The sequence below is a fragment of the Thunnus thynnus genome, chromosome 6 (assembly GCF_963924715.1).
Source record: "Thunnus thynnus chromosome 6, fThuThy2.1, whole genome shotgun sequence".
Taxonomy (NCBI): domain Eukaryota; kingdom Metazoa; phylum Chordata; class Actinopteri; order Scombriformes; family Scombridae; genus Thunnus; species Thunnus thynnus.
Window position 1 is genome coordinate 33,626,208 of NC_089522.1, and position 71,527 is coordinate 33,697,734.

General features: G+C 38.2%; 1 protein-coding gene and 1 long non-coding RNA gene across 2 annotated transcripts; both read left to right on the forward strand.

The window, feature by feature from the left end:
- Positions 1-11,220: 11,220 nt before the first annotated feature.
- Positions 11,221-20,286, forward strand: LOC137185175 (uncharacterized). Its single transcript, XR_010928784.1, has 5 exons — positions 11,221-12,242; positions 14,139-14,429; positions 15,008-15,034; positions 15,390-15,433; positions 19,691-20,286. It is a non-coding gene; the product is annotated as an uncharacterized lncRNA (long non-coding RNA).
- A 2,637-nt stretch (positions 20,287-22,923) lies between these two features.
- On the forward strand, positions 22,924-60,620 carry LOC137185283 (uncharacterized). Its single transcript, XM_067593630.1, has 6 exons — positions 22,924-22,949; positions 23,122-23,249; positions 33,230-33,571; positions 54,925-55,251; positions 58,778-58,956; positions 59,388-60,620. The coding sequence occupies exons 1-6, from the start codon at positions 22,924-22,926 to the stop codon at positions 59,508-59,510; spliced, it is 1,125 nt and encodes a 374-aa protein (XP_067449731.1). The 3' UTR covers positions 59,511-60,620.
- The last annotated feature ends 10,907 nt before the right edge of the window (positions 60,621-71,527 follow it).

Below are 71,527 nucleotides of genomic sequence, written 5' to 3' on the forward strand. Positions count from 1 at the left end.
CCTGATAGCTGAGTGGTTATCACATGGACACTAACGCCCTGAGCAGCGAGTCCCCAGTTTGATTCCCAGCTGGCCGGACTGTCTGCTGCATGTCATCCCTCTATTCCCCACATGTCCTGTCTCTCTCCACTATCACTATCCAATAAATCCATAAAATGTCCAAAAATGATCTTAAGAAAGAAAATAAGAACTTTGAATACAAAATTTAAAGAGTTGATGGAAATGACATGACAGAAACAAATATCTTATTTTTCGGGTTACAGCCAGAAGTTGATTTGTGACAACAAGAGGAGTGCTGAGGTTGGCAGAGTCATACTAGTTGTCCAACCTGGAACCTTTTCTATATTTCTATTAACATTAGGTAACATAGAGAAGAACGGTTCCTCAGGTTCCTTAATGTTCAAGACATCATACTCTAAAATGTTTCTAAAGATGAAACTCATTTGTAGAGTCACAAAGTAATCTGATGTAAAATGTGTTGCCTTTATAATGTTAGTTTTTAAATTTACAACAATCAGTTTGTACGATTTTTAAAAACCTTTTCAGACATTTGTGCTTTTATGTTTAATGTCAGAAAACCAACCTGTGGATGTTATTTTCTTACTCTTCTGTAATCAAAAATCAAATAACAATACTTAATAATGATAGAAAAACCCACCTTAAATATTCTTAATCATTTACTTCATTAACATATTTAATGCTGCGTATTTCTTGTGTATGTGATGGATGCTGTCAATATGATCTTTCTGTCTAGAGCAGCATCTCATTTCTCTGCATTATTGATTCAGTATCTGATTGTTTCAATGTGTTTTCATTGTTCACAGCTCCAACCACTTCAAAACCAAACCGGACTCTCCGACCTTTTCCAACATCAGTCCCATCAGCCTCCACACCAACAACAACACAGAGTTTAATCTCCAGTTCAGGAAGCTTCACACCTTCATCATCTTTCCCTGAAACCACAGAGCAGTTTACAGGTACAGGACAGTTCATGTCTGTCCATCTGTCCATCACTGTCTCTCTGCAACAAAACGTCCTCTTAAAACAGTCAAATTCAGCATAACAACGTTGTCTAATAAGAATAACAAGAAGGTCCAACATGTGTTTCAGCACATAAGACAGTTCAGCACCTAGAAGAAAACATTTCACATTCAATTTTACAATAAATTTCCTTGTTATCTTCACTTCTAATGTTTAAACACATCCTACGTTTCTAATGATGTAAGATAATTATTAACATGTGATGTCAGCACATGACAAGTCAAGAAACATTCAGACCAAAGTCTGAGATGTTTTTTCAACAGGAAGATCTCATTTTTGATAGAGGTTTCCTGTGTAGTTTTCTTGTAAACAAGGTTATATTTATATTCAGTGTTACTCACCAAAACATGCTGAGTGTATCCTTTAGGTCCCACATAAGTGTTGAATATGTTTCCTCAATCATAAATATTTGTAAAGCTGATTATATAAAGTATTTTAAATCTTGCATTGCTTGCAGTCTTCTTCTCTCCTGCTTTTGTTGGTGCATTGCTGTGTTTCTGGGCAGGTTCCTGCATCCTGTAGATCAGTGGGATGATGTGAAACCACTGGCAGGATTGTGCATCACGTCAACCACGTGTGCACGATGTAGATCCACACGTAAAAACAAGCTACTTGTGGTCAGAAACTCCACAGGGAACCTTTAAGCTTCTAATACAAGACAAAAGATCCCAGTCTTTTAAACTACTACATGTCTCTTTCTCTCTCTTCCTTCCCAGCCATCTCTGAGGTCTCTTGCCGATGTGACTTCTGGCCTCTGGTTGTATGTGTGCCTGTGATTGTTGTGCTGTTGGCTGTTGTTCTGCTGCTCCTCTACAAATTGCAGAAGAGGAGGAACTCTGGTTTGAACACTAGAGGAACCTCAGACAGCAGAAACATGGTGACTTCCTTTAACTCTGTATGTCCCATGTTAACTCTTACTGTTGGCAGACATTTTATTTTTCCAGTTAGGAATAAACAATCTCATGTCTGCAAATACTTCACTAGTATTAACAAACCTCATCATAATTACTGTTACTAGAATTCTACCTTGGTTACTGCTATATTTTAGGTTTGATGTCATTCTTGTTTTATTTTAAGTTATTTGTCAGCTATAAGGACCGTCCTCCAGTCTCCACGTATGAAGACAACATCTTCCAGAACCTGGATCTGGACTAAACCTACTCTACACTCACAGCAAACACATGATGATGTTTGGATTTGGATCTGGATTCTGTACTGTGCAGGTTAACATGTAGTATAAGGTTCCAGTTTGTCCTACTTTCTTTCTTCTTTTTGTTTAATCGGCAGATATTAACTATAAACATGCTATTTTTCACCTCTATGCTGATGATACACAACTGATCATGTTTCTTCTTACTTGCTTATTCTGAAATGTTCATTCTGTCTTCATAAATGTAGATGTTGTTTGATATTGTACTTCTACACTTTGAGCCAACTCTGTCTCCTAGAAATTACATTCATGTTCGACTAAATTGCAACAGCACACGTTTTGTTAGAAACGTAACGCTGCTGTATTATGAAAATAAGATATTGTTAACCTTAATCAATAATTCGGGCACCAACTGTTGGATCTGTGAGGAACACAGTTTATTATTGGCAATAATCATCAATTATCAAGGATAATTAACTAATTATGACAATTAATAGAATTATTAATATGAATTAACAAATACGGGGCACCACCTGGAAACCGGGACCAATAACCAAACCAGGTAGTCTCATAAATGGGAGTTCACCTAGAATGTTAATATCTGAGAGATATCAACATTCAAGGATGAACAAAGAAGGTTGAATTCGAGCTCTCACTCCTTCAATCAGCCACTTTTCACAATATTACACACAATAATGACAGAAGAACTTCTCTTTAAAGATATAACAGTGTTTATTAAACTTTGCAAAATTAACAACGTTAACAAATGCTTCATTCAATAAACAACTATCCTAAAATCTAATCCTACCAAACAAACACAACAGCTATGTACAGGGTTGGACACATGCAGGGGAATGCATGTGCGTGCGTGTGTGTGTGTGTGTGTGAGCGTGCGTGTGACAAGATGGCGACGGGGCCTGACGTGATGACGTCGTCGGTCTGCGACGCGGACGTGACTATGGGAGGAAGTCACGTCGCGCGAGAACCGGATGGCAGAAATGTGGCGGTGTTTAGGTTAGACAGAAGCAAGACGGGGCCGCCTGGTGGACGGCGTCTCACACTCACCCACTTCTGTGAAAAACACACGTGTCTGATGGCGGATAAGGAAAAACAAAGCGAAGCTTTGTCCGACGTTATCTGACCATCAGATGTGCAAAAGATGTCGGTGCGTGTATGTGTGTGTGCGTGCGTGTATGTGTTAGTCGGAAGAGAGAGGGAAGAAGGGAAGAAAGCGATCGTGAGAGGAAGAGAAGCGGCTTTGTCCACAGACAGTGCGCGTACAGACGGCAGTCTGTAACGCACATTGTCTGGTTTCTAATCGACAAAGCAACTTACTTTCTGACTCACGATGGCACAAACACAGCAGTAGTCCCGAGCGGGACAAACACAAAACAGTCTAGTGTGGTGAACACAACTAAACAGGCAGCAAACTTAAAATACTCCTAAGAGTAAACAGAGAAAAATGGACTCGGCGGTCCGTCAACAGCACAACAAAACAATAGCAATAAAGCTAAAAGCTAAATGCTAAACAACAGCAACTGATGCTGATAGAAACACACAATTAACACTGCCTCTGCCCAGACTTATGCCTCTTACTTGGGTCGCTTCAGAAAGCGAGCTGGGTTTGTGTGTAATCCGTCGTTATGTCCGGCTTTGTCCTGGGCTCGGATGCAGACGGTGGCCGTTCTCGCACGGTTGGCGAAAAACACGGCAGCTGGCTCTCGGCGGCGTGGCGGAGAGAACAGCAGAGTCGACTCAGTGAAGAACCGTTTCTTCCGTCTTGAGGAAATTGAGGACGCTGGTTGCAGCAGCGGTCTCTCTCGGATCCCGGAATGTGTTCGGGTGAACACGGGCGAAGTCTCGTCTCGTCCGGCGAGGGGAGTCTTCGATGAGGGGAAAACACGTGCGTGGGGTACCCCCTTTAGTCAGCTGACTTACAGAGGAACAGGAGTTACCCCTAGCTCAGTGACATGGGAAAGGCGTGTGCTTCAGGGCCCGTTCAGTTTTTAAAGGGGCGGTGATGTCACGGCTGCGTCATCAGGACGCTCCGCTGTGCAGGAGCGTCTCCGCCAATGAGACTGTATGTTGACTGTTCCCTGCTGAGGTGTGAAAATCGCAAAGCATCCTTGGAAATGGAGTTTGCAATGGACTCCCATTGTCTAAGCAGCATTTTTCCTTTGTCTCTGGGAAAACAAAGGAATAAAGCACCTCGTGGTCAGGCCTCACAGGTTACATGTGGGCCTTCTCTGTGTGACCTCATGGTTTGAGGCCCAACAATAAGTTATACTAAATTTGGTGATCTCCTGACTTTTCATCAGGTCAAAGTTTTATTTTGCTCAATACTTAGTTTATGACTAAACACCTGCAAAACCGATGACATTCCCATCAGCTCCAGCTGTACTTTCTGCTTACTGATAGCAAATGTTATCATGCTCACATGCTAAAGCAACATGGTTAATATCGTAAACATTATACCTGCTAAACAGCAACAGAACAGCATTGTCTCTGTGAGCATGTTAGCATGCTTATGTTGCATTTAGCTCAAAGCATTGCTGTACTAAAGTACAGCCACACAGAGCTGCTAGCATGACTGAAGACTCTTTTCATGCCAATCAATCAGCTTAGGACTCAGAAAGAAAGAGAGAGCTTTGAGTATAAATCACTGTTTTTTGCATGACTGACATCAACATCAATATTTGAGAGTTTAAAACCTCTGATAACATGTTTGAGAAGGATCCTCTAAATATCCCTGAAGCATTGTGATGTAACTATGCACTGAGACATTTTAATGTGTAAATAAACTTGTCAGCGCTCTCTGGTGGAAAAATTCTGTAAATGAAGAACCATTACTAAATGAACATTGACATGTTTCATTACATAACAGCCATTATATTGATTATGTATTGATTACTTTTCTAGGAAACAGAATGTAAAACTGTTTAACAGTAACAAATTCATGATTTTTAGTTTCCTGTAGCTTTAATGAATCAAAACATAATTATTAATTTGTTTGTAAATGTATATTTCTTCCTGTCTTTTTACTCACATTCTTATCATTACACAAAATAAATAAAACTTCCATTAAACTTAAAGACAAACTCTTTGTCATATGTATTCAGTACAATTTGGAGGTACTGGGCCTTTGTGTTATAATTTTTTTATATTTTACAATTAACATCTGTGAAAAAAGAGAAGTGCAGTGATGACTTCACACCATTTATTATCCTACAAATAAAAAGAGGACATCACATTCAGTGTGTTTAAAACTTCATTTTTGTGTACAATCAAGAAAGATATTGAGTTATGAATGGATTTATGAAAAATTAAGCCCATAATAACTTTTGATGTGTGTGTATGATATGGTTGAAATCATGATCACAATATTAACATTAGCCATATGACCATGCATACTGTGAGATTATGGATATAAATGTGTCAGCTGTTTACACCTTTAACCCTTTAATATCTCTGGGTGTAATAGTCTGTTGTGTGTAATGTTGTAAATCAATTAGTGGGGCTTCATGGCAATATTGGATTTTTATATGATTTTTGGGGACTGTCCTCCCATGAAAAATGACGTAACATGTCATGTCAGTCACCCAAAAACAACATATAGTACGTGTGACCTTGATTCTTTATTTGCACTTAAAGCTGGAGTGCAGGACTTTTGTCTCCCCCTTCTAGCAGTGAGAGTAATTACAAAAACACTGTTGACATGTGCTTACGTCATAGGCTCCACCCTAGCCTACTCTGTTGCTATTGTGCCTGTAAAATGTTTTGAGCGTCTCACAAGAATCAAGAAATTACTTGTTTCACTACCAGAATTTGATCCACTTGGTCTGATAACATTTGGAAAGTCTAGAGGAGCTGCACAATTGAATTATTTTATCCACATTCAAGTTGGCAGATGGCTAGCCAGAAGTTAGCTGCTTGACTGGCGGACGTCTCTGGTGTACATGCACAGTATGCATTCATCAAGCCAGTGCGGGAATGTCAAACTGGGCACCAGATTAAAAACTCTGTATACTGTGAAAGACAGAGAGATTTATCTGGCGGTGATAGACTTAATCAGCATGGTGTGAACTCATTTGACAAGGACTTGAATGTAATGGATGTCAACAATTCCAGTTTCAGACCAATAATAATGATACAAAGCTTGTGCATCACTTGTGGATCCTCCTCTTCTCACCACTGTGAGGTTGACTGACATGTGATCAGAACAGAGGTCACTAGAGGTCGCTGCTCCGTCACTTTTCACTCATGCAAACAGTAGTGACTTTGACTGTAGCTGCTCTATCAGCCCCGACTGTGAGCAGGTTTACTCACTAATCTGTTGTTTGATCTCACTATCAGTCAAGGCCATTGGTCATGATGCTGTTGTGATTTCATGGTTAAGGGGGAATCCTAATATCGGGGGTAGCGGTGCAGCGGGGAAAAATTACTCCCCTCAAAATGACTCACTAATTGATTTGTTCCTGTGGACTTGTTTTCTTTATGGATAGGCTATGTGATCAGCTGACACTTTATTAAACACCCATTTCTTGACATATTTTTCTGGATCCCACTGGTCCAAAGGAGGCCCAACTAAATAAATGAACATCAGTGCTGAGACCTTGTTCGTTTGTAGTTGCATCTGTAGTGGCATTATTATATGGTTCCTTTCAGAGAATTATCTTTCACAGTCAGCGCTGCTAACAGACAAAACACAGACAAGCAAAATAAACATTTCAAACAACACAAAATAATGTCTGACTACATCAGAGACAATGATGCTACAGTGGTTCACTGTCAGTCACAAATACAGGAGACAGAGCGGTATGTTCATTTGTTGTTGTTGTTCGTTGTTGATATTACCAATTAATATTACCAATGTTATTGCATGGAGAGATTAGATCAACCAGCTGTTGCCCACATCAACCAGCTTGAACAATTAACTATCTGGACACATTACTTTCAGCTGCTGGATATTGGCTTATTTCTGTGTTTAAACCCTGCAAACTGCATAAGATACAGTAGAAACAGCAGCAGCCTGGATAATAATACAAAGGCAGAAAGTCACAGGTTTAACTCCTCCAACTGGCCTGAAATCATGTGTGAAAAACCAGTAAATATACTGCAGGCACAGCTGCTGACAGAAAGAGGAAATCGTATGATACAGAGAAACACTAGTTTTTTCTGGGTAAATAAAAGTTCATGTGACTTATAAAAAGGGAAGCTAAAGGGCTATGAGAATGCTTTCAATATTTTCAAGTTTCATTAGGAGTAATTTATGAAACCATCAACCACATCATGTTTAATTAGGAAAGAAATAGTTTAAAAACATGCACACAAAGGGTGACCATTTACTGCATACTGTCGTTAGTAACTGAGTACAATCAGCCACCATCAGTAATCAGTACAAACACAAATTATTAGGCTGTAAAGCATTAATCAAACTATTAACTAAGAGCAGTCAACGCCAAACAACCTTATCATATTTTAGCAGTCACCTGGTGACAAAACGTTAAAAATATACATATTAGCAGTTTGAATTAAACTGAAGCTCCCTGCACTCTCCGGGGAAAATATTTACGCCAAACTCCCTTCAAGAAATATGACATTAACTATTCCTTACCTGTCCACAAAAACACTTAACTCTAGAAACAAGATAAAAGGCGTCATATCGACAGTCTAGTTGTCAATTCGGCATCAATATAATCTACAAAGATAAACTCTATTTCTGTACAAACTTTACATTTTGGATTTTGTCATCTCAACTCGCTACCAGCCTCTGTTGGTCAGTCCCTATCTTAGTGGGAGAAAATGGTGGGAACGAGAGGCAAACCGTTTCAAAAGTTACATTTCTCACTAAAATACGTGCCGGTTGGTGGATCAGATACACGCCGAATTAAACACAGGCTCATAACACTGTTATTTCACCATTTATCATGCGTGTGTGTGACGGTTTTTGGCTGTAACAGTAACTACTACTGGTGCTGGAGAGAACGCATCTAGTTGTTGATAATGTTCATGTCATTGAACTTCACTATTGGCATGATCCAAGACTAAAGACTTATGATAATATTAAACATGTTTGATTTTATCGGAACATCAAGACAAGACAGAGACTGACTTAATACAGCTTGGACTGAGTTTTATGACCACCTTACACCAAATGATCAAGATGACGGGAGGGAGCCACAACTCTAACAAAGCTCTCATGATTTTATTCTGACAATGGAAATTTGTCTGCGACAGTGAAACCTTTTGAAAAGTCGTTTGGTGTAAGGCCGGCATAACTTATCAGAGAAACAAGTTGAGTAAATGTTAACACCCTGTGCCCGCCGAACAGCCTTGGAGAAACAATGATTTTTAACGTGAAACTGCATTATTCAGTGTTTTTACTGGTTTTAATCACAGATCTGTTTGTTTTTGGGAGTAGACCTGTCCAGATAATTCAGCTCCCTGTAAAAACATCTTGAACAATGAACACTGAAGTAATCCTAACCCAGAGAAGCTGGTTGTTTAACAATGGAGACAACAACTCCCATGATCCCATGCTACTTCACATCGTCATCACACTCTTTTGTTATTGTTTTGAAGGACAGAGAGGTTCTGTTATGACGACCCCTTGCATCACCTGTAGTTTAGCCTTTTAGCATTAAGTTGGATGGCAACGAGCAAGGACAATAGATAAAGAAAGGTATTTCAAATGGCAAGTTAAGCGTCAAACGTCGGTTGTAAAGACCACTCCATCTCCAGAGGACCTGCCACAGTATCCACAGCGTATGTGAGAAGAATCCTGCTGAGAGTGAATATATACATGTGTATATACAAAATAAGGGATGTCAAAGTTAACCTGATAAATCATCAACACAAATTCATTTTAATGCCACAATTTTTTCTGATGGCATCTGTAGTTTAGCCTTCTAACATTAAGTCTGATGGTGACGACAGATAATTAAAGCGATGAACGGGCCCTGGCACCTTGCGTGCGTTGGAGGGAGCACCAGCCGTTGTATCGCTACTGGAGGTCCATTGAGACGGCTCTGAATTTTCAGAATTATCGAACACTTTGTGAATGTGTAAAATATTATTTACTGTGTGTAGTACGTGGCGCTGGAGATAACATATTGGAAATAGTGTATACATTTGCAGAACTTCCTGTTGCACCTAGGCAATACTACATAAGTGAAATATTAATGCAGCAATACATTTACCAGAATATAATCGATATACATTTTCATGAAAATTAGACATTGCATGTAGGAGATAACTATCACTTGCTGTGACTCTAGAGAACACCCACTAATTATATGTCGCTGTATATCATGTGTAGACCACACCATGTAAATTTCATGTAATTCAGACAATGTTGTCACATGATATTTGTCACATAAGGCTGACTTCCTGTTGTCAGTGGGTGGCGCTATGACTATGACTCAATATTGACATGTAGATGTACTCACTTTGAAATTCAACTTTGAAATTTCATGGGGTGCGCTATCGAGCTATATTGCCACACCCATGTCCAAGACCCATAAACCATATAAATTGTGATCATTTGTACAATTACATTTGTATTACAATGGGGTCTTCACACTACTCAGTGCTCAGGCCTTAATAAATACTGGTGTGATGGAAAAGCAAAGCTCTGAAAGACTGTGGACTGTGAAAAGACAGGTGAATCATTCTGATTCACCTGATTCTGTGAATCCAGAAAACTAAAAATATGTCATCATTGAATAAGGAATGAAAAAAGTCTTCAGCCAATATAACGCACATGCAGACACTGCAGACAGTCATAAGTTTCTCACTGCAAGGTGCAGTCAGTGACTTTCTCACTCTTTGACCTTCCTGTTTTTTTCTAATCACAACCAGTGTGACATTCTATCTCAGCAGCTGCAGACAGACAGAAAGAGAAACTGAATGAGTTTTGAACGTGAGCATGGGAATGAACTCTTTTGTCTCTCTCATGGTGTTCTGATTGTAAGATTGACTGAGTCTGAGAACTTTTCAAACATTACAAGTTATCTACAGAGAGCTTTTCATCTCATCACTACAAAACATTTTTCCTTTAATTTTTAAAATGTTAAATCTCTGTTGAGCTGTTCTGGAAAATGTTGTGTAGTCATGTACCACTTATTCAGGTGATATTTTAAAGTTACACAAGTTAAAGCTACTGGACGGTATAATATTCAATTAGTCATAATAGGCAAACATATAAAACTGATCTGTACTAACTATTGCAGGCTGTAGGAGGACAACTGCTTGTTCTTTAATACGCCTACAAGGCTAATCTGACCACAGCGACTCCACAGACTCACAGAGCTGCTTAACTGTAGACTCTAACCCAGCCATCCTTGTTGAATTAATGATCATTTTTTATAATTTAAAATCAGTTTGATGTCAGTATTACATTCATATCAATTTTTTTTAATCTCATCTCATTCATTGTCCTTACATAAAAAAGGATTTTTTTTTCTTTTTTTGTCAGAAGCTGAATTGTGTTCTGTTTTCCAGCACATTCACACACATCCATGCGTTACTCAAGCATGTTTCATTGAAATTACCTCCCCATGACTGTCAGAGAAGTGAGATCAGTGGATGCAACATCATGGTAGTCTGAAAATAGAAAAGAAAGATTTGTACTTATTAAGATTATACAAATCAAAGATATAGTAAGTCTTCACTTAATGGAAAATGACGAAATATTCAAAGAATAATGTTTAGAAAGATTACTGCTTTGCTTCTTCTGTTTCTCTAGATTTCTCCTTTGTGTCTGAGTCTCAGAGTATGTTGTCAAGTGTGACTTCCTGTTCGACTAAACCACAGAGGAAATAAGAGCTTGTTTTAGAGGAACTAGTCTTGCATGAATTACTGGTAATTGAAGTGCAGACTTTCCACTTTAAGGGCTGTCTACATATACATGTAGATAATACTACTGTATATTGAATTCATTACTTCATATATAACATATACATATATAACTATAGCTGCATCTACCAGAACCGTTGTTTCTGCACATACTTTACAGTAGTATGGGAATGTTCATAATGCATATAATGTATATAGATCGAACTCTAATTACTTTTCATTTGCATTTATTAGTCCTAGTTCTTATGTTTCCTTGTTTTCTGCACTGCTGCAACATGCAAATTTTATTACCCTGTCAGTTATGTGATAAAACGAACAGCTGTTCACATGAATGAAACTTTTAATGTTTTATTGTAACATTATCTAAAAGACTTTTTTATTTTATGATTTCTATTATGCATTTTTATGTAGTTTGCAGGATAAAATTTGACTGGACTAAAACTAGACTTGGGCGACTTCTTGTCAGTCCCATCTAGAAACACTGACCATAATCAGTCCACAGACTAGAGTGTTACATAGCATTTGTGTTCATGGAAGTTTTAGTAACATGTAAGTTTGAGGAGTGAAAAGATCAGCTAAAGAAGAAGAAGGCCTACCTCAAGAAACGATAAGCCAACACCTGAACACATCATGACATTGCAGCAGCTTTTTTTTGTGAACAGGAAAAGCATGGTTTCCTGTCAGCATATTGAGAGAGAACAAGCAGCAGCAGGTCTTAGCAGATGCAAACTGTGCACCAAAGATGAAGAGCATCTTCCCAAAGTTTGCTCTCAAAAGACTCAACACGTTTCTTGCAATCATTGTGATTTTTGTTTACAAGGTTGTGATTGACAAAGATTTGGAATGCACTTGCAAAAACCAATCTCGGGATTGTATTTTATTCATGGTTCTGCCATTTGGTATTTTATTTGTCTTGCACCTCTGGGTGGACAAGAGATTTCAGAGAATCTGGAGATTTACATGCACCACCTGTAGCAAGACATGTTGCAAGTTTATCTGGGTTTTGTTGGTTGATATTCTCAAGGCAGCTTTCATAGGTGTGCTGTGGGTTATATTCGTGTTACTTGATGGAGACTGGTATGTTTGCTGTCAGAATGATGGTTCTGAACAACAAGCACAGTTAGCCTGCAAAGACAAGAACAACATCACACCTGAGGAAAAAGCAAACATCGCTGAACTGAAAAGCTGGTCCCAGGTGAGTTTTTCTTGCTTTATACACATCATACCAGTCTAAGTTAATCCGTTACGGTGGTTATGTTGATATGCAGAATCTGAGAACGGCCGTGAGTACAGTAACTTTGTTCTATTTGTTAATTTGAGCCTTTAGGTTAATTATGTTGTTCTTTGTTGATAATGGATTAATTACTGTATCTTAAAAACAAAAAGGTCCTCGGAGCACATTTTGATCAGAATGTGATCATATCAGTCAGACCACATCTGGAGGTGATCAGGCTCACATAATCTGTACAGCATGACCACATTCATAAGAAAAAATCAAGTAATTTGAAAGGTCACCTCTCTCTGCCTCTTCCTGCCGGCTAAAGCAACCTCCATAAAATCTACTAGTAGCAGCAGCAGCTAGAAGTTTTTAAGTGTTTAATAAAATACTGTATGAGCGGTTTGGATCAGATGGATTATATGTGAGCTTTAATTTTGTGATTCAAAATGCAGGTGTGTCCAATGTGCACAGGATATGGTAATTATTTATATATAATTATAAATAATTAATTATATTTAGAGTGCGTCTTATATTATCAGATAAAAATCTATTAGAAATAAATCCAGACTGATCTCTATTATATCTGGCAAAATATCTTTTTGCTATAATATATGTTAATACTTTTTGGTCTGTATTCAGTAATGATATTGGTCTATAAGAAGAATTATAGAATAGAATTTTGATGTGTCATCCTTTAACTTACTTTTTTGTTTCTGAAGTCTGTAGGCCTATTTCTGTTGAAATGTTAACATGCTACGTATTACACGTGTTGACACATGTACAATGCCAACATTTTGTTCTGGCGAACAGGCTGCAAAGTCACTTTCTTTGCCCTTGCTGTTTGTAATATTTTTTTCTTCACATCATAGTTCAGGAAAGTTACTATGATCGGCCTGGTTTGCTCCGTGTTTTCTCTGTAGATGTGATGTGCCCAGAGAATATTAAACCCCCCCCTCAATCCCAGTGCCTCATTGAAGAATTTACTGAGAAAGTGTGTCATATCATTTCCCTCTGTTTTCTCTGGGATGTTGCACATGCATATATTATTTTGTCTGGACTTAATTTCAATGTAGTCCATTTGTGTCTCCATCTCTTTCATTCTGATCATCAAAACCTCATTTGTTTTCTGTCACAGTATTTGTTGGTCCTGCATTTCTCCAACCGTGTTCAAGTTCATGGACTCTATTGTCTCTTCTCTCCTGTTTTTGTCGTAGCTCTGTGGTTTGTTCTATTATTTTCTTGATGTCTCGTTCTGTCTCTGGTAGGCTTTGAACTCCGATCAGAAGTCTTTAATTTCTCTCATAATAGTGTGTTTCAGTTCGTTGATCAGCTGTTTTATCTCCATTCCCTCTGCCATTTCAGGAGTCACGTGGGTCAATTGTTTGGCAAACTTTCCACTTTTCTTACACTCTGCCTTGACAAACTTTTTCGTTGTCGCACCCGATCAGGATTCATTCCCTGCTAATATTAAACTAGTTTTACTTTTTTAGACCTAATTACATTTCTGATCAAAATCAGGAGTAAAGGAGATGCCGTTTTCTGTCATCTCTCCGCAGCCAGAAGCCCTCTGACTAGTGTAGTCTTAGTCCACACTCTGATGCACTGATGATGGCTAAAGGAATCTCCTGTATCTCACCTTTTTTAACTCAAATCAGATGCTGCTTCAGCAAAGAGTTTCATCTGTGTATGATCACATTATATTGTACATCGTGTTATGTCATTTACTGTTATCTCAGTAAGAGGGCTCCATTATTCCAAGACAATTAACTTAACTCTTGATCTCAAGATAACAGAATAAAATTATAGCAACCATGGTTTATTTCTTGGATTCTGTGGTATTAATATAACCATCTTTTTCTTCTTCTTTTACAGACTTTTGGCTTCTTTGTGTTCTTTTTTACCCTTTTTGCATTTGCCATCTTGTCAACTTTTAGATTGATGAGATGCTGTAGTCCTTGTTGCAACAGAAAGATTCTCTATGATAAAATGATTTTGGAGGAGGAGGAAAATGTACTGAAGGAGATTTTGAGGGGAGCTGCAAGAGAACAGTTGACTCAAGAAATCAGAGACAAAATAAAGGATGAACCTTGGGAAGAATGTTTTAATGCTGCTGACGGACTGATTAGCTATACCAGAACTCGACCGAGATTGGCTGAACAACAAGTAAGTGCAGCAGAATACTGATAACTTTGATCTGTAACCAATCAACCAAAAGTTTTAATTTGACCAAATATCTGCAAGACTAATGACATTCCCATCAGCCTCAGCTTTCGTTTTATTTAATGCCAATTGGCAAAAGTTAGCAGTATAACATGCCACAGTAAAATGGTAAACATTATACCTATATCAACATCTCTATTTATCATTGGTGCACGTTTGGCTGAGGTGGAAAAGTTGGCGGATCGATACAAAGCAAAATGCGATAAAGTGCAAATGTAAACAGACTTAATGAATAAATGATGACGTACATGAATCATGTGACTTAAATATCACTGAAGAGCTGAAAACATGCGATGAGGAGACTGTAACCTTCCTCACATCAATACATGAAACTAACAGAAATGTCATATTTCCATCATTTGAGCTTTGACTACTGATCTTTTTATGACATCACGTGCATGTAATTTTTGTTGTAAAGAACTTGCTGCATTTTTTTAATGATAGGTGCTATACAAACAAAGTTTGTATTTGTATTATCATCATCATCATCATCTTCACTCACTGTGTTAAATTGTTTTCAGGGGGAAGGAAGTCCAGCTTCACCGGAGGTAAATCTACCAATCTGTCAACAATTCCAGTTTCAGACCAATGATAATGATACAAATCTTGTAAATCACATGTGGATCCTCCTGTTTTCACCACTGTGAGGCTGACTGACATGTGATCAGTACAGAGGTCACTAAAGGTCGCTGCTCCGTCACTTTTCACTCTGACATGCAAACAGTAGAGTTTAATCAGGAGGTTCTGACTTTGACTGTAGCTGCTCTATCAGCCCCGACTGAAAGTGAGGTTTACATACTAATCAATTATTTGATCTTGCTGTTGTCATATATCCATCCATCGACTTGTTCTGTAATGTGTTCCATGTGAGATGACTGACTGAGGTTGTGTTTTTCTAAACAGGATCGGACCCTTTTATAGCAGCAACCAGGTTCATCAACGAGACGGTAAAAATTACTTTTTCATCAATTTCTGAGAAAACTTCTTTCCGTCTGAGATTGTTTTTAACTTTCCTCTTGACTCACAATCTGTTATTTACTCACATTTTCCTACTTAGACAGATTATCCTTTATGTTTAATAAATGCTGATGATTTCTATTGATTGATTTTATGACTGATGTCAGTTTAATGACTTCTTTCCATTTGTCGCAATACATAAAGAATAACTAAAATTTAGATAATAATAATAATAATAATAATAATAATAATGATAATAATAAAGTTAAACTTTGATTCTGTTTTGATTTTCATTTAAATAATACCTGTGATTGTATTTTATTACTCAGTTTATATTTTTCATGCTACATGCTGACTGTTCATTTTGAGTTGATTTAATGTATTTACATCTTGATTTGAACCGTTGAGGTTTTCTATTGTTTCAACTTTAATAATTGATTGATTCAACTTTGAGTGAAATTCTATACATCTTATGCTATTGATTAGTCTGATACTGCTTGATTTGACCTTTGACCTCACTTGAGTTTTGATATTCATTCATTGAGTTTGACTTCTGACATTACTTGAGCTAATGATAATGGCTAAGGTTTTAATTTAGATTGATAAAATGATTGATTATTGCTCAGTTCTACATTGAGACTGATTTACTGATTGATTGGCTTAATGTGATTTTCAGTCTCATGAAATGTTTTCTTGATTATGATTCACATGATGATATTTTAGTATGAAAACTCAAGAACTTCTTACATGATTATTTCTGTATTAATGGAAATAATGATCCTTAAACTTGAGCATATAGATTTGTATTGTAATACGATACAGCTGCATCTTTTAAACGTTGCTCTGTGATTGTTGTTGGGAGCCAGTCCCCACACGCTGCACAACAGGTGATCTGAATAACCCTCCAATCAACGCAGAGGGATTTCGACATTCAACTATACGAATTCGGAACAGGGAAATGACAGCAAGTCCCACCAATGGGTGATTGCTACAAATGTACCCAAAATCTTCTAATTGTTTTGTAACATTATTGATTAACTTCCTAAGATAGTTACAGACAGAGGTTGGTTTATGGCCAAAAAAAAGTATTTTTTTCCAAATTGTGTCTCACAGTTTTTTCAAACCAAATTCACTGAGAGAGTCAGAGCAGCTTAACACCTGGAGTCACCACGGTCACACCAACTTTTGTGGGCATGAAAATTAATAAATATTTAAAAAAAAAACAAAATCCAGGAAGTCTTGCTAAATATTTGTCCTTCAGTGTTGCAGACAACCATAAAAAAACACTAAGTCTTCATCAGGGTCGACAAACACTTAATCAGTCTGAATTAAAGCTGCAAGCAGCGACGAACGGGCCCTCGCGCCCCATGCACGTTGGGCTGTGATGTGGTCGGTGGGTCTGCACGTGGACTTCTTCATACGCAGGCGTTTTTTGGACAGTGCATGAAGTGATGATTTGGAGCTAGAAAACATCTACAAAGTAACAAACACACCTGCGAAATAAAGGCATGTTGTAGTTTATGTTGTTGAGAACATACTACGTAATATCATGCAAACCTGATGATGTGTGTTGTAAGGTAGACTTCCTGTGCACAGTAGGTAACACTATGAGAAACAGACAATATGGAAGCATAGTGAGATTGTGTCTAAAACAAATTAATTTCCTAATTTTCATCAAGTCTATTTTTAGAAAAGGAAAGACTTTTAACCCACATGACCTGGTCAAAGTTTGATTGACATGTGTACTGTCAGGTGTGTAGAGACAATAAGTAACTGCAACTGGACACAGAAAAAGACTCATATATTTGAATGGAGAGTGTGAGCGAACCCACACCTTTTTGAACATTTACTGCTTCCACATAATTTTAGATACAAACTTCATTTGAACTTTAAATGAGTCACGAGACTTTGACCTACAAATCTTGAATTTACATGTTTTTTCTATCTTTTACTGTTTTTGAGATATTAGAGTGTGAGTTTTAAAGTCTTTTCTTGCTCCTCCTGTGATTTTATAATGAGTGTGTATTGCGGAATGTTTCACAGCACTGAGGGAGTGACATCACCAGGAGCAGTTGGAGAGGAGGATTTTAGAGAACGCTTCTTGTGAAATCTCCTCATAAATCCCATGACTTTGGCCAAATCTTACATTCAAAATCACATTTAAGTATGAATTTTCGTCACAAATCCATTGATACAGGTTTGAAAGTGGTCAGGCTTATAGTTTAGACGTCAGACGCCTCAGTTTGGCACAAAGTCCATGCCCAGAGATTGCTTCCCCATTGGTTTACATTGTAAGGTGTGATGTGGCACTGCAACTTTCAGGACTTACAAAATCTAAACCGTTCAAGTTATTACAAAGTTTTTAATAACTTTTGTTCAGCACAGTGTCATAAGTCAAGTATTAAACTTTGAAGCTGATACCATTAATGCCCTCGGAGGAGATAGCATTTATTGAAGGTCCAAAATTGGCATAAAGTCATACGTTCATGGGTGAATTGTATACTTCCTATTGAATTTAGGTCAGGAGTATGATTTGTAGGTCTTGATGAGACGAATATTTGAGTTTTGGTTTGATCTCTCTACGACATTCCTATCGGCTGTGGCGGCCATTTTAGTTACATAGGTGGCACTAGAGAGCACATTTTGGCACTTTGGGGGATAATTTTTACATTTTATCAAATTTTTCACCAGACCTGATGTGTGTGCCTAATTTGGTGAGTTTTTGAACATGTTTAGGGGGTCAAATTTAGGTCTGAAGTGGCGAGATAATAAAGAAAGAAAGAAAGAAAGAAAGAAAGAAAGAAACAGAAGAGACACAAGATCAGATACAAGATACAGCTTGAATTAAAGCTAATTAAAGCTGCAAGCAGCGTTGGTCGGGACCTCGCACTCTAGCCCGTCGGTAACATAAATTTAAGGGTCGTGTTTTGGGGGTTTGAAAATATGGTCACCCCAAACTAAAGAGCACCTGTCACATGAGCCATCAGACCCATGCAGCGCTTCCTCCTCCTGTTGTAAATAAATATTTAAATTGAAAGTAATTAAAGGTAAAATAGTGACAGTGTTTACTGTCCTCCCAAGAAAACTGACAGCATCACTTGTTTCAACAAACACTGAAGAATGACTTATCATGAAATTGTTAAATAATCCAATTACATTTTTAACTCAATGAGTAATAAATCATGAGAACATTGGCAACACTGGCTGTTATGTGCTTTCCAAAATTATTGTTTACAGCGTAAAATTACTTTGCAGGAAGCAGGAGGCTTTTCAAATGAAACAGAGGTAAATGAATACACTTAACCCTCAGGTTCAAGCTTAAGGACATTTTTTGCGACAGACTTGTTTGTCTCACTAAATTGTTTGGGGAAATCAATTAATCTATCAATCAATCAGTCTCTTTCATCAACAATCTGTCTGTCTATCTCTTTAACCTTCTTAATGTTTGTTTGGTCTCGATTCATTTCTCTGCTGATTATGATCACAGGATGTTTTGTTTCAGCTCAACAAGAAAATGTTTCCAATCAGTATCACTCCTGTGCTGACCTGTATGAGGTCTAGAGATGTTTCAGTTTTTAATCATAGTCAGTTGATTGTTTTTACTGCAGTTATAATTTCATTAATTAAATTAGCATCTGAAAGATAGATTTAAAAAACTCAAAGTAAAGAAAAATATCATACTACTTCTTTATATACTGCTTTCAAAAATACAAACAAACAGAATGTCATTTCTATTCTTATCTTCCTTTCCTCCGTCTTTTAATTGTGATTTAATAGTTTTGTTTTAAAATTGAACATGAAAACTTGTTTTAAAAGGGTTTTTAAATTATATATATTATATAATATTAGAATGCCATTTCTATCACAAAGCCTTTTCTATCAACCAACAAACAGGACAGAGTCCATTCTGTGATTGGCTGTTGCTTTGGTCTGAATGAGTGAACAGCCAATCACATGACTGGTTCTGTCCTGTAGAAAAAATGATGTAAAAACTGCAGGGATAAAATGAAAATGACATGGAATAAATGTACTTATGAAAAGAAATAACATTTCATAATAATGAGCTAAATCTTGAAAATGTATTGAATTATTTAACAATTTCATGGTCATATTACATATTTATCTGTATTTATGTATATGATTATTTATTTCTGAATATCTTATTTTCAAATATTGAACCCTTTGGGTCTTCATACATTAGTAGTTTCTGTACTCCTTTGACTGGTTCTCAATTTTTATTTTTGCAGATACTCATCCCACATAACAGAAATCCAGAAGTCTGATGATGCTTAAACTTCTACATGATAGATGCCTCTATAGTCAACAAATGTTATTGTTTTACTGCAAATATAATGTGTTCATCAGGAATTGAAAGATGTTTTCTATCAGCTGTTTCTCTGTTCACATTTAAATTAAATGTTTCCTCTTTCTCTGTAGAAATGTTCTCATGTCTGCATGTTTAATTTTAATTTTTTACTGTAATTAGTCTAGTCTTCATCTCTCAGATATACTGAACATGATAATCACGCAGGATGATTTTGAATTTTTGCACTGAGACATTTTAATGTGTAAATATAAATTTGTCAGCGCTGTCTGGTGGAAAAACTCTGTAAATGAAGAACTGTTACCAAATGAACTTTGACATGTTTTGTCATGTATTAACCATTATATTAATTATATATTGATTACTTTCCTATTAAACAGAATGTAAAACTGATACAGTAACAAATTCATGATTTTTAGTTTTCTGTAGCTTTAATGAATAAAAAAAAATATTATTTTTTGTTTGTAAATGTATATTTCTTTCTGTGTTTTTACTCTTATTATCATACAAAAATAAACAAAACTTCCATTAAACTTAAAGACAAACTGTTTCTTTCTGTGTCTGACTCTCAGCTGCAGTGGTGCTAAATAACTCACCATTTGTATTCAGTACAATTTAGAGATACTGGCACTTCAAGTTTTACAATTTTTTATATTTTAGACTTAACTTTTACATCTTTGAAAAAGGAGAAGTGCAGTGATCACTTTGCACCATGTATTATCCTACAAATAAAAAGAAGAAATTACATGTAATGAAATAGAAATTAAAGTCTGTTTAAAACTGTTTTTTTTAAATTATTGAGTTAGGTCTCAGATGGACCAAAGTTCTCACAGAAATTGATGAAAAGGTCATTTTTCCCGTCCATGATGGACCTGCTTCCAGCTGTATAAGGTGCTGATTCTGTTAGAAAAACACAACTTCAGTCAGTCATCTCATAGAACACATTATAGAACAAGTCCAGAGTCAACAGTATTTATATATATGAAATTTGTTTGGTGAAAGTGACATCAACTATGAAGTTACAGCAGCATCATGACCAATGGCTTTGATTGATAGTCAGATCAATTAATTGATTAGTATGTAAACCTCACTTTCAGTCGGGGCTGATAGAGCAGCTACAGTCAAAGTCAGAACCTCCTGATTAAACTCTACTGTTTGCATGTCAGAGTGAAAAGTGACGGAGCAGCGACCTCTAGTGACCTCTGTACTGATCACATGTCAGTCAGTCTCACAGTGGTGAAAACAGAAGGATCCACATGTGATTTACAAGATTTGTATCATTATTATTGGTCTGAAACTGGAATTGTTGATAGATTGGTAGATTTACCTCTGATGGAGGTGGACTTCCTTCCTCCTGAAAACCATTTAACACAGTGAGTGAAGATGATGATGATGATGATGATAATGATGTTGGGCCTCAAACCACGAGGTCACACAAAGAAGGCCCACATGTAACCTGTGAGGCCTGACCACAAGGTGCTTTATTCCTTTGTTTTCCCCGAGACAAAGGAATAGCGCCAAAAATGCTGCTTTCAGACAATGGGAGTCCATTGCAAACTCCATTTCCAAGGATGCTTTGCGATTTTCACACCTCAGCAGGGAGCAGTCAACATACAGTCTCATTGGCGGAGATGCTCCTGCACAGCGGAGCGTCCTGATGACGCAGCCATGATGTCACCGCCCCTTTAAAAACTGAACATGCCCTGAAGCACACGCCTTTCCCATGTCACTGAGCTAGGAGTAGCTGCTGTTCCTCTTGGAGTCAGCTGACTAAAGGGGGTACCCCAATCACGTGTTTTCCCCTCATCGAAGACTCCCCTCGCCGGACGAGACGAGACTTCGCCCGTGTTCACCCGAACACATTCCTGGATCCGAGAGAGACCGCTGCTGCAACCAGCGTCCTCAAATTCCCTCGAGACGGAAGTAACCGATTTACCTCTGATGGAGGTGGACTTCCTTCCTCCTGAAAACCATTTAACACAGTGAATGATGACAGAAACACATTTAGAGAGAAAACATGAAATTGTTGTAACATGATCCTTGTTTTATATTTTTCTGCTCTCTGTCATTTGTACCATGTGTGTTCTGTTACAGCTCTGTGAAAAACAGTAATTAATGTGTTTTAAACACTATATAGACAACAAATAAACAAATAACAAATAAATAAATAAATATAAAGCCCCACATGACAACCCCCAAACCAAACATGACAGGGTCAGTGCTGCGGGGTTTTATGCATGTTTTAATTATTTCTTGTTTGCAAGTTTTAGATTATTTATTGTGTGTTCTATTGCATTTGTTGTGTTTTTTAATAACCCTTTTCATCAGTTCTTGCTTCATTGGATTGTTGTGTTTTTATGGTATTGTGTTATAGCATGCAGTAGTGTTTTGTCGGAGACAGGCACTGACCTCTGTTAAAAATGGAGAGCGTAGCAGCACAGAGACTCAGGCAGGAGAGAAGGAATCACAGCAGGGAACCACCAAGAGCCTGACACAGAACAGCAAGGCCTTCTCCCCTGAACCCCAAGACCAGAAGACAACCCACCACAGGAGCCAAAGGCGCAGCAGCCCATGATCACTTAGTGTGAATACTCCAGCCCGGCGCTGCCACCCAGGAAAACTGTATGTATTTATCTCCATTGTTTTGCAGCAGACACTGGCAGGGCCAGCTGTGGGGCCAGGCAAGTGGTGGCAAATCAGGGTTGGTGTGTCTGCAGGATACTGGTGGTTATTTCCTGTTTCCCCCAGGACAGAGCACCAGTTAAACAGGAGCCAGGAACAGCCGTGTGTAAGAGGAGGGACCACACACCAAGGACGTCAGCTGCTGGCATTCCTGTTGTACTAGTGGCTCCACAGACTGAGAGACGCTGACAGTATTGGACTTGTAACAGAGTTCCCATTCACATTCATAACCTGCGTAATTTCCATGTCTCCATAAGACGTTACCAGAAGCTGGACAGACTATTTCAAGTAGTTGAAACATACATCCATGCAAGCAGCAGCAGCATGACATGTATTAATCTGCAGTAACTTAATGCGGCTCCAATACGGCTGAAAGTGATCAGGAAATGATCAAATAAAGGAAATACTTGAAAGTACAAACAGAGAGACAGGAGAGAAACTAAACCTCAAACTACAGAGATTCAAGTTGGCGAGATGTTACCCGAGGAAGTTGTTTGGAGGTGGGTTAGGCATGCTTTGACCCAACTCCGGAGATGGTCCAACTCTGGCGCCACTCAGCACAACTAGGCACGGTAAAACTGGTAATGGAAACACAAATCACCACGGCATGGTCACACTGGGTGCAGCTAAAATTGCCTAAAAGAAAAACGTATGTGGAGCATGTGATGTCAGCCTGAAGCCTGGCGCTGATGGTCTGGTGGAGGTGGGGTTGATAGATGCCAGTTATGTCGTGGAGGAAGACCAAGTGTTTGTAGTGCTGAAGCTGGCTGATCGACCAGACCTGACCCAGGATGAGCAAGGTCAGTTAGCAGCTCTGCTGCGCAAGTGGGAGGAAGGATTTCTTTGCCCACAAGGAAGACTTTTGGGGTTGAAAGACTGCATAGGCTACTCAACAGGTGATGCAGCCCCCTTATCCAAAAGGTGGCCCAAGGTGGCGTTGTCGGCATTTAAAATTTTAGGCTATGCTATATATATGCACCGTACTGGTTGCTGAAAGCGAGTCCAATTCAGAAAATATGAACCACAACAGAAACGTCTTAAAAAATGTTATTACAAAAAACCAAAGCAACAAAAAATTCCCAGTCTGTGTCCAATCATCAACTTTATGATTACAGACTACAGCTGACTATAAATACAGTAGGTCTGTTTTTACTGCATGTCTGATGAACCTGGATGTCCGGCCAAAAGAAGCGCCCCCTGTTTAGAGAAAACACGATCTTAAATGGAACATGATTTTTTAATCTGAGGACAGAATATGCATGGAGCTTATATTTGGTATATAGGCTCAGACACAGAGTGATTAAAGATAATCTCTGATCTGTTCTTTAGGTCTCCTAGGTCTCACTGTGTGCACATCGGAGTGAAAATTGATGGAGCAACGACCTTTGTATTGATCACATGACAGTCAGTCTCACAATGGTGAAGAAACTGCAGGATCCAAAAGATTTGTAATTTATAGTGTTAGACAAGTTAGTTTAGTATTAGCGACAGGTTGATCTGAAACTGGAGTCACACAGTCAGACAAACATATAAATAGAAACATGTGGGTGTTATTTACCTCTGACCCTGGTTGTCTACCTGGTGTTCCTGCTCCCTGCTAAGAATCATATACAGTTAGTGACAGTTTCATTTAAAACAAAAATGAACTGTTGCAAACATAACATCTTGCAGGATAAATAAAAAAAACATTAATATAATAAACACTAATATTTATTATTTTATTTTAATATAACACCATAATTCAAGGCTGCAGCAGATTTATACTTTGTCATTAAGAGCAAAACAGCCTCTGCTGGTGAGACACTGACACTCAGAGAATCTTAAAAAATACAGATGAAAATGACAAAGAAAGTCAAATAGAAAGCTCAAGATGAAGCAAACAGGTGTTGATGATTTACCTGAGCTCCTGCTGCTCCTGCTGCTCCTGCTGCTCCTGCTGCTCCTGCTGCTTGTTGAGGAGTTTCAGGTTTCATCAGCTCCTCAGCAACATCAAAACACTCGTTCAACTTTTTCTCATCCAAATAGACTGTGACTTTTTCAGTCAAGTCGTCTTTAATTTGTCTCCTAAAACTCTGTTTCAGTACATTTTTCTCTCCTCTTTTTGCAAACGAGAGGCAAAAATCTTTCTCATTGATTCACCATTCTCAGATTTGAAAAGTCATCCTGAAGTCAATGATAACCTCATACGTTCAACAACACAACTTGCACTAAAGAGTTCAGGCATCCCTGTTCAGCACAGACCTTTAATGGGGCATTTGAAGTGACATATTACTTGTGCCAGCACTTGTTTACATGCTGAAATGTCCATGTGGCTTGATGTATGTGAGGAAGACAAAACGACAATTGTAAATTCAGATTTCAGAACATAAAAACATTATTAGAGACACAATCTAACTTCTTTAGCACAACATTTTCTACAGCACAGACACAATTTCTGGTCTTCACTATCAAGGCTTTGAGAAAGTGAACAGCAATAAGTGAGGTGGCTTCTGGATCTGCTGCTTTTGAAATGTGAAGCATTTTGGAAAAATAGATTAAACACACCACATAGACCGCAGTGACTTGAGGAGTTTCCTTACAAGCTCAATCTAACTGTTATTATTAAGCTTTCATACAATTTATTGGAAATGAAACTGGAATTTGGATGATTTGTTTTGATTTAACCACAAGATGATGCCACAGTGTGTAAAGCAATCCCAGGTAGCGCTACAGGTGACAAGTCTCTTATTTGTCTCTTAACTGTGTCCACATTTCCCTCACTTGCATCTTTTCCTTTCATCTTAGCCCCTCCCACCGCGGGTGCATGGAGAGACACAAGGAAACCATGTGAGGAGAGAGGAATTAGAGAAATTAGGCTTTAGGTCCTTTATTGAAAAGGTCATCCTTTATTCAAGGGCATCATACTGTTAGGTGTTCTTAGAATATGTGAGGGGGACACTCAAATTCCTTAAAGTCATTGTCAGCATGAGTGCAGGGTGGGAAAATAAAGACTCTTCAGTCAAGATCTCTGTGTGCCACAAATGAAAGTTTATTGAAGCTCCAAGGGAAGATGGAAAAGCATCACTCTACACATCAAAGTTGGCTTTCAGTTCTCCCAACTCTGGGTTGGGAGCTGTATCAATAAAAGCCTTTTGCCCAGAGATGCCCCTACATCACCGGTTACTCCTTACTTGGACATTAAAGATAAGATGTTTCAACCACGAGGTATTACCTTGAAACTCTTGCACCAATCAAAACTGTTACTTTCTGAAGGGCTCACTCCTCATGCCTAAACCAAACCAACCAAACCAACGAAGGCAACGAGTACTAGCCAATCAGAGGCAGAGAAGGGTGGGTCTTGACTTTTCCATCCTAGGAAAAAAAATTGGCCACATTCTACGGCTTGGTGAAACTAAAATTGGGGTTGAAAGGGACAAGATTCGTCACTGTGGAAGAAATGCAGGAGGCTCTGAACACACTGACAAAAGATAACTACACAAAATGTCTCTAGGAATGGGAGAAGAGATGTGTGTCACATCTCAGGGAGACTTTGAAGGGGATAAGAGGGAATAATACTGAATAATTTATAATGAGAAATATGGCTGTTATTGACTGTGACCCCAAAACAAAACATCTGAACTGTCATGACCCCTCCTCTGTGACATCTGCCTGCCTGCTGTGAGTGTGTTTTTGTTATTTTCAGCCTTTTTAGTATGAGTGCTGTGTACTTGATGTATTTTGGTTTTATCTGTCTGTTAGTTCCCTTTACCCCCTTGCTCTCTCTCTCTCTCTCTCTCTTTCTCTGCACACCTGCCCATCATCTGGAATCAATACACCTATCAAGCCATCACCATTTCCGTACAAGAACCCTGCACTGACAGCCAGTCCCAACAGGACTGTTGTTTCATTCACAGCCTGCCAGCCAGCTGTGAGCTGTGAAGGTGTTTCTATCATAAAGCCTTAGGAAATTGCAAATTATTTTAACAATTTTTTCATTAACAAAATTGAACGATTAAGAGCTAGCATGGCTCCACCGCATAGCTCTCTGTCATATGCTTTGATTAAGAACAATATTATAAAGGAGAGGCAGTGCACATTTGAGTTCAAACAAGTACATGTAGATATGGTTAAAAACACCTTTCTAATGATATATCTCCAGGTATTGACAATATGGATAGCAAACTACTCAAAGCTGCAGCCAGTGTTATGACCCTTGGTCATTATTGTGTTTTTTGCCCCTGCTGGCCATCTGTATTTCTATTTTGACAATAACTGCTCTCTCTCTTCCTTACCCTTCTAGTGTGTGCATGTCTGATTACGTGCAGGTGGTGCTCCCTGATTGGCCTGGGTGCCGGGACAGCTGATTGGCCAGAACGGATGATTTAAACACCAGCTGATGCCGGCTCTCGCTCTCTCTCCCATGTCCAACAATGGAGGCCCATCCTACTAGTCGTGTGTGTGTGTGTGTGTGTGTGTGTGTGTGTGTGTGTGTGTGTGTGTGTGTGTGTGTGTGTGTGTGTGTGTGTCAGTCATGTATAGGAGTGGTAAAGTGCTGCAGATTCAATGTTGTACATTGTAAATATTTGCACAAACTGAGGTAGCAGTTTAATTCGCAGGAGTGAGAAGCCCTTTTTTTGTGTGAACCTTTTTTCTCCTGTTTTTCTTGAGAAGAGTTAGGTTATGCCTTGTCTTTTGTTTCTATTTTTGTTTTTCGATAGGGAAGTTTAGGGTGGGGGTTTAGTTTAGTTTCGGTTGTTGTTTTTGGCATTGCTCAGCTCCGAAGTTCTGCAAAATAAACTGCCACAGTGAACTTTGATGGTTGTCGGGCTGACCGTTCTTGGGCCTGGGAAGTGCGGGGGCTCTAAACATGTTATGTCCAGGTTTCCCCTAGACTAGGGACGTAACACCAGATATTTATCTATCCCTATATGTCATATTTTTAACAGATGTTTGACAAGCTCTGTGCCCTGCACTATGGAAAGAATCTAAAGTCATATAATTGCCAAAAGATAAAGTGGGCTGCATTCTGTTGGGCCAATTAGTCTACTCAGCAAAATATTGGAGAGGATCATTTACAACATGCATACACAGCTGGTCACTAAACTAACTCTGCTATAGTTCACATGACCTCAGGATTCCCTCTGCCAAGCCTCCTCCCGGAGTCCTCTCCCCAACCTCAGCCCAAACACCACCCAGCCACCATCTCACCATCCCTGCCTGTCTCAATAAAACACTTGTTTTCACCTTGCCTGCTTGTCTAGCATCTGAATGTGGGTTCAGCCTTAATACATGACAGTAAGCATATCCAAGCATAGCCAGACTCTGCGGGACGTAATGGACAGCCTCCGCAAGCTCTGCAGGAACGTGTCCAGCATCCAGAATAGACTAAACCCATATGCTAGCTCCACTCCCAGTCCACTGATCCCAGCTGCTCCAACTCCACCGTCTGTTAGGGAACCACAGGTTTCCTCTCCTAAATGGTATGATGGAAATTTGAGATTATGTCAATAATTCCTAATTCAAAGTGATCTTGTTTTCCAACAGCAGCAGTCTTACTCCACGATAAAATGCTTTCCTCATGGGCCTCCTCTGGGGAAACGCCCTGACCTGTGCGACAGCAGTGTGGGAGAAGCAGTCCTCCAGTTACCACGTCTTACTCTGCCTTCACCTTGGAGATTTGTAAGGTGACTGACCATCCAGTAGGGGTTAGGGATGCTTCCAAGAGACTTTCCTCCCTCTACCAAGGTCTCCAGAGTGTTGCAGAATACGCCATGGAGTTCCGAAAGGTGTCAGCAGAAAGTGGAGGGAATGAGGAGTCGCTCCAACCTGTATTTTTCCCTTGTCTGATTTAATTAAAGACAAATTAGTATCTTATCCTGAACCTGCTGAACTTGTTGATTGGAATTCCTTTGCCATTTGTGTGGATAACCGCCTCCATGAGCAGAAAAGAGAGAAGCAAGCGCTGCTTCCCCAGTGATTCTCCCTCTCAGTGAGCTTTTTGTGGTCAGTGTGTGAAACAGACAGCGTTTTTATACACAGAAAAGTCACTAGTTTGTACAAAGAGGACAAAAAATACAGATCTTCAGATTCAGAACTTGTTTCTGTTTGTTTCTGCTGACTGCAAACTTCAAACTTATTTCTGATGACTGCAAACTTCAAACTTGTTGTTTCCGCTGACTTCAAACTTCAAACTTATTTCTGATGACTGCAAACTTCAAACTTGTTGTTTCCGCTGACTTCAAACTTCAAACTTATTTCTGATGACTGCAAACTTCAAACTTGTTGTTTCCGCTTACTTCAAACTTGCAACTTATTTCTGATGACTGCAAACTTGAAACTTGTTGTTTCTGCTGACTGCAAACTTCAGGAAAGTTCAGGAAAGTTTGCAGTCAGCAGTTGTGATAAAGTCTCAATGACAGCCAAGATATCTGTCACTGAACTAACTTTTTTTTCTGAACAAAGGCTTAACTGAACATTTTCTGATTGCTTCCTTCAATTAGTTTGATTTCTGAATAAAAATATATATACAATATTAAAAATATATCGGTAAAAGTTGTCTTGAATACCCTCCCCATATTTATTATTTATAAACTGTATATAGATATTTGATAAATGGTTATAACTCTTGTTGGCATCCAGACGTGTTTGCTGCTGTATAAATGGATAATGAATGACAACATAGTAAAACTCAGTTATAATAATATAAAATATGTCTTCATAGGAGAAGTTATAATAAATACTGAGACTTAATAAAATGTCTTTATACCTCATAACTATATATTTTTTTGTTACCAATTGTTTTTATTGCCAAAGAAAAATCATAACAGAATTTGTTACAATAACAACACAAAATAACAAAGTAAAATAACATAATATATCCCACTATAACGTGAAGGGGGCAACAGATTTGAAACATTCCAGTAAAGTCCATACTAATAATGATCTGTCACAACACAATTGACAATAGAGCAGACAATTTTAAGGATTCTTCAAGCAATTAAGATAAACTACAGTTGCGTTCATGTTCTCAAATGAGCAGACTGAATACATATCTTCATAATTCATGATAATAAACTGTTAGACCGATACCATTCAACTTAACAGTTAGGAGATTGCTTGAACATTTACTGTGGTAATACTTATTCAATTAGTTTGCTGAAAAATCCATTATTGGACTGGATGTTTGAGATACTTATCACCCTGTAGCTAACAAAGGGTAATCCCTCCGTCCCTCCCACCCATGTGGCGCCCAGTTCCCTCACAGATGTCAGACAATGAGTGGATGCCTCTATTACTCCATTGAGGAAATGAAAACAGGGTACCTCCTATAAGAAGATCATAATTATGAAAAATGGGACTGTGATTATGTCACTTTAACTGAGAGTGAGTTGCTTTTTCTACAAAGTGCCAAGTTGTTAAAAGGAAAGACATAATAGGGCCCAGCTTGGATTTGAAGTGTTTAGGAGACAGGCTCGAATATGTTGGGTCTTATAAGCGATGTGGGGAGGCAAGGTTTTCCTCAAGAGCCCGCCATGAGACTGATGCATTGGGGTCTAACCAGATTGATAATGGGCACAACACAAAAGACCAAAAATACAACCTGAAGTTCGGGACAGTTAGTCCTTCTTCCTGTCTACCACGCTGCAGAGTTGTCAATTTTAGGCGAGGATGCTTGCCCTTCCAAATAAATTTAGAGATGAGACTGTGAATCTTGTCCCAGTATCCCTTGAGGATTTCAAATGCCCTGAAAGTTTTTAGTTGTAATTAAATATAGGGATGGAAAAATATCCACTCCCAGATATTTGAAGGACTTCACCACTGGAATGTGTGAAGGTATGGTTGAGGGGTCAAAAAATGAATTTAATGGAAGTAATGATGACTTAGACCACTTAATCTCATACTCTGACAAAGCACTAAATTCTTCGAAAGTATCCAGGACTTGAGGAATGGGGGTTAGGACACTATCTCAGTAAAGTAAAATATAATTTGCGAATAATGATATGTGGTGAGATGTGTTACAAAAAGTAATCTTTTGAGCTAATGGCTCAAGTGAAAGGGCAAATAATAAAGGTGATAGAACGCAAAATGTTCCCTGTAATGACCATAGCTGAGGGATTAGCATATAACGATTTTATCATCTTAATGAAATTTGGACCCAAGTGGAATCTGTCAAGTACATACCATAAATATTCCCACTCTAGGCGATCAAAAGCCTGTTTAGCATCTAAAGAAAGGACTGCACAAGATGAGGGAACATCCTGAGAGAAGTTGATCACATGGAGTAATCTACGTATGTTATCTGCCACTTGATGGGTTTTAATAAAACCAGACTGATCATGATGGTTTGGTCATATGTGTTTCAAGTCTGATGGCTAACACTTTGGCATATATTTTAATTTCGGCATTCAAAATTGACAAGGGCTTTTAATTGTTACAAAGGGTGGCGTCTTTGTTTGGTTTTAAAAGAACAGTGAGAACGGCAGAGTTAGTATCACTATTAAAAAATCCTCTATCAATAGAAGTAGTGATCATCTGTAACATAAATTTACCTAAGCGATTCCAAAACACCAGGTAAACTTCAGGAGGAATACCATCCCAACCTGGTGATTTGCCCTTTTTCATTAGTTGTGTGGCATTTTCGAGTTCCTCAAGGGAAATAGGGGCCTGTAGTTGATCAGACTCCTCCTGATTTAAGGTCAGGAGATTTAGGTTCTGAAAAAAAAAAATCACATCTATCTCTGTCTAGGGTAACTTCCGAAGAGTACAACCTTGCATAAAAATTTCTTAATTCACTATTTATTTCCTCGGGTTTGGAAACAATATTATACGAGTGACTAAACTTGATAGCGGAAATAGTAGAGAATTTGTCATCATGTCTCAATCTCTGAGCAAGAAGATGAAAATAATAATTTCTTCAAGTTTTATGAATGAGAAATTCGGCTCGACATCTAAGAAGAGAATCTGATTCTATACGTCTTACCTGAATATCTTGGTCTCTAATCTCACAAAATGTTTACTGTTGTTGCTTTTCCAATTCAAAAAGCTTTGATTCCAATTCATGAATTTTACTAAATCGAGTTTTATTAAGATGAGAAGCAAAAGATATGATAATGTTCCTAATGCACCCCCTTAATGCGTACCAAAATATCCGAGGATCATCCACAGTACCAGCATTCTCAGACACAAATTTGTCAAGTTCACACCTGAAATATTTACAATAATCAGTATTTTTTGAAAGAGTGATGTTGAATCGCCAGCGCGATGCTTTACCGGGTGAATTTCATAAAATAAATTTAACCAATAGGATAGAATAGTCAGACAAAGGAGAGGGAAGCATTGTTGCATCATATATTTCAGAGATTCCTGAGGAGATAAAAATATAGTCAATGCGTTAGTAGGATCTCTGTCTATTAGAGATAAAGCTGTACTGCCTAGCTGAAGGGTTAACCACTATATATGCATCTAGGAAATTAAATTCTGATATCATATGTGACAAAGAGGTTGAAGCTGATATTTGAGAATGAGAACGATGATCCTGTAAGACTGAGCAATCTAAATTAGGATCTAAGGCAGCATTCATATCCCCTCCTAAGATTAAAGCAAAATCCTGGAGTTCTGAAAGTGTCCCACATAGGTTATGAAAAAATTTGTGGTCAAATTTGTTAGGGGCGTAAACAGATAACTATATATTAAATGTTTATATGGTGCTCATGAATTGGGTAAAGTGATTATCCTTATGTTCAGTCAGCAGCTTCATCATGAAACCACTGATCCACACACATTAATATTACACTCGTTGTGTTCATATATATTAGACTGTGTGTATGTATTTATTTAATCTTCATTGTTGGACATCTCCTGGGATATTATACAGTATGTAAAGATTTATATGAGGTCAATATATTGTGCTGTGAGATGCTGGTGTGTTTACATACTGTAACGTTTGGTTTGTTGGTGTTTAATGTGTCTGAATAATTCCACAGAGGTCATATGGGTCATATAATGGATCAAAAATGAAATTATTCATTAATGTACCCTTAAACACCATCATCATCATTATCATCATCATTTTGCAAACACGGACAGAGAGAGAGAGAGAGAGAGAGAGAGATAGAAAGAGGAAGAGGAAGGAATGTTAATTTAAATGATCGTCAGCTTCCTGATTGATCAGACAGACATATAGAGGCAGTTCTCTGACAGTTTGATGATTTTCTGCATCAGGATCAAACTCAGAATGAATATCCACCATGTTCTGTTCTTCTGCTTCTTATCAGGTGAGGACTGATTACCTGACTGTGTCTGCAAAGCTGCAGCACAAACTGCTTCTGGACATTCATTGTGTTCATTTTAACAAATGTCAGATTTGTATCACACAAGTTTTCATGTTGCTGTCATGTTAATTAGTTTTCCTGTTGTTCTCTAAATTATTCTGTTACTAATTACAACATCTCTATAATCTAATCTTGTAATTTAACTAAACTAAATGTAATTTAACAAAACATATGAACCATCCATCATGAATATTTGTTGCTCATTAATGTGTTTGATATTAGAAAGTATGAAAGAAAAACATTGAAAAACAGACGTTACACAGAGACACTGTGACTACAACTGCAGCTACAAGTAGAACAACAGCAACTGCTGTACAGTCAGTGAAAACTTTGCTAATGGCTGCCTCTGTATCATCTCTGCTTCTCTGTGAACTGATGGATTAGCCCTCATTAATCTGCAGTCTGTTTACAGTAAGTCTACAATACACAAAGTATTGATCATCAGTATTCACTGTTCATCTTTCCAACAGCACTGCAGGATGGAAACACTGGACTCGTCAATGCAATAAGTGTTTTTGCTGGAGCTGAAGGAGGAAATGGTTCAATATATTGCTCCTTGACTTCATCTGGAAGCACCAAGTTCTTCTGTAAAGGAGAATGTAAAGAAGAAGACATTCTCATTAAAACAGATGATGTCACAGCTCAGAGTGGCAGATACAGCATCAGATATGAAGACGGATCTTCTGGAAGAAGAACTGTGACTGTGACCTTCACACAGCTGACCAAGTCAGACTCAGGACGGTACAGATTTGGTTTGGGTGGATCTTCGGTCCCAGATGCTTACTGTGAGTTTGACCTCATAGTTACAGATGGTGAGTTTCTACTGAAAGTCATAAAACCTGATATATTTACCATGTTCATCCCATTTAATGATTCTGAAACTTAAGAATAAATGAAGTCAGATAGAATTTAATTAAATTGTTGAAGAATGTGAGACGTTTATGATATATTGACTCAGTGTATCAATGTTGGATGAAATCATTACTCCAGCAGTCAGACTGGTTGAACTGGGCAGCTCCCAGTGTGACTCTGTGGATCTGTGTAAATGTGAAGCAGGAAATATTGTGATCAGACTGCAGCATCTTACAGGAAGTACAGACAGTAACTGTTGATTGTTCATCTTTTCAGAAGCAACATTGGATGACAACACTCATTTCACCCGTGCAGGAACTGTTGGAGGAGATATGACATATCCATGCATTGATTCTGTCAATTTAAGCAGGAAGTTCTTCTGTAAGGATGAATGTAAAAAAGAAGAAGACATCCTGGTTAAAACAGAAGAGAACAGAGCTCAGAATGGCAGATACAGCATTGAATATAGAGAAGGATCTGTATATGGACTGTATGTGACCATCACACAGCTGAAGAAGTCAGACACAGGACGGTACAGGTGTGGTTACGGCAGAGCTTCGTCTCCAGATTCATCTGAGACGTTCTCGATCTTTGTTGTAGATGGTGAGTTTTATATTTAATTTTCTGTTCACATTCTGTTCAATGAATATCAATTGTTAAATGGTTTAAATTACGAAAAGTTGTCATATTTTCATTTAAAATAAGAAAAAATTAATTTTGGGGGTGACCTGATAGCTGAGTGGTTATCACATGGACACTAACGCCCTGAGCAGCGAGTCCTCAGTTTGATTCCCAGCTGGCCGAACTGTCTGCTGCTGTCATATCTCCCCACATGTCCTGTCTCTCTCCACTATCACTATCAAATAAAGCCACAAAATGTCCAAACAATAATCTTAAAAAAATATGTTTTTTTGGGTCACAGCCAGAAGTTGATTTGTGACAACAAGAGGAGTGCTGAGGTTGGCAGAGTCATACTAGTTGTCCAACCTGGGACCTTTTCTATATTTCTATTAACATTAGGTAACATAGAGAAGAACGGTTCCTTAGGTTCCTCAGTTCAAGACATCATACTCTAAAATGTTTCTAAAGATGAAACTCATTTGTAGAGTCACAAAGTAATCTGATGTAAAATGTGTTGCCTTTATAATGTTAGTTTTTAAATTTACAACAATCAGTTTGTACGATTTTTAAAAACCTTTTCAGACATTTGTGCTTTTATGATTAATGTCAGAAAATCAACCTGTGGATGTTATTTTCTTACTCTTCTGTTATCAAAAATCAAATAACAAGACTTAATAATAATAGAACAAACTCACATAAAATAATCTTAATCATTTACTTCATTAACATATTTAATGCTGCGTATTTCTTGTGTATGTGATGGATGCTGTCAATATGATCTTTCTGTCTAGAGCAGCATCTCATTTCTCTGCATTATTGATTCAGTATCTGATTGTTTCAATGTGTTTTCATTGTTCACAGCTCCAACCACTTCAAAACCAAACTGGACTCTCCGACCTTTTCCAACATCAGTCCCATCAAACTCCACACCACCAACAACACAGAGTTCAATCTCCAGTTCAAGAAGCTTCACACCTTCATCATCTTTCCCTGAAACCACAGAGCAGTTTACAGGTACAGGACAGTTCATGTCTGTCCATCTGTCCATCACTGTCTCTCTGCAACAAAACGTCCTCTTAAAACAGTCAAATTCAGCATAACAACGTTGTCTAATAAGAATAACAAGATGGTCCAACATGTGTTTCAGCACATAAGACAGTTCAGCACCTAGAAGAAAACATTTCACTTTCAATTTTACAATAAATTTCCTTGTTATCTTCACGTCTAATGTTTAAACACATCCTACGTTTCTAATGATGTAAGATAATTATTAACATGTGATGTCAGCACATGACAAGTCAAGAAACATTCAGATCAAAGTCTGAGATGTTTTTTCAACAGGAAGATCTCATTTTTGATAAAGGTTTCCTGTGTAGTTTTCTCGTAAACAAGGTTATATTTATATTCAGTGTTACTCACCAAAACATGCTGAGAGTATCCTTTAGGTCCAACATAAGTGTTGAATATGTTTCCTCAATCATAAAATATTTGCAAAGCTGATTATATTAAGTATTTTAAATCTTGCATTGCTTGTGGTTCTTCTTCTCTCCTGCTTTTGTTGGTGCATTGCTGTGTTTTCAGGATTGTGTATCACGTCAACCACGTGTGCACAACGTAGATCCACACAGAAATACAAGCTACTTGTGGTCAAAAACTCCACAGGGAACCTTTAAGCTTCTAATACAAGACAAAAGATCCCAGACTTTTAAACTTCTACATATCTCTCTCTTTCTTCCTTCCCAACCAGACTCCCATGTCCCTCAACCAAGTTACTTCTTGCCTCCGGCTATAATCGTGCCTGTGGTTGTTGTGCTGTTGGCTGTTGTTCTGCTGCTCCTCTACAAACTGAAGACGAGGAGGAACTCTGGTTTGAACATCAGAGGAACCTCAGACAGCAGAAACATGGTGGTGAATTTCTATAACAATGTATGTCTCATTCAATTCAATTCAAAAATTCTTTATTCATCCCTCAAGGGGGAGGCACATTTGCAAACAAGTACACATATACAATTCATTCACACACATTTAAAAATCTACAAAATACAAATATGACAATGTCAGAAAGAGTTTAAACACACAAGGAATAATGGCAGTGGCCCTTGTTAACATGTTAACTCTTACTGTTGGCAGACATTTTATTTTTGCAGTTAGGAACAAACAATCTCATGGCTGCAACTACTTCACTACTGTGTACAAAGTATAATTAAATAAAATCACAGTTACTGTTAATAGACCTCTGGCCTGCCGAGTTGTTATCACTAAAATATCAACAAACAATTGAAGAACACAATATCTGGGCTGTTACCGTGGTTACTGCTATATTTTAGGTTTAATGTCATTCCTGTTTTATTTTCAGTTATCTTTCAGCAATGAGAAGCGTCCTTCTGTCAGCAATGAGAACTGTTCTCCAGTCTCCTCGTGTGAAGACAACATCTACCAGAGCCTGGATCCAGACAGCAGCGATCCGCACCAAAACTACTCTGCACTCGCAGCAAACAAATGATAATGTTTGGATTTGGATCTGGATTCTGTACTGTGCAGGTTAACATGTGGTGCAAAGTTCCATTTTTTTCCACTTTCTTTCTTCTTTTTGTTTAATCAGCAGATATTAACTATAAACATGCTATTTTTCACCTCTATGCTGATGATACACAACTGATCATGTTTCTTCTTACTTGCTTATTCTGAAATGTTCATTCTGTCTTCATAAATGTAGATGTTGTTTGATATTGTTCTTCTACCCTTTGGGCCAAATCTGTCTCCTAGAAATTAAATTCATATTTGACTAAATTGAATATTACAGAGCATTTAAAATGTCTTCAGACTCTTTTTTCACATTTTGTTATGTTGCAGTCGAATGCTAAAATCATTTAACCCTCCTATTGTGTTAGGGTCAAATTTAACTGGTTTTCATGTTTAGACGTGTGAAACATACTTTTAATTTTTCTGATCAAAACAAGGCTTCATTACATCTTCTACAATGGCCTACTGATTACATTTTCTTTTGTTAATGTACTTTAAATTTAATTGAATTTTAATTTTACAGCACAGACACCACTGAGCCTTTTTCACAATAACATCTGTACTGTCACTAAATCTCAATCTGTCATCAAACACAGTTCCCAAGTATTTGTACTCTGGACGAGTTCAACACTTACTGAAGTCAAGAATGATTGTTGGAACTGTCTGTGTGTTCTAGTGAGATTACTATTTCTTTAGTTTTGGACACATTTACATCCAAAAAAGATCTCAATCTTTAGACAGGACATGACTGCTGCTCCAGCAGCAATAAAAAGGTCTGTGTCCACCATAGTGAGTCATTTTACAGACAGTATGTGTGTACCGTATTTCCTCTAATACTGGCTGGTGGTCAATTAAAAGCCGGGTGGATAAACTCCTGATGCCTGTTATATAATGTGCATGCCAGTTAAGCATAAATAATAGTTACCTGGATGTAACTCCGGCTCTATGAGTACATGCGTAGCCCTCCAGCCAACCAGCACAGAGAGGGGAGGGGGACAGGGGAAAATGCGACATCGTCTTATAAGGGGATAACAGCTCATATTTCAATAATACTGATGGCAGCGACACAACATCAAGATGAGTTACCAAGGTAACCAGAGTAACTTGGCTAAACTGGTGCACATAAATCTATGAGCATGCTAAAGCTAAGGGCCAGGTACCCTCAGTAGTTGAGGTAAATAACTATTAAATTACTATTAGGGGAAATACGGTAATTTGAAAGTGTCTGACTCTGGTGCCTCCTGGTGGTCGTATTGAAAAAGACATTTACACACAGAGAAGTTTAACATTTGATTCAAATTGTTCAGAACGCTGCAGATTCTTAATCTGAGCTGCTCATTTTTGTACCTTTTCCTGTTTGACATCACATGTTGCTTCACATGTTTTCTGACCTGTAATCATTATTTGTCACTTTATAATGTGATATTTATGAGAAGCTTTTAATGAGGTTTATCAAAACTACTTTACAGCAAGAAGTATGGCGATCCCGCCTTCTGTTGTTATGCACCAAGGATTTGGAACATGCTCCCTCCTCATATTAGACAAGCGACCTCGGTTGACAGTTTTATGAAGCCCCTTACGAAAAAATCACATGTGAAATTCAGCCTTTCACATGTGAACTGAGACATTTCACATGTGATGTTGTGATTTCACATGTGAACTTAAAATTCACATGTGGAAATCACATGTGTATCTTAAAATTCACATGTGAAAAAGACAACATGTTTTCAGCTTTACATGTGATTGCAAACTTTACATGTGAAAAAGATAATGTCACATGTTAAGTGAAACATTTCACATGATGTTGTGGTTTCACATGTGAACCTAAGTTTCACATTTGGAAATCACATGTGTATCTCAAATTCATGTAAAAAAAAAAAGTTTTTAATTTTATATCTGAATACAAACTTAACATGTGAAAGGGATAAAGTGATGTGTGAAATGAAACATTCACATGTGATGTTGTGATTTCACATGTGATAAAAGACATGTTTTGAATGCAAACTTTTATATGTGAAAATCAACATTTCCTATGTGAACTGATACATCTCACAGATTGATTTCACATGTAAACTCAAGACCTTTCCCTTCCATATAAACTGAGACATTTCACATGCGACATGATTTAGAATGTTATAAAAAACGTGTCAAGTTTCAAGAGGAATTTAGATTTTTGGATTGAAAAGGTACTCTTTGTAAAATGTTCTCTTCCTGGACATTTTGCTAACGCCACCTAAGTGTATTGAGTGTATTAATAAAAGTATTGAGCCAAGGAGCTCGCGCTTCCCGCCCATACACTCTGGGTTCCCCATGCTGCCTTCAGGACCTCACGGAAATATTACAGTTATCGAGTGTAATACATAAATGATCATAAACGTAAAAGACAACGGTCTCACAAACGCATGTATTACTATAATATGTGAGATGTCGCATTTATAGGCTGTACATAACGTATCTCATGTCTGTTTCTGATGTTCACTAAGGAGCAATAGGGTAGGTTTATTTTTGTAATACCGTTTATATATTCCGTAGTTACATGTCTGACCTATTTTTTTCATTTCATTTAATCCATATTAAGTTAGTAAAATCTGCACCCAAAAATACTTTACATAACACGTGTATTATCCTCTGTAAGCAAACGTGAGACAAGCTTTTGATGAAGACAAATCTTGGATGGTGCACATGAATGCATCATCATCTTTGACCGTTGGAAGCAGATTGACGTCACAGACGAAGACAGAGAAATGGATCGGGACGCAGTGATTTATCGATTCGACGACGACCAAATCAGTATATTTAAAGAAAAATGTGTATCAAAGAAGAAAATGCTGAATGACTCTGACATGATTGGGCTGTTGGAGCGCAGCTTCACCGACAAGGGGAGGATGGCGAAAATACCCAGCAACGGTAAGTTACTAGCAGTGAGTGGTGAGTAACTGTTAACTTAAAACTAGCTTAACGCTAACGGTACTTTGACACCATGCCAGCTAGCTAGTTAGATGCTAATAGTTGTAACATTAAGTCGTATGCTTTTATAAGTACATAAATTTGTTGTTTTGTCACGTTTTTTGCCACGTTTAATTGCTTGTTCGGTGAAATCATTCGTTGCATAGCTTCATCTGTGAATTTAGCACGGTGTAACGTTATGTCGACGTTAACTTTAAGTTACTCCGTGATTCGCACAACGTTATCATTAACGTACAGATTCGAAGTACCATTGAAGAACCTCAGAAGGAAAATCAAAAGGCATTTTTTAACTTAACCTACCTGTTATCCAGCAGCAGAAATTATTTCTTCCACCTCAGTATACTCTCTGTCTCTGTCTGTCTCTGTCTCTCTCTCTCTTCTTTCTTTTGAGTATATAAATATAATAGTGTCTCAACTCAACCGGTCAAGGCAGATGGCGTCCACCTAGAGTCCGCTGCTGCTGTATGTAGTTATAGTTTTTAAATGCATGATCGCAAACGTGATCATTTATGACGTGAGATACAGTTGAGTTATGATTAATTATGAGTTATTAATTATGAGTCTTAAAGCTGAAGAACCTTAAAGTGTTGCTGACGGCTGATAGCTGCTCCAACTGACTCCCATTCAAAAAGCCTCAACTTCTCTCTAGAAATACGAAGTCAGTCATTGTTTTCAGGGAGCCTTTATGGTCTGAATCTCTAAATTCATTGACAGTTGGCTCCAGGAGTCACACTGAGTCAGACTGTTGTCACAATATTTCACTAAGTTTAATGTTACTTGATGACGATACCTGCAACAGAATTGGCACTAAAGAATTGTTTGCTTATTTTTTGACAGCACAATTTTAAACATCCACAAAATGTGAACAAGTGAACACGTGCTCCATTGTGCATTTATTTCTGAAATGACTACAAACTTGCAAACATTTTACATTTCAAATAAAAGTCAATGGAAACTGAAATGTATTACAAGAAATCTACAACATGACCTGTCTCTCAAAATGATGTAACATAGATGAAGGCAATAAAGCCTGGGATCTGCATGTTTCAGGCTTGATCAGTTTTACTGTTTTTATAAAATTGGAGTAATGTTGCCTTTGTGCTGTAAGCTGTGGTGCAGTGTGGCTCTTTTAAAACACCTCGCAACATCTACAAATTTTGTATCAGGATTTGACTCAGACTTTGGTTTATAGATCTAGTGCTACTGCTAATTGTTTTTAGATGTATGACGTGAAAATGCAAATGTGTGTTTAGTTTAGTCTGATGGAATCCATCCTGAATACAGTGAAGGCCTAAAGTTTCATTTTTGTACAATAAACTATGTGTTAATGTAGCTCTGAACAACAGTTCCTTTGTTGTGGTAGCATCTTACTTTACACTTAAAAAATTAACCAAAGTCAAAGCTTCCTAATTTCCCAAACCCTTTATGTGCTACAAGTATATAGTTCATTATTTTAAAGGCCAAGTTATGTCCTAAAACAGGTGGGCACTGATGTTTCAGGAAGTATGACTGAGACAGGGGGGAATAGTGCATTTTCTGCAATAGTGCATTTGTTATTATTAGTAATGAATTTAATAAGATCCACCAGGATAGCATGACTTTTTTATGATTAACATTTTATTGAAATTTCAGATGGTGCACAATACAAGCATATATGTTGATAAGGATGGTTAGACATCCAGCAGCATCAGTGTTTATACTAGTATGGAAAGTGTGAGGATATCCGCAGTACATATTGTCCACTATCAAAGAGAAACAAAGACAGACCACAGAGGCAAAGAAGCAAACCGCCAAACCAACAGAAACAGAACTGAGAAAACAAAAAACAAAACAAAACAAAAAAACCCCACATGAAACAAAACTATATCATAGCACGTTGCATATTCAGCGATACTGGGCACAGCGTTGATAATGAAGGGGCACTAATATGAACCCCCACCATAGATGAAGAAAAGGCTGACATGCAAGGAACCGAGGTAGTGATACTGAGAGGTACATGTAAACTTCTGGGACCCTGTGCCCCATCCTGTCATGTCCCTTAGTCCTACCCCCTAATGGCAGCTAGGTAACGTTCCCATTTCAGATTGAAACTCTCCACCCTATTCATGAGTCTGTATGACAAGCCTTCCAGTGCTGCTAGCCTACCCAACTGGTTGTGCCATAGATTGATAGAGGGGGGTAATAATAAGTGTACGGCCCAGCATCAATGCAGTCTGTACCCATTCTGCATCATGGGATGGAAGGTCCTCGAGTAAGGAGGGGTCAGGATGACATGACTTTAAAACCAGCAGATTTTTTAACTTTCACATCCTCAAATGTAAGATCACATTTTTTCAGTGGAAAATGCCCAGAAAGAGGAAACATGCTGACAGATAATCTATATAAATATCTATCTACATCTGTATAAACCAGATATCCCTGAAGCTTTCTGCTTCTGTCAGCATCTTTCCTCTTTCTGGGTATTTCCCACTGAAAAAATGTGATCTTACATTTGAGGATATTCGTAGCTCTTTGAGTCTTGCATATGACCCCTGAAGGGCACGTCAGATACAATATCTTTTTATTTGGTTTTATTCATTTTTTTATCTTTATTTAATCAACCTGGTTAAATAAACCAACCAACCTGGTTAAATAAAGGAGGAACTGTGCTACCCTCCAACACATCTGTCAGGCTTTCACGTGTGCAGAAATTCACTACCACTGATTGTGAAACAAAAACTGGTGGTTTTAACAGAATATGTACAAGCTGGAGGTACTGGAATATGTTGCGAGGTTACATACATTCAATTTTCCCCCACATAAGCTTTGTGTCATAAACTGCCAGGTCCATTATTAGAAATAAACAGACGTTTGTGGGTAAATAGAACAGATTTTGTCAGTTTGTCCGTCAATCACATCACATGTTGTTTTCAGCATCAGTGAGCTGGAGTTTTATCAGCACAGACAGCAACAATACAACACAGTGGCTGCATCCCAAGTCTCTTAAATTGCATCCACGTTTCCCTCACTTGCGTCTTTTCCTTGCGTCTTAGTCCTTCCTGCTGTGGATGCAAGGAGAGACACAAGGAAACCAAGCGAGGAGAGAAGAAACGAGGAAAATTGTTTTGAGAGACATGAGATGTCCTCTCCTCTAAAGCGTCACATGAAGCAACGTCCGTTTCTGATGACGGCGACAGCTGATCACAGCTGGATCAGCTGTCAGTCGGCTTTAACAGCTGTTGAAACTTCTGATGGAGTTTGTGTCTGCACACTGCACTGTGTTAATACTAATAAAGGTTCACAGTTATCACCGCTAGAGCAGCTGTTTCCTCTCTGCAGCCTGTTACCTGTTCAACAAACACTTAAATAAAAACCTGCATTCTGCATTTATACTGTGTCCTGCTCAGATGGACAGGAACCATTTCTACTGACAGAATGCGTTTATACTATTTATTGATTATTTGCATCTGTATTTTTTGATAATCCTGATAGTGAATTCATCATTCAATAACCCAGAATATGATCAGGGTATCTTCTGAACACTGAAAAATATGTATTTGGCTAAATGTTTCAGGACAAATTTTCAGCCTCACATGTGACTGAATGGAAATGACGATAAATGATGTAAAATATAAATGTGTTTAACTGTTATTATGGATCAAATTAAAGTCAGGAAGAGTCTGTCTGTCAGCAAGAAACAGTTTAATGGAGGAAATAACATCATGAAAAAAAATCTTTCTAATAAATGAAGAAAGTTGTTTATGGTTGTTTTGTTGATCAGACCGACAATTAACAGACTTTTAACTATATGATGAATCAGAAAACAAATAAAACATAAAACTTGGGAATGATACACTTAAATTAAATCTGTAATCTGTCTCCTCTTCAGTATGAAACTGCAGTGATGTATCAAATCAGTCTGATCAGCTGCAGCGTCCAATCAACAACTGATATCCAATAAGGGGGCGTGTCAGCCCGTAAAAGACTTCCGTGAAGGCTGCTCTCGTGTTTCCTCGTTCCTCAGAGACCCCTCCTCGCTCCTTGCTCCTAGGAGCAGAATAAGAGACTTGGGACGCCTGTCAAAATGGCGCATCAGGAAGAACTTCCAGTTCAGGTGAGGGGCAAGGAGCGAGGAGACATAAATTAAGAGACTTGAGATGTATCCAGTGTGTGTATGTGTGTGTGTGTGTGTTTGTGTCTTCTTGGTTTACAACAGCGGTTGGCAACCAGCTTATTAGGTGTAAACTGGTCGAGGGTGCTGACATTCACTAAACTTTTATATTAAATTCTTATTTCTTATTGCTTCTTTCAATTTGTTTGAATATCTATTGGTAACACTTGACTTTAACATCGTTCCCATTTATCATTAATAAGTTTTATATTGATATTTAATAAATGTTATAACTCCTGTTGGAACCCAAAGTGTTTGCTGCTGTATAAACTGATAATGAATGACAATATAGTAAAACTCTGTTATAATAACATAAAATATGTCTTCATAGGAGAAGTTATAATAAATACTGAGAATTAATAAAATATCTTTCTACCTTATAACTATATATTAAATGTTTATATGTTGCTCATAAATGGGGTAAAGTGATTATTCTTATCTTCAGTCAGCAGCTTCATCATGAAACCACTGATCTACACACATTAATATTACACTTGTGTTCATATATGTTAGACTGTGTGTATGTATTTATTTAATCTTCATTGTTGGATATCTCCTGGGATATTATACAGTATGTAAAGATTTTTATAAGGTCAATATATTGTGCTGTGAGATGCTGGTGTGTTTACATACTGGAACGTTTGGTTTGTTGGTGTTTAATGTGTCTGAATAATTCCACAGAGGTCATATAGGTCAAATAATGGGGTTGAAAATAAAATTATTAATTCATTAATTTACCCTTAACCTCCATCATCATCATGTTGCAAACAGAGCAAGAGAGAGAGAGAAAGAGGAAGAGGAAGGAATGTTAACTTAAAGCATCTTCAGCTTCCTGATTGATCAGACAGACATATAGAGGCAGTTCTCTGACAGTTTGATGATTTTCTGCATCAGGATCAAACTCAGAATGAATATCCACCATGTTCTGTTCTTCTGCTTCTTATCAGGTGAGGACTGATTACCTGACTGTGTCTGTAAAGCTGCAGCACAAACTGCTTTTGGACATTCATTGTGTTCATTTTAACAAATGTCAGATTTGTATCACTTAGTTTTAATGTTGCTGTCATGTTAATTAGTTTTCCTGTCGTTCTCTAAATGATTCTGTTACTAATTACAACATCTCTGTAATCTAATCTTGTAATTTAACTAAATTGAATGTAATCTAAGAAAACATATGAACCATCCATCATGAATATTTGTTGCTCATTAATGTGTTTGATATTAGAAAGTATGAAAGAAAAACATTGAAAAACAGACGTTACACAGAGACACTGTGACAACAACTGCAGCTACAAGTAGAACAACAGCAACTGCTGTACAGTCAGTGAAAACTTTGCTAATGGCTGCCTCTGTATCATCTCTGCTTCTCTGTGAACTGATGGATTAGCCCTCATTAATCTGCAGTCTGTTTACAGTAAGTCTACAATACACAAAGTATTGATCATCAGTATTCACTGTTCATCTTTCCAACAGCACTGCAGGATGGAAACACTGGACTCGTCAATGCAATAAACCTTTTTGCTGGAGCTGAAGGAGGAAGTGGTTCAATTATTTGCCACTTGACTTCATCTGGAAGCACCAAGTTCTTCTGTAAAGGAGAATGTAAAGAAGAAGACATTCTCATTGAAACAGATGGTGTAACAGCTCAGAGTGGCAGATACAGCATCAGATATAAAGACGGATCTTCTGGAAGAAGATCTGTGACTGTGACCTTCACACAGCTGACCAAGTCAGACTCAGGACGGTACAGATGTGGTTTGGGTGGATCTTCGGTCCCAGATTCTTACACTGACTTTGATGTCAGTTACAGATGGTGAGTTTCTACTGAAAGTCATAAAACCTGATATATTTACTATGTTCATCCCATTTAATGATTTTAAAATATAATAATAATAATAATAATAATGTTATTTATATAGTAAAAACAAGTTTACAAAGTCCTTCACAGACATAAAACAAAATACACAATGCAATTACATATAGAAAAGTTACAAGACAATAAGAAATGGAAACAAAAGGTAAAGGTAATAAATAAATAAATAAAAAATATTTTAAAAACCCTCTAATTAAATGCACTTATATAAAAATTAGTTTTTAAAAGAGTTTTAAAAGAGGACACTGAGGTAGCTTGTCCGATTTCCAGGGGAAGGTTGTTTCACAATTGGGGAGCTCTAACAGCAAATGCCCTTCTACCCCCTGACTCAAGCTTTGCCCTGGGGACTGAGAGCAACAGCTGGTCCACAGATCTTAGAGAACAAGCTGGGGTGTAAGGGATGAGAAGGTCAGTGATATAAGATGGGGCTAGGCCGTTCATAGATTTAAAAACAAGCAGTAAAATTTTAAAATCAATTCTAAAAACCACAGGTAACCAGTGCAATGAGGTGAGAACAGGAGAAATGTGATCATATTTTTAGCCCTTGTAAGAACCCTAGCCGCAGTATTCTGTACAAGCTGTAGGTGGTTGATTGATTTTAGGGGCAGTCCAGCAAATAAGGAGTTGCAGTAATCTAAATGACTAGAGACAAAAGCATGAATGAGTATTTCAGCATCACTGAAAGAAAGAAAAGATCTAATCTTTGCAATGTTCCTGATTTGAGTGATATCTGATTTGGTGATTTTGGTAAAATGTTTTGAAAAATTCAAGTCAAAGATTACACCCAGATTTCTGGCCTCATGGGTGCACTGCAAACCCTGGGAAAATAAGGTCTTTCTAGTCCCTGTGTGCTCTGGGCCCAAACACCATCACTTCAGTTTTTGTCATTATTGAGCATTAAGAAATTATTGGACATCCAAGATCTAATACTACGAGACACGTTGTGAGTGAGGTAAGTGAGGTAATGTCTGATGGATTTATGGATAGATATATCTGTGTATTGTCTGCATAAAAATGGAAGGAAATATTGGAGTTTCAAATGACTTGACCCAGTGGTAACATGTAAATGGAAAACAGTAAAGGGCCAAGAACTGATCCTTGAGGAATGCCGCAGCTGATAATTGAGAATTTGGAAGAGACATTTCTAATTGAAACAGAGAACGTTCTGTCACTCAAATAAGACTTAAACCAGTCTAGAGCAGTACCAGTCATGCCTATGCAGTTTTCTAGTCCATTAATTAATATTCCATGATTGACTGTGTCAAATGCTGCGGAAAGGTCCAAAAGTACCAGAACACTACAGCGGCCAGCATCCGAATTCATTCATTCTAATGTTGTTTAAAACTTTTAAAAGTGCAGTTTCTTTACTATGATGAGTGCAAAAACTGGACTGAAACTTTTCAAAGAGAGAGTGGTCATTCATAAAAGAAATAAGCTGAGAGTAAACCACTTTCTCCACCTTGGCGAGAAAGGGTAATTTGGATATGGGTCTAAAATTATTTAGATTAGTGGTGTCAAGATTTGATTTTTTGAGAAGGGGGTGAACAACAGCAGATTTAAAAATCTGAGGTACAAGCTCTGAAGATAGAGATTTGTTAAAAATTGCTAAAATATCTGAGGATAAAATGGCAGAAACCTCCTTTAAAAATCTAGTGGGTAAAACATCAGAGGGAGAGGTGGAAGATTTCATGCCGTTGAGTAAATCTGACTGGGATATCTGATAAAAAGAATTTAAAATCTGATGCACCTCACAGTGTGGTAAAATATCAATTCAATCAATCAATCAATTTTTATTTATATAGCGCCATATCACAACAGAAGTCATCTCAAGGCACTTTTCACATAGAGCAGGTCAAGACCGTACTCTTTAATATACAGAGACCCAACAATTCCCCCATGAGCAAGCACTTGGCGACAGCGGTAAGGAAAAACTCCCCTTTAACGGGTAGAAACTTCAAGCAGACCCCGGCTCTTGGTGGGCGGCCATCTGCTTTGACCGGTTGGGTTGAGAGAGAGAAAGAGAGAGGGAAAGGGGGAGGGGGGACAGAAGAAAAAAAAATCACAACAACAACAACAACAACAACAAGCACGAGCAGCAACAGCCAGGGAAGGATGCCATCAGGACTGTGAAGGACCGCGAAGGTTCGGCCTGGGACTCAGCTTTTCCTGTGAGATGAGAAAGCACAAAAAAAAACTCCGGGGAAGAAGCAAAGTTAGTGACATGCATTGATGTTACATGAATGCATACAGATGGAGAGGAGGAGGGGGAGGAGAGAGGAGCTCAGTGCATCATGGGAAGTCCCCCAGCAGTCTAGGCCTATAGCAGCATAACTAAGGGCTGATCCAAGGCGAGCCTGGTCGGCCCTAACTATAAGCTTTATCAAAAAGGAAAGTTTTAAGCCTACTCTTAAACATAGAGAGTGTCTGCACCCCGGACTGAATCTGGTAGATGGTTCCATAGAAGAGGAGCCTGATAGCTGAAGGCTCTGCCTCCCATTCTTCTTTTAAAGACTGTAGGGACCACCAGTAAGCTGCATACTGGGAGCGCAGTGTTCTAGTGGGATAATACGGTATTATGAGCTCTTCAAGATATGATGGTGCCTGACCATTAAGGGCTTTGTAAGTTAGGAGAAGGATTTTAAATTCTATTCTAGATTTTACAGGAAGCCAATGTAGTGAAGCTAAAATGGGAGAAATGTGGTCTCTTTTTCTAGTTTTAGTCAGAACACGTGCAGCTGCATTCTGGACCAGCTGGAGAGTCTTTAGAGACTTGTTAGGGCAGCCTGATAATAAGGAATTGCAATAATCCAGCCTAGAAGTAACAAATGCGTGAACTAGTTTTTCCTGCATCTTTTAGGGACAGGATGTGCCTGATTTTTGCGATATTACGTAAGTGAAAAAAAGGCAGTCCTTGAAATTTGATTTATGTGGGAGTTAAAGGACATATCCTGATCAAAGATAACTCCCAGATTCCTTATGGTGGTGCTGGAGGCCAGGGTAATGCCATCCAGAGTAGCTATATCATTAGATAATGTGTTGTTTCTAGTATATATTTTCAGAGCAAATAAATTCAGAAAGATGGTTTTCAAAGTCAAGTATTTAAGAGCAATAAATTCAGTGTTTTTCAATTTGAACACTAACTATTTAGTTGCTGATATAATTCAAATTATTATGGAAATGATTTACTTCCATAACAATGCTGCTTCCACAAGTTTCCTCTCCATAGTGAGGCTGGATATGTAATCTACACAAACGTGACTAGAGGTCACTGCTGCATAAACTTTTACTCAGAATAATAACGACTGTCAGTGCTTTCAACTTTTCCTCCACCATTCATGACATATTTCAATATTTTTACTTTTTACTCCACTATATTTATCTCATGTCTGGAGTTTCTAGTCATGTGAAAGATTCACACTCTCATTTGTTTTTACATATAAGTGTGAAAAAAAAAAATCAAATCTCATATCTCTTGTGATATTTTCATTATTAATGTCACTATTTAATTCCAAATCCTTCAAAATTGTAGATTTAAGATTTTTGACCCAAAACATGAAACATGATCAGTCTCCACCACCTCAGAAATCTGAATGCAGCGCTTCTACATGTAATAGAATAATTAACTTTACAGTATTAATACTCAAGTAGAAGATTTCATTTGTCACATTTACTGTTTAAACAACCACCCAAGTGTTTTATACAGTGATGGCTACAGATAAGATGTGACGTCTGACCAACCGAGTGCATCAGAACTGGTTAATTTGTTGCTCACTTTTAAATAAAATAATCAGGATTCAGTTATGTTATTACAATGTCTTTCATCCAGTCACCTTCACATCACACGTGTACAAGCGTGTACACACAAAGCCAGAAATATGCAGACACATTCTATTCACCTGATTTATAAAGCTGTTCATACTTTCTGAGGAAGATAAAGTTCGTGTGCAGTAAGATGTTGCAAATCTTTTACTAGTCTGTTGTAACTAGTGCAACATTCTTCACTGCTACTGTATCTGCTGAGGCTGAATCGCAGCCAAGGAAACTAAACTCAACAAACTGATGAGGACAGCAGGCTCTGTGATGGGAACCTCTCTGTCAAACATCCTGGAGAACGTCTCTCAGCCCGTCATGACCGACTGCTGAGAAAGAGGAGAACTTTCAACATGAGACTGATTCAGTTCCATCACATGAACTCACGGCAGAAATGCTGCAATGTAGAAAGTATTGTGTATATTTTTGTGCTGTCTGGCATCATTGCACTACTAACATGAACATTAGTTTCCTATGTTGAATCTTCATAAGCACTACAGAATGGAGCTGTGTAGTCTTGTTAACGTTTACAGAACAAAACTACACACACACACACACACACACACACACACACACACACACACAAGAATGTACAGTTAAATCTGTTAATTCTGTTTGTAGGAGCCATTTTCTTGTTTTGGAGGTAAATTGAGAAATGATCAGCTTCAGATGTTGCTGATTTGTGTGAGAGGCATACAATTTTTTGTCGGATTATTTTGTTTTTATCCCTTTGTGGACTATTGTGAACAACAGTAGTGAGCTGTAAAGAGTTGTATAATGAAACTGAACTTTGTGAAGCAGCTGCTGCAACATTGCAATCTCCTTTTGGCATCTTGAACTTCCTGTTTGGCAGCTGAATGTTTTTGAACTCTGGACATGACACTCCAGTTTATTTTAATTAGAATTCTAACATTTTTAAAGATTTTAAAATTCATCCAATGTGCAATTTAACATCTCATGATAATCTACACAGGTAAGCAGTCAGGAGCTTTCTGACTACCTCGGCCTACTCCATCTGCCCGAGCCAGTGAGGAGGACGCTCTTGGACTTTGGATATCCTGGAGTAATTCCTGTTTACAGTACATCTTGGTAACCTCAATGCTAAATATATCTGAGATTAATTACTGCTTTGGAGCGATAATACTGACAGATCACGAACATAAGATTCAAGGTGATTAGCCTGACTTTGTAACAATGGACGTACTCAAAGACATGTGGACACAGCATTTGGCACTCTTGGACTTTGGATATCCTGGAGTAATTCCTGTTTACAGTACATCTTGGTAACCTCAATGCTAAATATATTTGAGATTAATTACTGCTTTTGAGTGATAATACTGACAGATCACAAACGTAAGATTCATGGTGATTAGCCTGACTTTGTAACAATGGACATGTTAAAAAGGACATGGTTGATAATCATGCCCCCATTGGGAATTTCACAGTTAGAAAAAGAAAAGCCTCTTGGATTGATGAAGAACTGAAAGCCTTGATGGCCTAGATGCATAAAATGAAATTGGTGTCAATTAAGTCTGGCAACACTATACTCAGAAAAGCAAGAGACAAAAATAAATACAATAGGATAAATAAAATGAAACATGATGGAAAGAAGCTGTTGAAAACTCTAAATAATATAATGGGTTGATCTGGGAATAAAACACCCTCCTTCATAGAAACAGCACCTTCATTACTAAACCTCAAGATATCGCTAAATTTGTCAATTAATATAATGTGGGAAAGATAAAGAAACTAAATCATAAAATGACAGTTTCAGATAGCAAACTTACAAAACAATGAATCAATGACCAACTTATGAAAAATTGAGGTTGTAAATTTGATTTCCACCCAGTCTTACATTATTTTTCTGTAAATAAACTTAATCCTGAATTTCAGCATGCCTACAAGAAGAGTCACTCCACTAGCACAGCTTTTATGCAGATGACTGGTCAGTGGAGTTAATGATATAGACGGGAAAGGATTGTGGGTGCTGTGCTACTTGATTTTTATCATTATCACTTGATCCTGAAATGCTCTTAATGAAACTTGCTGCTTATAGTTTCAATTCTTGGACCCTTAACTGGATGAAGAGCTACTTATCTAATAAAATACAAATTATTTTTTTTAATGATGGTGTCATGAAGAGTAGCAGAGATGGACCCAAATACAGGAGGCAGCAAAGTGCAACTCTTTAATCCAGATTTGTGCAGTCAAAGCAGAACAAAAACAACCAAACAAAGGTTAAACTGAAAACTGGCCTTAAATACAGACAGAACTAATGAGGGAATAGGGATCAGGTGACTAGAAAGAGACCAGGCAAGGAGCTGATTGGCTGGGGAAACTCTGTGAGCAGGGCAGGGCTAATAGAGGCTGATGAAGGGCAGGTGTGGAGAGAAAAGCGGCACAGGACCACAGGAGGTTAAAACACAGCAAACAGAAAACCAAAAACCCAGAAAACACAATAAAGACAGTTCTCTGATTCCTCGCTGCACATAGTTACATTAACAAAAGGTCATCTCTCATACACAAAAGCATTTTCTCATGTAGAACTGAAAGTAGCTCGAATAAACTTTTATAATCATTCATTTAAATACACACGTACTCCTATTAACAGAAAGGCAAAACAGTCTTAAAATTATAATCTCAAATATCCCCCTTTCATTCTCGTTGACAGCACCATTTGATGATAAGCAGTAATTACAGGTGTGTGGCTGTTTTACATGGATAACATTAATAAATTACTCTTATTGGCTTTTTACGCACAAAGTTTTTATTGCACTTACAGTAACGTAACAAGTGTAGTTGTCGTCATTTTTGTTGGCAGGTGAGATTTGTCCATCTTTCACGCGACTGAACGTGAATGTAACAATTGGTCCAAATGACAAGTGGTCTGAAAATTTTTGGTAATTTAGCAAAATTGCAAATCACGGTGTGACCAATAGTTACCTTTAACTAAGTTTGCATTTCCTGCTCACCCTGCTGTTAAGACTTTCCATGACTTCGCTCTCCTGTTCACTGTCATCTCTGTTTTCCTGCTGTGAATCCTGTGTGTTTCCCTGTTGTTCGTCCGGTAGAGAGGCTCCACTGTCGGCCCCAGCAGGCGGCAGCTCTACTGCGGAGGATTTATGCTGCCTTGACAAAAAATGCTACTGTTGCACAAATCGGTCGTTTTTTGATTATAAACAGGGGTAAGTGTACTGTAAAAATATGGCGAGTATATTTTAACATCTTTATTTAAGATAACAGGGGTAGTGTATATCGATAGACCAATATTTTCTATCAAATAATGCTCCCACTACAGAATCATTTCATATTACACCACTACTCACTCCATGTATATTGTAAGATATGGGGAGCATGTTGAAATACTCTATTAAAATATCTTTATTGCTAAGTAGCACATCTCATTCTCTTTTTGAGGACCATGAAAACTAGTCTCCTAAAAGACATGTTTAAGATGAGAAGACTTACAGCTGATGGGAATCATTTTTATCAGAGACATTAACTGTCCACGTCTCGCCAGCTCTTTCCCCAAAAGCTCACTTCTCAGGAAAGAGGGCACATTGGAAATAATGATCTTTTTAGCAGGAGTTACTAGTGAGGACTCGGGCGGGGGGTGAAAGTATCTTTAATTATGACTCCACTCTCAAGCAGCTGATTTACTTTGTCTGTGCTGTCCAGAAAAATCACAACAGCACTGTTCATTCTGGATGCAGATTTAATACTTTCATACCCAACAATCTTACCCACAGCTAGACTACACTCTTCAACCGAACACCCAACAGCTGGAGAAAGTTTGACGGTGAAGCCGGAGCTTCCACCTGCAGCCATGCTGACCAGCCACACCGGCAGCCGCCTCATCCTTTTTATTGAGGATCATGAGAACCTGCCGTCTGTGTGAAACAATATGTTTCAGCAGCGAAGGTTTACAGCCTGACGTCAGTTTCCTGTTGGGGGAAATTATCTTCCTGTGCCTCAACAGTTCTCTCAACAAAACATCATCACTGATTAATGAGAGAGAGAGAGAGGAAGAGGAAGAGGAAGGAGTGTTAACTTAAATCATCGTCAGCTTCCTGATTGATCAGACAGACATATAGAGGCAGTTTTCTGACAGTTTGATGATTTTCTGCATCAGGATCAAACTCAGAATGAATATCCACCATGTTCTGTTCTTCAGCTTCTTATCAGGTGAGGACTGATTACCTGACTGTGTCTGTAAAGCTGCAGCACAAACTGCTTCTGGACATTCATTGTGTTCATTTTAACAAATGTCAGATTTGTATCACACAAGTTTTCATGTTGCTGTCATGTTAATTAGTTTTCCTGTCGTTCTCTAAATTATTCTGTTACTAACTACAACATCTCTATAATCTAATCTTGTAATTTAAGTAAACTAAATATAATTAACAAAACATATGAACCATCCATCATGAATATTTGATGCTCATTAATGTGTTTGATATTAGAAAGTATGAAAGAAAAACATTGAAAAACAGACGTTACACAGAGACACTGTGGCTACAACTGCAGCTACAAGTAGAACAACAGCAACTGCTGTACAGTCAGTGAAAACTTTGCTAATGGCTGCCTCTGTATCATCTCTGCTTCTCTGTGAACTGATGGATTAGCCCTCATTAATCTGCAGTCTGTTTACAGTAAGTCTACACTACACAAAGTATTGATCATCAGTATTCACTGTTCATCTTTCCAACAGCACTGCAGGATGGAAACACTGGACTCATCAATGCAATAAACCTTTTTGCTGGAGCTGAAGGAGGAAGTGGCTTAATTATTTGCCACTTGAATTCATCTGGAAGCACCAAGTTCTTCTGTAAAGGAAAATGTAAAGAAGAAGAAATGCTCATTAAAACAGATGATGTCACAGCTCAGAGTGGCAGATACAGCATCAGATATAAAGACGGATCTTCTGGAAAAAGAATTGTGACTGTGATCTTCACACAGCTGACCAAGTCAGACTCAGGACGGTACAGATGTGGTTTGGGTGGATCTTCAGCCCCAGATGCTTACACTGACTTTGACATCACAGTTACAGATGGTGAGTTTCTACTGAAAGTCATAAAACCTGATATATTTACTATGTTCATCCCATTTAATGATTCTGAAGCTTAAGAATAAATGAAGTCAGATAGAATTTAATTAAATTGTTGAACAATGTGAGACGTTTATGATATATTGACTCAGTGTATCAATGTTGGATGAAATCATTACTCCAGCAGTCAGACTGGTTGAACTGGGCAGCTCCCAGTGTGACTCTGTGGATCTGTGTAAATGTGAAGCAGGAAATATTGTGATCAGACTGCAGCATCTTACAGGAAGTACAGACAGTAACTGTTGATTGTTCATCTTTTCAGCTGCAACGTTGGGTCAAAACACCAGTTTCTCCCATGCAGTAACTGTGGGAGGAAGTGTCACAAAAGGATGCCTCAATACTGTCTATGGAAGCAGGAAGTTCTTCTGTAAGGATAAATGTAAAAAAGAAGAAGACATCCTGGTTAAAACAGAAGAGAACAGAGCTCAGAATGGCAGATACAGCATTGAATATAGAGAAGGATCTGTATATGGACTGTATGTGACCTTCACACAGCTGAAGAAGTCAGACACAGGACGGTACAGGTGTGGTTACGGCAGAGCTTCGTCTCCAGATTCATCCAACACGTTCCAGATCTTTGTTTTAGATGGTGAGTTTTATATTTTATTTTCAGTCCACATTCTGTTCAATGAATATCAATTGTTAGATGGGTAAATATGAAAAGTTGTCACATTTTCATTTAAAATAAGAAAGAATGAATTTTGGGGGTGACCTGATAGGTGAGTGGTTATCACATGGACACTAACGCCCTGAGCAGCGAGTCCTCAGTTTGATTCTCAACTGGCCGAACTGTCTGCTGCATGTCATCCCTCTACTCCCCACATGTCCTGTCTCTCTCCACTATCACTATCAAATAAAGGCATAAAATGTCCAAAAATAATCTTAAAACAAAAGAGTGGATGGAAATGACATGACAGAAACAAATATCTTATTTTTTGGGTTACAGTCAGAAGTTGATTTGTGACAACAAGAGGAGTGCTGAGGTTGGCAGAGTCATACTAGTTGTCCAACCTGGGACCTTTTCTATATTTCTATTAACATTAGGTAACATAGAGAAGAACGGTTCCTCAGGTTCCTCAATGTTCAAGACATCATACTCTAAAATGTTTCTAAAGATGAAACTCATTTGTAGAGTCACAAAGTAATCTGATGTAAAATGTGTTGCCTTTATAATGTTAGTTTTTAAATTTACAACAATCAGTTTGTACGATTTTTAAAAACCTTTTCAGACATTTGTGCTTTTATGTTTAATGTCAGAAAATCAACTTGTGGATGTTATTTTCTTACTCTTCTGTAATCAAAAATCAAATAACAAGACTTAATAATAATAGAACGAACTCACATAAAATATTCTTAATCATTTACTTCATTAACATATTTAATGCTGCGTATTTCTTGTGTATGTGATGGATGCTGTCAATATGATCTTTCTGTCTAGAGCAGCATCTCATTTCTCTGCATTATTGATTCAGTATCTGATTGTTTCAATGTGTTTTCATTGTTCACAGCTCCAACCACTTCAAAAACAAACTGGACTCTCCGACCTTTTCCAACATCAGTCCCATCAGCCTCCACACCAACAACAACAGAGAGTTTAATCTCCAGTTCAGGAAGCTTCACACCTTCATCATCTTTCCCTGAAACCACAGAGCAGTTTACAGGTACAAGACAGTTCATGTCTGTCCATCTGTCCATCACTGTCTCTCTGCAACAAAACGTCCTCTTAAAACAGTCAAATTCAGCATAACAACGTTGTCTAATAAGAATAACAAGATGGTCCAACATGTGTTTCAGCACATAAGACAGTTCAGCACCTAGAAGAAAACATTTCACATTCAATTTTACAATAAATTTCCTTGTTATCTTCACGTCTAATGTTTAAACACATCCTACGTTTCTAATGATGTAAGATAATTATTAACATGTGATGTCAGCACATGACAAGTCAAGAAACATTCAGACCAAAGACTGAGATGTTTTTTCAACAGGAAGATCTCATTTATGATAAAGGTTCCCTGTGTAGTTTTCTTGTAAACAAGGTTATATTTATATTCAGGGTGTCACAGCCCGGCTCATAGGCTGCAACAAAATATGGGAGACCAGACGAGTCTTGTAGCTGAGGATACGTGTTTATTTACAAAATAATAACGGAACAAACGTGAAAGTCAGTAATCAGTAATGTAGGCATGGGTGGATGTGTGCATGTCGGTAACCAAAAAAAACAAAACAGCTGTGCCGTGCCGCGCCGCTATCGAAGTGGACCAGGCGCGATGAAGGAGGAGAGGGAAGCTCTGTAGGCAGCCAAGCTTTATAGTCATGACCACACCGGGCCCAGGTGTGGCTCATGATGGCAATTACGATCCTCCGCCCTGCCCCGGATCCTGCCAGACAAAAAAGAAACCAGCAAGCGGAACGCGGGAGCAACTAGTGGAGCAGAGGGGTCGTCACAAGGGTTACTCACCAAAACCTACTGAGAGTATCCTTTAGGTCCAACATAAGTGTTGAATATGTTTCCTCAATCATAAAATATTTGCAAAGCTGATTATATTAAGTATTTTAAATCTTGCATTGCTTGCAGTCTTCTTCTCTCCTGCTTTTGTTGGTGCATTGCTGTGTTTCTGGGCAGGTTCCTGCATCCTGTAGATCAGTGGGATGATGTGAAACCACTGGCAGGATTGTGTATCACGTCAACCACGTGTGCACAACATAGATCCACATGTAAAAACAAACTACTTGTGGTCAAAAACACATCCCCCTACTCTCTTCTCCCACATGCCCTGTCTCTGTCCACTATCACTATCAAATAGAGCCATAAAATGTCCAAAACATATGTTAAAAAAAAGGAATATTGGATACAAAATTTAAAGAGTGGATGGAAATGACATGACAGGAACAAATATCTGTTTTTTCGGGTTACAGCCAGAATTTGATTTGTGACAACAAGAGGAGTGCTGAGGTTGTTCTATTAATCACTAAAAAGCATTGTCCAAATAACAATGCTTTTTAGTGATTAATAGAACATATCTTAATCATTTACTTCATTAACATATTTAATGCTGCATTTTTCTTGTGTAAGTGATGGATGCTGTCAATATGATCTTTCTGTCTAGAGCAGCATCTCATTTCTCTGCATTATTGATTCAGTATCTGATTGTTTCAATGTGTTTTCATTGTTCACGGCTCCAAACACTTCAAAACCAAACCGGACTCTCTGACCTTTTCCAACATCAGTCCCATCAGCCTCCACACCAACAACAACACAGAGTTTAATCTCCAGTTCAAGAAGCTTCACACCTTCATCATCTTTCCCTGAAACCACAGAGCAGTTTACAGGTACAGGACAGTTCATGTCTGTCCATCTGTCCATCACTGTCTCTCTGCAACAAAACGTCCTCTTAAAACAGTCAAATTCAGCATAACAACGTAGTCTAATAAGAATAACAAGATGGTCCAACATGTGTTTCAGCACATAAGACAGTTCAGCACCTAGAAGAAAACATTTCACTTTCAATTTTACAATAAATTTCCTTGTTATCTTCACGTCTAATGTTTAAACACATCCTACGTTTCTAATGATGTAAGATAATTATTAACATGTGATGTCAGCACATGACAAGTCAAGAAACATTCAGATCAAAGTCTGAGATGTTTTTTCAACAGGAAGATCTCATTTTTGATAAAGGTTCCCTGTGTAGTTTTCTTGTAAACAAGGTTATATTTATATTCAGTGTTACTCACCAAAACACGCTGAGAGTATCCTTTAGGTCCAACATAAGTGTTGAATATGTTTCCTCAATCATAAATATTTGCAAAGCTGATTATTTAAAGTATTTTAAACCTTGCATTGCTTGTGGTCTTCTTCTCTCCTGCTTTTGTTGGTGCATTGCTGTGTTTCTGGGCAGGTTCCTGCATCATGTAGATCAGTGGGATGATGTGAAACCACTGGCAGGATTGTGCATCACGTCAACCACATGTGCACAACGTAGATCCACACGTAAAAACAAGCTACTTACAGTCAAAAACTCCACAGGGAACCTTTAAGCTTCTAATACAAGACAAAAGATCCCAGACTTTTAAACTTCTACATATCTCTCCCTTTCTTCCTTCCCAACCAGACTCCTATGTCCCTCAACTAGGTTACTTCTTGCCTCCGGCTGTAATCATGCTTGTGGTTGTTGTGCTGTTGGCTGTTGTTCTGCTGCTCCTCTACAAACTGAAGACGAGGGGGAACTTTGATTTGAACACCAGAGGAACGTCAGACAGCAGAAACATTGTGGTGACTTTCTATAACAATGTATGTCTCATTCAATTCAATTCAAAAATACTTTATTCATCCCTCAAGGGGGAAGCACATTTGCAAACAAGTACACATATACAATTCATTCACACATATTTAAAAATCTACAAAATACAAATATGACAATGTCAGAAAGAGTTTAAACACACAAGGAATAATGGCAGTGGCCCTTGTTAACATGTTAACTCTTACTGTTGGCAGACATTTTATTTTTGCAGTTAGGAACAAACAATCTCATGGCTGCAACTACTTCACTACTGTGTACAAAAGTATAATTAAATAAAATCACAGTTACTGTTAATAGACCTCTGGCCTGTCCAGTTGTTATCACTAAAATATCAACAAACAATTGAAGAACACAATATCTGGGCTGTTACCGTGGTTACTGCTATATTTTAGGTTTGATGTCATTCCTGTTTTATTTTCAGTTATCTGTCAGCAATGAGAACTGTCCTCCAGTCTCCATGTATGAAGACAACATCCACCAGAACCTGGATCCAGCCGGCAGGGATCCGGACCAAACCTACTCTGCACTCGCAGCAAACAAATGATAATGTTTGGATTTGGATCTGGATTCTGTTCTGTGCAGGTTAACTTGTGCTGCAAAGTTCCAGTTTTTTCCACTTTCTTTCTTCTTTTTGTTTAATCAGCAGATATTAACTATAAACATGCTATTTTTCACCTCTATACTGATGATACAGAACTGATCATGTTTCTTCTTACTTGCTTATTCTGAAATGTTCATTCTGTCTTCAAAAATGTAGATGTTGTTTGATATTGTTCTTCTACCCTTTGAGCCAATTCTGTCTCCTAGAAATTATGTTCATATTTGACTAAAATGCATATTACAGTGCATTTAAAAAGTATTCAGATCCTTTTTTCACATTTTGTTATGTTGCAGCCTAATGCTAAAATCATTTAACCCTCCTATTGTGTTTGGGTCAAATTTAACTGGTTTTTCATGTTTAGATGTGTGAAACATACTTTTAACTTTTCTGATCAAAACAAGGCTTCATTACATCTTCTACAATGGCCTACTGATTACATTTTCTTTTGTTAATGTATTTTAAATTTAATTGAATTTTAATTTTACAGCACAGACACTACTGAGCCTTTTTCACAATAACATCTGTACTGTCACTAAATCTCAATCTGTCATCAAACACAGTTCCCAAGTATTTGTAGGTCTCGATGGACGAGTTCAACACTTACTGAAGTCAAGAATGATTGTTGGAACTGTCTGTGTGTTCTAATGAGATTACTATTTCTTTAGTTTTGGACACATTTACATCCAAAAAAGATCTCAATCTTTAGACAGGACATGACTGCTGCTCCAGCAGCAATAAGAAGGTCTGTGTCCACCGTAGTGAGTCATTTTACAGACAGTATGTGTGTACCGTATTTCCTCTAATAGTGGCTGGTGGTCAATGAAAAGCCGGGTGGATAAACTCCTGGTGCCTGTTATATAATGTGCATGCCAGTTAAGCATAAATAATAGTTACCTGGATGTAAGTCCGGTTCTATGAGTACATGCGTAGCCCTCTAGCCAACCGTCACAGAGAGGGGAGGGGGACAGAGGAGATGTGATATCATCTTATAAGGGGATAACAGCTCATATTTCAATAATACTGATGGCAGCGACACAACATCAAGATGAGTTACCAAGGTAACCAGAGTAACTTGGCTAAACTGGTGCACATAAATCTATGAGCATGCTAAAGCTAAGGGCCACGTACCCTCAGTAGTTGAGGTAAATAACTATTAAATTACTATTAGGGGAAATACGGTAATTTCAAAGTGTCTGACTCTGGTGCCTCCTGGTGGTCGTATTGAAAAAGACATTTACACACAGAGAAGTTTAACATTTGATTCAAATTGTTCTGAACACTGCAGCTTCTTAATCTGAGCTGCTCATTTTTGTTCCTTTTCCTGTTTGACATCACATGTTGCTTCACATGTTTTCTGGCCTGTAATCATTATTTGTCACTTTATAATGTGATATTTATGAGAAGCTTTAAATGAGGTTTATCAAAACTACTTTACAGCAAGAAGTATGGCGATCCTGCCTTCTGTTGATATGCACCAAGGATTTGGAACATGCTCCCCCCTCATCTTAGACAAGCGACCTCGGTTGACAGTTTTATGAAGCCTCTTACGAAAAAAGCATATGTGATATTTAGTCTTTCACATGTGAACTGAGACATTTCACATGTGATGTTGTGATTTCATATGTGAACTTAAAATTCACATTTGGAAATCACATGTGTATCTTACATTCACATGTTAAATTTTTTTTTTTTAATTTTATATGTGAATGCAAACTTAACATGTGAAAGGGATAAAGTCATGCGTGAAATGAAACATTCACATGTGATGTTGTGATTTCACATGTGATAAAAGACATGTTTTGAATGCAAACTTTAAATGTGAAAATCAACATTTCCTATGTGAGCTGAGACATCTCAGATTGATTTCACATGTAAACTCAAGAGCTTTTCCTTCCATATAAACTGAGACATTTCACATGTGACATGATTTAGAATGTTATAAAAAACGTGTCAAGTTTCAAGAGGAATTTAGATTTTTGGATTGAAAAGGTACTCTTTGTAAAATGTTCTCTTCCTGGACATTTTGCTAACGCCACCTAAGTGTATTGAGTGTATTAATAAAAGTATTGAGCCAAGGAGCTTGCGCTTCCCGCCCATACACTCTGGGTTCCCCATGCTGCCTTCGGGACCTCACGGAAATATTACAGTTATCGAGTGTAATACATAAATGATCATAAACGTGAACAACAACGGTCTCACAAACGCATGTATTACTATAATATGTGAGATGTCGCATTTATAGGCTGTAAATAACGTATCCCATGTCCGTTTCTGATGTTCACTAAGGAGCAATAGTGTAGGTTTATTTTTGTAATACCGTTTATATATTCCGTAGTCACATGTCTGACCTATTTTTTTCATTTCATTAATTCATTTAATTTAATCCATACTAAGTTAGTAAAATCTGCACCAAAAAAAAAAAACTTTACATAACACGTTTATTATCCTCTGTAAGTAAACGTGAGACAAGCCTTGAAGACGAAGACGAATCTTGGATGGTGCACATGAATGCATCGTCATCTTTGACCGTTGGAAGCAGATTGACGTCACAGACGAAGACAGAGAAATGGATCGGGACGCAGTGATTTATCGATTCGACGACGACCAAATCTCTCTGTGTGGCTGTTGTGTGAATTTATGTCCTTAACAAGAATGCAGCAGAGATCATAATGTATTGTGGGTAACGTTAGTTTACTTGTTGAAGTTACAGTGAGCTGTCTGGACTCACTCATTCATTGTTTTTAATTGAGTGGTTGTTCAGTCACCTGTTGATGTGTGATTAGTGAATGTTTGCAGGAGGTCTGGCTGCTTGCTTCTGACAGTTTCTTTAGTTCGTTTTTAAGCTGAGACATATATTGAGTAATAAGCTTAAAGTAACTAGAATAACAAGTGTTAACTAGTGCTGTAACGGATCGTAGTAGATTCGTGATCCGTACGGATCACCCCCCACGGTTCGGCAGGTATATGAACTGCGGATTAATTGCAAAATTTAATGTGTCATTTGAGACAAAGTAAACAAACTGCTGTAAGTACAAGTCATGGGCAGACAGCATGTCGCTAACGTTAACAGGGATTTTGAAGAGCAACGATCAAACCAGCATCTAACCCGTCCGATGTGACATTTGAGTTGTTTACCTGCTGATTAATGTGCTGCAGCTGAGCAGCTTATTAGCATCTAGCTGCTAACTGACGTTAGCGGTGAATGTTTATCAAGTTTTGATGATGTGGACAGAGGCTGTTTCATTCACTGTTTAAAAGAGGACGGTTTCATGCCTCATATTGCAATAACTGAGCATTGAATATTTTATATATTTTGTTTTGTTTTATTTTATTTAAACATTGGACATCTTAAATGTTGTTTTCATTTAAGACCATGGGCAAAAGTTCCTTGCTGTTTCTGGCTGTAAATGTGTTACAGAATAAATGGAAAACAAAGTTTTATTTGTCTCCCCCCTTTTTTTTCGCTGATCCTAATAATGATCTGATCCGTGACTCAAATCCGTGATACGATCCGAACCGTGAGTTTTGTGTTCATGTTAACACCCCTAGTGTTAACATGTCAGCTTTGTAGACTATATTTTGTATGTCGTGCACATAGATCAGTGTGTGTAAGTCATGTATTTGATACATGCATTAATACTTTCTGATGTGAACCTACACTTTTAGATCTGTGAATGTTTTTAGTGTTCAGTCTTTCTAGTATTCAGCACTGATCTGAACCTGTATCACATCATAAGCTTTGTGCTACTTTATATATTTCTGTATACTAAGAAAAATATATAGGAAACACTTGTAAATTATGTGATAGGTTGTCTGTTTTTGATGAGAACATAAATCTGTTGTCACAATAGAACAATACTATAAATTTGAATATTACTTTGTTGGTAAAATGACACATTTGATCCACTCCATGGCTAAGATGAGCACTTCTTGGTTTAGAGACAATATGTATATGCTAAATGTCTTTAAAGAAGCAGCCTTTTCACCACTCAAGCAAATTGTTTTATTGGCATATAAAATTACCCCCCACAACTCCGATTTCATCAGGTGGGACAATGATATAGTTTGATGCAGTTTGTTGTAAGATTCCATGTAGGTTTTCCTCCTGTCCTCCCCAATTTTTTGAGTCACCAGCCGCCACTGGTGTATATATTTCTTTTGTAAAGCACTTTGAGCTGCATTTTATGTCATGAAAGGTGCTCTATAAATAAAGTTTAGTATTATTATAATTATTTTTAGTGTTGCTATTGTAAACTACATGAACAGTTTCTTACCATAAATGTTACAATAAATGTTACAATAAAAAAAAGTTTCTTCTTATTCATATTAATTAAAAAAAAACATAAATTGCAGGCATATACTGTAAATAACAACGTGTCTTCAATCTTAATGGTCCAGTAATGAGATCAGCTCAGTTTTACATTTAAAAACAAATAACCCTTAACATCTATCTATCTATCTTTTAAACTACTACATGTCTCTCTCTCTCTTCTTTCCCAGCTGACTCTTATGTCTTTACCAACCATCTTCTATGTCACCCAGGTTACTTCTGGCCTCTGGTTGTATGTGTGGCTGTGATTGTTGTGCTGTTGGCTGTTGTTCTGCTGCTCCTCTACAAATTGAAGATGAAGAGGAACTATGGTTTGAACACCAGAGGAACCACAGACAGCAGAAACATGGAGGTGACTTCCTTTAACTCTGTGGGCCCTTTCTTACGCCCAAGCATGACACAAGTGTCTTTGCTAGTTTAAGACCAACATAGTTGTGACGGGAGTCAAGCGCCAACTTTGTTTAAATAGCAAATGCACTTCCGCCCATCTGAGCAGCCATGGGTGTGTGTCTTAAAATGAGGTGTGGTCAGGCGCATTGTTGGTGCATTGCTATCTTGAGGCAGCAGAATGCGATTGCACTATTGACCAACAAAAACCTGGTCTGGAGTCAAATGCTCAGCGTTTCACGGTTATTTTAAGGACGCATTATTAAGACAGTTATATGAGCCTTCATAGACGGGTGCAAAACGTGCACTCTGCTTGTTACACACACACAGACGCGCAGAAGTGCGCAAACATGCAAAAGATTACAAATACAAGGATTACAATGTGAAAGATTATCATGTACATTAACATATTTTAAAAAATACATCATAATGGTTAGTCATAATATTTCAGAATCAACTAACCGCAGTAATGACGAATTAAATCGTCTAATTATTTGAATAATCGTGGCAATACATGTAGGTATTTAAACAGACCCGTCAGGTTGAGGGTGTCTGTCAAGACCTAAAAAATGGATTTCAACAACAGATCAGACATGGATCGACTTTCCTGCTGCATCAGTACATGAGGACATGAGGAACACATGAGGAAATAAATGAGGTGAAAACAATGATTAAACTGAAGAAAGAAATAAATCTGCACAGCTTCTAGTTGCTGCCAGCAGCAGGATCAGCACCTTGGATAGATGATTAAGCCCTGACAACTTTGTATGATGATTTTTTACATGATTAAAATTAATAATTTAATTTCTGAACAATATTTAACAAATATTCTTTTACATTTTTGAGAGTACAGTGATCAGCTTTCCATACTTTCAGCAATTAAAATCCTGCTGATTTGACCTGTTACTCCATGACTGAACAAAACAATTTTAAAGAAACCAAAGCTGTGATTAAAAAAAAACAAACAAAAATAAATTTGCAACAAATTAATGAACAGGATCTTAAACTGGTGGTCTGGGGCAACGGGAGGGTCCAGGAGCAGCAGGGGCCAGTGTGCTCGTTATGGATCGTGCACTTTCACTTCATACATGAGCAGATCCGTTTCCTCTGCAGAGGAGCATTTCTTCTTACTACTTGGCAAATGCGCCGTTATAATAGCAAGTGCATCTGGCTTTTAAAGGGAATGGGAGATGACACTGATTGATTTATTGCATGTTACACCCAAAACACACCCATGATTAATGAGGAGACTATGGACAACCCCTTTTAATCATGCGTCTGGTGCTTCAACAGTTAAACAAGCAAAAGTGGATTTGGACACACCCTAAATGCACTTGCGCCATGCGCTTCAGACCATGTGCTTTAGATCGTTATATAGGGCCCTGTGTGTCTCAAATTAACTCTTACTGTTTGCAGATGTTTTATTTTTCCAGTTCACAATCTCATGTCTGCAAGCACTTCACTAGTGTGCACAAAACTATAATTAAATAAAATTATAATTACTGTTACTAGACCTCTGGCCTGTCCAGTTGTTATCACTAAAATATCAGCAAACAATTTACATTTACATTTTTCATTTAGCAGATGCTTTTATCCAAGCGACTTACATCTGAGACTGATACAACACCAGCAGGGATCTAGTCAGGAGAGAAGAACATGAATAAGTGCCATAAAGCTTAAGATTGAGTCCGCTGAGGACCTAGATGCCAACAGGTAGTGCACCAAGGCAATGCATAGAGTGCATAGAAGCAGATTTTGTTTTTTTGGTTTTTTTTTTGGTTATTTCTCTACCTCCAGTCCATCAAGTGCAGAGGTGTTTGCGAAAAAGCTGGGTCTTTAGTCTTTTCTTAAAGATTGAGAGGGACTCTGCAGATCAAACAGAGTCAGGTAACTCGTTCCACCACCAGCGAACTACAGAAGAGAAGAGTATAGCTGTCAACTTAGGGTTCTGTTGTGGTGGCGGTACCAGGTACCTTTCATTGGCAGACATAGTGAGCAGGAGGGAGTGTAGACCTGAATGATGGAGTACAGGTAGGAGCCGTTTTGGTTGCTGTTCTGTAAGCAAGTGTCAGGGTTTTGAATTTGATGCGAGCAGCAACTGGGAGCCAGTGGAGGGATATGAACAGTGGGGTGACATACTGTTTTGGGCTGATTGAGGACCAGACATGCCGCCGCGTTCTGGATCATCTGCAGTGGTTTGAATGTACATGCAGGGTAATGCGTGATATTACGAGAGCCTGTACCAGGAGTTGTGCTGCATGCTCAGACAGGTCTGATCTTCCTGATGTTGTACAGGACGAATTGACACGACCGAGCGACTGAGGCCACGTGAACCTTAAAGGTTAGTTGGTCATCGATCATGACACCCAAGTTCCTGGCAGACTTTGTGGGCATGAGTTGGGTTGATTCGAGCTGAAAGCTGATCTTTTGTTGTATGGACGGACTGGCTGGGATGACAAGGAGCTCAGTCTTAGAGAGGTTAAGCTGAGGGTGGCGTTCTTTCATCCATACTGATATATCGGCAAGGCATGACGAAATCCAAGCCGAGACTGTGTGGTCTTCCAGCGGGAATGACAGGAATAGCTGAGTGTTGTCAGCATAGCAATGGTATGAGAAACCATGGGAGTGGATGATTGTGCCAAGTGTGGTAGTATATAATGAGAAGAGAAGTGGACCAAGCACTGACCCTTGACGAACCCCTGTGGATAAGTTGTGCAGTTTGGACACTTCTCCCCTCCAAGATACTCTACTGGGGCTTGCTTAAATGCGGTAGGGAAAACACCTGTTGTAAGTGAGGAGTTGATAATGTGTGTGACTGCGGGGTTAAGTGTGGGGGAAGTGTTCTGTAGCAGATTGGATGGTATTGGGTCCAGTGGACAGGTAGTGGGATGAGAGTCCAGCAGAATTTTGGAGACTTCCTCCTCAGTCAGAGGGGAGAATGAGGACAGTGTGGCCCTGTTAGCTGGCAGCTGTAGACTAAATTGGTCAGGCTCAGTGAACTGGTTACTGATGGCAGAGACCTTGTCAGTAAAAATGAGACAAACATGTCTGCAGTGAGCAGAGTGGAAGGCGGAGGAGGAGACGGATTGAGGAGTGAGTTAAAAGCAGAGAACATTTTCCGTGCATCTGTGGCACCACAGATTTTGTTCTGATAAGTGGTCTTAGCAGTTTTTAAACTGGAGGAGAATGACGCAAGGAGACTCTGATAGTCATTGAGGTCAGTAGACTCTGGATTTATGCCATTTTCTCTCTGCTGCTCTGAGTTCTGCCCTTTGCTTTTTGATGACTTCAGTAAGCCATGAACTAGGGTGGGTAGCAGGTTTGAAAGTTAGAGGGCGGAGGTTGTAAAGAGACGAGGCTAGTGAGGAACATTCGAGGAGGCAGGGTAGCCAATACCTCATTGGAAAGTTGAGTCGGTGTGAGGGACCGGATGTTGCGGCGGAAAGAGATCTTTTGCGGAGGAGCATGAGGATGTTCTGGTAAAGTGATCGTGAATTGAATAAAGAAGTGGTCAGACAGATGTAGGGGGGTGACAAACAAATTAGCCGTGGAGCAGTTCCGAGTAAAAATCAGATCAAGAGTATTGCCTGCTTTGTGTGTGGGAGGGGTGGAGACCTGTTTGAGGTAAAATGAAGGCAGAAGTGATAGGAAGTCAGCTGCTTGGGTTTTGTCAGTATGGATATTCATGTCTCCCATGACAATCAGTGGTGTGTCGTCATCAGGCAATTGTCTAAGAAGAACACAATATCTAGGCTGTTACCCTGGTTACTGCTATATTTTAGGTTTGATGTCATTCCTGTTTTATTTTCAGTTATCTGTCAGCTATAAGAACTGTCCTCCAGTCTCCACGTGTGAAGACAACATCTACTAGAGCCTGGATCCAGCCGGCAGGGATCCGGACCAAACCTACTCTTTACTCACAGAGACAGCAAACACATGATGATGTTTGGATTTGGATCTGGATTCTGTACTGTGCAGGTTAACATGTGCTGCAAGGTTCCAGTTTGTTCCACTTTCTTCTTTTTTTTTGTTTAATCGGCAGATTTTATCTATAAACATGCTATTTTTCACCTCTATGCTGATGATACACAACTGATCATGTTTCTGAGAATGTTCAACAACTTTCTTGCTTATTCTGAAATGTTCATTCTGTCTGAGAAATGTAGATGTTGTTTGATATTGTTCTTCTACACTTTGAGCCAAATCTGTCTCCTAGAAATTACATTCATATTTGACTAAACTACAACAGCACATGTTTTGTTAGAAACGTAACGCTGCTGAATCACATTTTCTCTCAACATGATGAGAAAATGTTGTTATTTAATGTATTTAAGTTGCAAATGTTGATACTGAACTTATGAGTGAAATGTTCAGAGACAACGTACCTGGTTGTTGTTTTTTTTTTCAGCAAAATATCTGATGTTGCAGTAAAATCTGCTGGTGGAAACTCCAGCAGTATGAAAGTGTTTGTGGTTGTGTTCAGACTCTGGCAGCACTTGGTTCAGGTCAGAGAAAGATCCTGGTCTCTGTTTAATACAGAGAAAGTCTGCAGTGACTTGAAGCTCAACATGTTTATGAACATTTAAGCCACAGCAGCATCTTTCACTAACCTGAACCAAACCTGAACACACATAGGACTCAGGATGTGAACCCAGGTCTCTGCTGTCAGAGTCCTGCATCTTGTAGCCCCCCATCCACTCCGACCTCCTCCCTCCCACTGCAGAGACACGTAGAAATGTAGCTTCATTCATTCAACAAAACCTCACTGTGAACATCATCCAGACAGAGATTATGTTTCATAAAGCAGCATCACTGTGAAACAGTTTAGTCGTATATGAAGGTCATTTCTAGGAGACAGACTCGTTTTGAGCAACACATGAAGAAGTCAGAGCAGCTCAGTTTTTACTTAATGTATCAGACCAAGTCACATTTTGTAATGTGACTTGGTCTGATACATTAAGTAGTGATAGTAATGAAAGCCAAGAGAATCCTGATTTCTATTCAATTCAATTGAAAATACTTTATTCGTCCCTCAAGGGGCAATTTGAGGCAAACAAGTACACATATACAATTAATTTACACACATGAAAACAATCTGTAGCTGGTCAACAATATCCAACATCACAAAGGCTCATATTATGTCAGAAGAATCAATCATACATGAGGTAAACTGACAATTTCTTGTACTGTTCACAAGTCTGATGGAATAAAGCCAAACTTCCTTCTGTTTGTTTTACATGCAGGAGATATAAAACACATTCCTGATGGCATCAGGTTAAAGTAGTCATAGAGGACATCATGTGTGTGGTTGCTGACAATTTTCTCTGCTTTGTTGAGGACTTGTTCAGTATTAAGATGTAACAGGGATCTTTGTGTTTTGCCAATAATTTTAGAGCTGAAGTTAACAACGTGTTGCAATGGGTTCTTGTCCTTTTGACAAATGTAAACCAGCAGTTAAAATACTTTCAATAAAAGAGGAATAAAACGTTGTCAGTATTCTCTCATTGACTCCAAAGGAGTTTAGTTTACAGGACAGACACTACTGAGTCTTTTCACAATAACATCTGTACTGTCACTAAATCTCAATGTCATGTCATTGTCGCAGCCAAGGACTCAGGCAGATGCAGGACTGTTGTGCAACTAGTAATGTCTTTATTTTTGCTTTAAACAACAAAAACAAAGCAGTCTATGCTCACTCTTACAGTCCGGCAGCACACTTTCTCTGCTGCTAAAAAATGATTGTCTTCTTCTCTTGGCTACCATGACAACAACAACAACAACAACAACAACAACATCAACAGTTTTCTTCCTCTCCTTCACAACTCACGTTTTCTGACTCAACAGCATAACCTGGTGGCGGGAACCAGACAATGCATCCACAAACAATACTGAATGAAATACACAAACACTGTATCCTGGAAAGGCATTTAGAATTATCTACATTGCCTGCGGACACGAACTTTTATGCAGTTTAAATTTAACCCATTAGATTAATTACATTCTGCAAATTAACCTGTTAAAATCACCTAAATTACAAAAGAAAATCAATTGGGGGGGGGGGGGGGGGGGTCTCTGATTCAACAGTAGGGAATGCCCTCATTAACAAATATATCTTACTGATATCCACTGACCCCTCACATCATCAAACACAGTTCCCAAGTATTTGTAGGTCTGGACGAGTTCAACACTTACTGAAGTCAAGAATGATTGTTGGAACTGTCTGTGTGTTCTAGTGAGATTACTATTTCTTTAGTTTTGGACACATTTACAACCAAAAAAGATCTCAATCTTTAGACAGGACATGACTGCTGCTCCAGCAGCAATAAGAAGGTCTGTGTCCACCATAGTGAGTCATTTTACAGACAGTATGTGTGTACCGTATTTCCTCTAATAGTGGCTGGTGGTCAATTAAAAGCCAGGTGGATAAACTCCTGATGCCTGTTATATAATGTGCATGCCAGTTAAGCATAAATAATAGTTACCTGGATGTAACTCCAGTTCTATGAGTACATGCGTAGCCCTCTAACCAACTGTCACAGAGAGGGGAGGGGGATGGTGGAGATGTGATATCGTCTTATAAGGGGATAACAGCTCATATTTCAATAATACTGATGGCAGCGACACAACATCAAGATGAGTTACCAAGGTAACCAGACTAATTTGGCTAAACTGGTGCACATAAATCTATGAGCATGCTAAAGCTAAGGGCCACGTACCCTCAGTAGTTGAGGTAAATAACTATTAAATTACTATTAGGGGAAATACGGTAATTTCAAAGTGTCTGACTCTGGTGCCTCCTAGTGGTCGTATTGAAAAAGACATTTACATACAGAGAAGTTTAACATTTGATTCAAATTGTTCTGAACGCTGCAGCTTCTTAATCTGAGCTGCTCATCTTTGTTCCTTTTCCTGTTTGACATCACATGTTGCATCACATGTTTTCTGGCCTGTAATCATTATTTGTCACTTTATAATGTGATATTTATGAGAAGCTTTTAATGAGGTTCATCAAAACTACTTTACTGAGTTGTTATGAAACTCTTCCTAAATTAACTTAAAGGACTCAGTTTCTTTGGCTGACAGTGTGGAGCTTCAGGAACCCAGTCTCTTTATTCAGAAAACCTCCTCTGATACTCTTAAATCATACAATTAATATGCGGTTTCACATCCCCATTTTCATGGTTGACGTGCTGATCGTCCACATTCGGCCAGTTTGTACTGTAACAAACCAGTTTAGACAACA

What these genes read in the sequence shown, in the direction of transcription:
- LOC137185283 (XM_067593630.1), top strand. Translation starts at nt 22,924, where the DNA reads ATGTTACCCGAGGAAGTTGTTTGGAG. An exon ending in CCTGACCCAGGATGAGCAAG is followed by an intron (nt 23,250 to 33,229) that starts GTCAGTTAGCAG and finishes TCTTTCCAACAG; the next exon opens with CACTGCAGGATGGAAACACT. An exon ending in TGACCTCATAGTTACAGATG is followed by an intron (nt 33,572 to 54,924) that starts GTGAGTTTCTAC and finishes TCATCTTTTCAG; the next exon opens with CTGCAACGTTGGGTCAAAAC.